This window comes from Sciurus carolinensis, chromosome 10 (assembly GCF_902686445.1).
Source record: "Sciurus carolinensis chromosome 10, mSciCar1.2, whole genome shotgun sequence".
Lineage (NCBI taxonomy): Eukaryota > Metazoa > Chordata > Mammalia > Rodentia > Sciuridae > Sciurus > Sciurus carolinensis.
Genome location: NC_062222.1, coordinates 78,507,723 through 78,568,670, shown reverse-complemented (window position 1 = coordinate 78,568,670; position 60,948 = coordinate 78,507,723). Strand labels below are relative to the sequence as shown.

The window sequence follows — 60,948 nt, the reverse complement described above, 5'->3', positions numbered from 1 at the left end:
GCATGATGAAATCAGTAGAATGTGCTCAAATGTCAAGAAACAAGCCATTTTTTCCCCCCCAGATCATTCCAAAAGCAGTACTTCCTTAAAAGGACAGAACTTTAGAAGAAGTGTTGGATAGACTCCTGGATTGTTTGGTACTCTAATTTAATGAAGAAATCATAAGACCATATTAAAAATAGAAATTTCTTGATGATTTGATACAAAATGCTGATACTGACAAAGATGACACAAAACTCAAAATATGCTTCTGCAATAAAGAAACAGGTGACAAGGTTAAATAATGAGTGTGACCAACTTTTACTGATGCTCTGAATTTTTGTAGCTCATATACAGAAAAACTTATACAGGTTTTCCCAAATCGGACATTAACTCTAAAATGTAATAGGATGTCAATAATGAATTATAAAATGGAAACATATATTTTAAAATGCTGCAATTAAAAATAAAAAACCCTAAACCTGATCAGCCATGTTGAAAGGAATGATTAAATTTTAAAAAATGTTCTCTACAGAGAATTTTTTTGTAATATTATTATCAAATGAAGAGGTGATTAGAGGGTATGCAGAAAAAGATATTAGCAAAAAGTTTTACAGTCTCATGTCAGGAGATTTTATTTTATTTTTGATAACTATTTTATTCACTTATTTTCATGTGGTACTGAGGATCAAACCCAGTGCCTCACGCATGCTAGGCAAGTGCACTACCGCTGAGCTACAACCCCAATCCAGGAAATTAATTAATAAAAAATATGACATTTCCCAGTTTTTTGATGTTTATGAATGTGAAAGATTTTATTTTCCAGAGGGGTACACCACAATCTCTCCCATCCTTTGTGCTCTTGTTATGAGATGATTGACACTTCCCATTGAACCTGAACAGACTCATAGTGGATGATGAGATACTGTAGTAGGCAGAATAAAAACATCTCCCAGCTGCTCACATTCTAATGTTCACAACTTGTAAGCCTGTTATTTTATGTGGCAAGGGAGACTTAAGACTATAAATTGACTGATTTCAAGATAGATTTTTCTGTGTTACCTGGGTGGACTCAGTGTAACCGCAGGTCCTTATAAGTCAAAGGAAGCGGCTACGATGCTGGCTTGGAAGACAGAGGAAGGGGCCACGAGCCAAGGAGTACAAATGACCTCCAGAAACTGGAAAAGGCAAGGAAATGCATTCTTCTTAGAGTCTACAGAAGGAATGCAGCCCTGCCATTATCTTGATTTTAACCCAGTAAGACCAGTTTTGAACATCTGGCCTCCATAACTATTAGAGAGTAAATGTATGTTGCTTTAAGCCACTTAGTTTGTGGGAACTTGTTATAGAAGAATGTGAAACTAAAACAGACACCATGTGATTGCCAAGGTTAGTTTATAAAAGGAGATAATGTCATTCACCTAATTTTTTTCAAGTCGCATCACCATGCCATGAGTTAGGGAAAAGACTACGTGGTGAGGCCATGCACGTGAGTTTTCTCACCACTAACCTCAGCTGAGGCTCCAGTACACAGTCAGCATGGACTCTAGATAACAAGGAAGTGAGTCACAAAAATGACTGCAGACCCAACAAGGGAGAACCTGAGCAAGGACTGTCTAGCTAAGCTCAGCCAACACCCAGAACTATGGGAGATACTGATAAAACTATTGTTGTTTAAAATTCCTACGTTTGGTTGTGATTCATTGCACAGCAATAGAGAGCTACAACAGAGTATATGCCAACTTTTAAAAATGTATAATTTGTCTTGATTTGTCTCATCTTAAATATTCACTTTCATATCTAATTTTGTATTTGTAAATTCTTCTCTTTTTCCTAGAGAGAGCCCCTCCAAATTGTCAAATTTCAACTCCCCTCCCCCTCCCCCAAATCTGGTTTGGTTCCTGCATGTAGCTACAATTTCTTCTTCAAAATGTGGGTAAAAACATCATATATTGAAATAAGCAGACTTGTGAATTTTTGCTATAAAGCAATGTTTCTTTTTAGAAGTTGAAAAGAACCTTCATTTTGAAAACACTTTAAAATGTTAACAAAAGCAAAATTTAAGCTTATACTCCTTATTCATATCACTGTAAATGTCAACTGCCTTTTCATTTGAGATCAAAATAAGAGTTCCTTACTTTCACAGATGTAAAACTTCTTCTGGGAATAAGATGATATATTCAACAGACGTCTCCTAAGCGATTCTTTGCTGAAAGTGACAACTTTACACAGCAGTGTGATATCAAGAAAAGACAGAAAATATCTGACTTATGTTAAGGTTCTTGGAACAAATTATAGAAGAAGAAAGTGCTCTGTAAACAATAATATATAACGTCCCAGAATGTAGTCTGGGCACTTATATTTACTTTGGAAGCTGGCACAGTGGGCCTGCCTGAACCCCAGCTACTTGGGAGGCTGAAGCAGGAGGAGCACTAGAGCCTGGGAATTTGAGACCAACATGAGTAATATAGTAAGAACCTATCTCTTAAAAACAAGAGAGACAAAGAAAAAAATATATATATATATACTTTAGGAGAGATCCTCCATTCTGAGATAACGAGTTCTGATTTCAGCAATCTCTGTACTCTCAATTGCACTCTCTTTTACAAGCCTTTCCACATCCTGTTGACGCTACTTCATTTTTTCAGTAGACTTTCAGTCTAAAAGAAAGAGCTCTGGATAATAAAGCCATGCATGGGCCATAGAGTCAAATGAGCACAGAGTTCTAGGATGTCAGAGAGTTTACACAAGGCTAACTCACTTTAAGCTGGTAGAACTGGGAGGGGCTAAACCAACTGGCTAGAAAAACTGGTCCTCTTGCTGTAGTCATTCAAATGGTTTCTACAGTGTGGATAATTCCCACAGTTCTGAGACTGGGCATTTTAATATCTGGGAACTGTGTTGTGTTATCATCAATCTTTCCATAGATGTATAAACGATTCCCTAGAAAGATATTTTGTGCTTCTATCATTAAAAAAATACCTAAATGGTAAAATGTTGGGTTTGCTGATTTCAGATTTGAGATTTTGTTCATGTTCAGAAAGTCAGAAAGGAGAATATATGAAAAGCCTTGCTGGTTTATTCAGCTGATTACTTGAGGAAAGGGATTGATTGTCTTATTAGATAATAAAATATAAATTGTCTCATTTTTCCAGGTTCAGATTAAAAACATAAGCTCTTGGTTGAAAAATTGGAATCACTTTCAAAGGGTATCCTAGGTTGGGTAATAGCTTCCCCGTTCCTCTCTTTGGCACAGGCATTCCTGTCTCTTTTGTGGGTTCTGCTAGCAGGGTTAATCTAAGCAGGAAGTTTGGGGCTACAAACCAGTTTCTATGAGGGAAAGCAGACAGGGAGCCAGAAACAGTGAGGAAAGTGGAGAGGGGGCGGGTAGCCTCATGGCTGCTTTACAAATTCTCATCCTAAGTTTCTTTCCTTTTAGGGTTGCTTTCCATCAGATTTCTTTGATCCTTTCTTATCTCCTCTTCCAGAAGTTACAGAGTTATGAAAAATCCTAATACTTAGATGGGTACATCAAAAAGCTTTCACACACATTTGTACTTAATTGTTACTTAGGAAGTAGACATAATCACACTCCCCGCCCCCTTCTGTTAGAAGGCTGAGGTTCAGGACAATGCAAATTATTCAAGGTACTATCTCTAGTGAGTAGGAAAGCTGGAACTTAAAGTCATTCTGATCCAAACACTGACACTTTTGCCCTACTGCAGATATACAATGGTACATTATGGGACTTTGTCTCATTATCTATCTTTATTTACTTATTTTGTATCCCTGAGGCCTAGTATCATGACTAGTACTTACTGTGTATTCATTATATTTCTTTTGCATAAAAAGTTGGGATTTGCTGTCACCGACCATCATTTATGAAGAGGAAGATGGTATCTAGAAAGTTGTGGGAATTTTGATCCCTTGCACAGTTCAGAGAAGTCTGAATAGAATCATTTAGGGAAGGGTGCAGGAGTCCCTTGGGCATGCTGTATTTTCTTTTCAAGGCAGATTCTTAAGAGTGAGTAGGTTTGAAGGACACACCTCATAAGTCAAAATTTGCTGAATGCAGGCATTGTTTCTCTGTGGGTGCCCCACTGCTTATTTCCCGTTTCATCCCCACCTTCTAGTTTCAGTCTCAGATGTCATTAGGACAATGGGCTCTGTGTCAGGCCGTCATGGGGTTACTGGGGGCAAAGGATCACCCAACCCTACTGTATCCCTATCACTGTGCTGTCCAACACCAACTATCTTGAAATAAATTCCTTCAAAATTCTTCTTGGGGGCACTCTTAAAAACTGCTCAGAAAAGGATAAAAAACAGCTGACATGTAAAGTTTGATTAGACTAGAGGAATGTCTTTAATAAGTAGTACTGACAGCCGAACACAGTGTGCCAGGGTAGGGAGGACAAAAAGTCTGGAGAAAGGTTGTCCCACCTTTCCTGCTCATTAGAGATAGTACCTTGAATACTTTTTAAAAAAAGTAATAAATTTTAAAGTATATATAAACAAATAAAAATCAGCAGAGCAAACCTACACCATTCTCCTCTCCCTCCAGAATATCACCATTGTTAAACAACAAGAGGTGTTTTGAAGAAAAAAAAAAAAAAAAAACGATGCAACTTTAGGTCCAATATTTTTTAACCATGCTTTCCTTTACTTTTAAAGAGAAAAGTGGACTAAAGTGGATAAAGGACTCCCTGTTGAACAACTTGATCAGTCTTTCTCTTGTACTGAGCTAACCATACAAAGAGCAGGAAATTCAAAACCATTTACAAACGTCTTCTCTTATTCTTAGAAAACTGTTCACATCATTCAAGAGGCTGCCTGGAAAAAGACACACAAAATACCAGTAATGAAATATAATATACATTTTGTATAATTTAATACCATTAAATGGTCTAAACAAAGACCATTTTCTAAATCTCTTCCTTCTAGTTTATTATTTTTAAAATCTCTTATCACATAATTTTACATTTCCTATTTTACATCACTTAGTTTATATCTTGTGTTCCTTTTCTACATTTGCTCTCTTACTTAAAAAAAAGTCCTCAGTGACCTTCATGTTTTGGTAACAAACTCTCTCTTATCTCTCATGATACATGTTTTCTTCCAGCTGCTTCTATCTCTGCACTGTTCCCTGAGCCTCTGTGTTCTCTGTACAGGAGCTGTAATCTATAGTCTAATCTTGGTTTGCTTCTACAAATTAGTTCTGTCTCTGTTTATGCTTATTAGCAAGGATTTCTGGCCAAATGACTATGTCAAATAAGAACTTAAATAAGGTTTAAAGGATCAGCAAGCATTGAATAAAATTATGTAATAGTGTGCTAGTTTTACATCATTTTCTAAAATTCCAACAAGGCCACACCTCTCATAAATAAAAGGATTAGTTCTCTGGGCTCCCTTAGCCCAGTGTTTCAGACAGATGTCTGTGTCTAGTTCCAGTTAATATACAAAGGGACTTATTTCTAAAATTCCTTAGCTACGTTGGAAAGAAGAGAGCTGATGTTAAAGCTATATTATCTGCCTTCCCATTTTTCAGAAGTAACAAAATAATTCACAGAAAACATACAGAGAAGCAAAGGGAGAAACTGTTTCTCAGGGGCTGATTATTTAGATTAGAACTCATGAATGTGCTATTTGCGGGTTTTCAGATTTGGCAGGAGAGGATTGAGGAGGCAGAAAGAAACTATAAATGTTCCAGGGTAGTCTCCTACATCTTCTGAACATATTTCGTGTGAAAGTTTCTCCGGCCTAAGGTACCTAGTTGGTTTGCTTTATGCCCCGCCTCGGGAGAGGTGTCCCCCTTAATTACTATACTAATTATAATCGACAATAAATGGTAGTTTATGGACTACTGAGGACCAAGCGGCTCTGGGAGCCTTCATTAAAACAGCAGCACAACCACAACTTCTGGAGGAACGCTATTATAGTGATTAGATGTTTATGTGCCTTCATCATGTGCAGTTTTTATTGAAAAAACCTTCCTTTGAACTTTTTTTTTTAAGTACAGAAAAACTTAAAGGTACACCAAGGTAGAAACAATAAGATAATGAAATCTCATGTATCCATGGCTCCCCATTTTTTTTGTCCATTTTGTTTCCTCTATCTCAGGGTCCCCCACCCCACCTCCTGGGTCAGAAAAAAATTAAAGACCAATTCGCATTTTATTTGCAAATATTTCAGTAAGGATCCTGAAAATGTTACAGTAACTTGATTGGTGGTTGCAAAATAGAACTGGACAAATTAAGAAACGTAAAAAAAAACCTTCCCCTGGCAGAAGTGGTTGTCACAAAGGCTATCTAGCATGGTTTATCTCCTTGGACAGGTGGAGGCGGCCTGGAGAAAAGACATAGACCCTGAGGCAGATAACTGAATGCCATCAGACACCTAACCCAAGCATGCGCATCCACGACTCAGAGTTGCTAAGGCTTGGAGGAAGATAGAGGAGCAGGATACGGCGAGAGCCAATCAGAGGGCGCAAAGACTAATCAGTTAGCCAATCCAGATTCGAAGGTGAATCAGGTCCTCCGCATTCTGCTCACCCCACCCGTATCCAATCAGAGAGCCGGCTACTTTGGGCGGACTTTTCAAAACAGGGAAAACAAAACAAATCGGGGACCTTTAAAAGGTGCAATGCGACCACAAGCGATCTCCTTCCGCCTCTCAACCCGCTCACTGCCCTTTCCTCCCGCTCTGGATCAATCATGGAATAAGCCCGATGTCTGGACTCCACCCTTGGCCTTTGTAACTGGGTGGGCGCTGGCTCGGTAAAGCGTAGGAGAGCTGTGGAGGCCCAGAGAGAGGCTGGACACTGTGGCTTAGAGGCGGGACTCTTTTTCTAAGTCTATGGAGGAAGTGAAGGATTCCTCCGCGGAGAGTCACGTGCCCCGCCCCCTTGGGGGCGTCGAAAACTCAAAACAAAAACAAGGGCTTTGCTGGGGCCTCGCTGAGGCTACGGTGCCGGTGGAGGCACTGTTTGTGTGGGGCCGGGGTTGCGCCCCGAGGAGGGTGGGCGCGCCCGGGGAAAGGATGAAGCCGGGGCTGTAAGGCCGAGGCGGCGGTGGCAGGAAGGAGGCTTGGATGTCGGCCCCGGGGCACCGCTGAGGCAGCGGGTCCCAGACCTCGGAGACTGGTCCTGCGCCCCCACCGCACCCCGTACTCTCCGGAGTGCAACGCCGGGGGGCCGGTGGAGGCGCACCTCCGGCACGGTGAGTGGGCCTCCCGGGATTGCTCTGGGTTTCTTTGTTCCTCGTCGAGATAGCAGTGGGAATGGGGGAGGGTGATTAGAGAATTCCGGTTGCTGCCCACCCCTCACCCCCGGGAACAACCTGGGTCCTGCCCTTCGCTCCAACCCATGGGGAGTTGCGGCAGGGTATGTTGGTGGGGTGGGTGAAGGGGGTAGCAAGGCTAAATGCAATTCTCTGCTTTGGGGTCCCCACCTCTTTTTGTCACGGGGGCTTGCTTGGGTGGTGCTTCTAGGATTGACAGCCCCAGAGCTCCGCACAGTTGCGGAACCCAAGCATGAGTGGGTTTACCAGTGATGTTCCAGTATGGGGCAGACTGAACCTCTGTATCCCGACCCCAGTCCGGTGGGCCACGCCCCCTCGAATTGGGGTGTCTGGCATTGGGAGCATTTAAGTAATTGGCCTTGCGGAAGTGGATGGGGAAAGCTTGGGGGCTGGGCTCTAGCAAGGGGGTCTCTGCTGCTGGGATCCTCGGGTGGGGCGGAGCTCCAGAGTCTCCTCCCTCCGGTTCTTTGTTCAGTCGCGAGACTTTTTCCTCCCCTCCCTCCTATTGTGCAATACCCCACCTCCTGAACCCACTGCAGTAGCTTCCCCCGCTCTTGGCCGGCCCGGTGCCCCCCGCCCCCAACAGAAGTCCTCTCCGGGCTGCCTCAGGTGGAGTAGATAGGCAGACAGTAGGGACACCGCCGCCCGCAGACAGTTTCCTGTTTATGAAACGCCTCAGCTAGGGCTGGTCGGTTTGGTCCAGCGCTGGCCAGCGGACGTGCCCACGAACCCTCCCCCTGCCACACCTCCTTGGCCGTAGGGGAGGATTCCAGTGGAGTTCTGGCAGACGGGACTGGTCCCCTCACCGGTTCCTTGCCGGGGAGTGCTGGGGCGCCCCTCGCTGGAGGTATTGTCATCAGTTTTTCTGCCTTACTTCACTGTCCCCGCACCCCCAAGTTACACTTTTAACCTTATGTGGTGTCTTTGCTACAGATGAAGGATTTGGGGCCAGAGTGCTTGGCAGATCGTGAAGGAGTTCAGCTCCTTGGATTGTTGAGTTTCTATCTGGAACAAGAACAGAGATTCCAACCTCGAGAGAAAGGGCTGAGCTTGATCGAGGCTACCCCAGAGGTAAGTTCGCAGAAATGAGGACCTGCTGTAGCAGATGATAAAGATTAGAGAAGGTGAACCCCCACATAACACTTCCTGTTGAATGAAGACTAAGGCCGGCAAAAGACCAAAATTGGTCATTCTGAGGACTACTAAGAAAAACCTTAGTACCGTACAGGATCAGGTTTTTTTGTTTCTTAGCAAGAAGGGAAGTAATACCAAGTATAGAGAAGTGTTGTTCAAATGTTGATATCCCCAGCCTGCAATTTCTGAGTGGGAGACTCCTAGAAATTTGAGCAGTTCATTTCCTGCCCTCTGCCAATGAAATATTTATGGTAGAATCTTAACTGATTTTTGAAAAATAAAAATAAGCAAGGAAACATCTGCCTCTTTTCCAAGGAAATTGAATTAGATTGTGTTTGCCGTTGCCTTCTGGAGTGTAGGAACAGTTCAGGTTATGTTGAATTGCTGAAGCTCTTCTCTGATGTATATTTTTAAAGGTAGTGTTTTATGTCTTACTTTTGATGAAGCTTTATTAACCACTCTCTCTGTGTTATTGAAAATTAAAAGGAAAAACGTACCTTATTCTTTGAATCTGTGCATTATTCATGTAATTTTAAGAATATAATTAAGTTTGGCTCTTGTTTTTTTTTTTTGTAGAATGATAATACTTTGTGTTCAAGATTGAGAAATGCCAAAGTAGAAGATTTAAGGAGTTTAACTAACTTTTTTGGATCTTGCACTGAAACATTTGTTCTAGCTGTCAATATTTTGGACAGATTTTTGGCTCTTATGAAGGTATTTAATCAATTTCTGTGATTACATGTTATCAATATGTTTTCCTTTTTCTGTGTCCAGTATCTAGCACAACCTAGCACACAAGGGTTCAATAAATGTTTATCAAGTGAATGTAACAATCTATTATACATATGTATTTATAATAAGAATTGTGATTGTTAGTGCCAGATCAAGAGACTTTAAGTGTATTATATCTTATGTTAGGTTTTGCTGTACCTCTTAAATACTTTCTCTTGGAAAAATGTGACTAAAAGACTACTGTTTTTTCAGTACTCAATATGAATACATATACAGTTCTCAGAAGCTTTTCATATTTTCATTTTCATCACATTTCTATTAGAGCCTAGATGTTTTTAATACTGAAACACAACAAATGAAGTATAACAATATATCAAAAATAATCCACACCCTTCCCTGTCTTTCCAAAGCAAGCTATGGTCTTATTAACAATTACTAGCAACTGTTAGAAAAATGTGTTTTAATTCTCCTACCAGTAGGATTGCTCTCAGCTGCTAGGTCACTTTTCAGGGCACAGGAAAGAAAAGGACAGCCATCTGTCCACGGCATCTTTTATACATATCCCACATGCTGCACAAACTGATGTAATATTTCTCTTGGGCGAAATTATGTAGTAGTATAGAATAGTTCCTAAAGATTTTTGCATAAAAACTTGTAGAAAGTATTGTTTTTATATCCAAAGTAGTAATTTTTTTTAATGTTGAAAAGCTTAATTTTTTGAGTGAAATTATATTTCAGATTTACAAAATTCGAAACAGTACAGAGTGTTACTCAGTGCTACAAATCTAACTTTTCAACCTGAATTAAATTTTTTCCCTTGCATTTAAATAATTTAAATGCTTTAAAAGCCTTTTTTTAAAAACTGGATTTTGTTTTTACTGGTACTAAGGATGGAACCCAGGGCACCCTGCCACTGAGCTACATCCCCAGCCCTTTGTTATTTTATTTTGAGACGGGGTCTCACTAAGTTGCTGAGGCTGGCATTGAACTTGCCATCCTCCTGCCTTAGCCTCCTAAGTTGCTGGAATTTCAGGCATGTGCCACCATTCAGGCCTCAAAAAGGAATGTTAAGGTCTAAAATATAAAAATGAGTATAATTGTGGGTAAGGACAAGTATATTTAAGAGAAGCAGCTTGATTGTGTTCTATTTTTTAAGTGTCGCTTTACTTATAGTTGTTCCTTTGTTCTTTGTTTTCCAGGTGAAACCTAAACATTTATCTTGCATCGGAGTCTGTTGTTTTTTGCTGGCTGCTAGAATAGTTGAAGAAGAATGCAATATTCCATCCATTCATGATGTAATCCGGATTAGTCAGTGTAAATGTACTGCTTCTGACATAAAACGGATGGAAAAAATAATTTCAGAAAAATTGCACTATGAATTGGAAGCTACTACTGCCTTAAACTTTTTGCACTTATATCATACTATTGTACTTTGTCATACATCAGAAAGGTCAGTGGGATTAAAAAAGTTTTGTACTTTGAGCATTGCCGTAACAATAAAGAATTAGAATGCCATTTTTCAACTTGTACTCTTTTTGGCTTTTGGTCCTGGGGATGTGGCTCAGTAGTTAAGTGCCACTGAGTTTGGGGGTCTTTTTAAGTTGCTTAGGGCCTTACTAAGTTGCTGAGGCTGACCTTGAATTTGGGATGCTCCGGCTTCAACCTCCCAAGTCTCTGGGATTATAGGCCACCACCATACCCAGATGTGCACTTTTAATAGCAAGTCCTTAAAATCATTTAAAACTTTTACCTTTGCATTTTATAGGAAAGAAATACTGAGCCTTGACAAACTAGAAGCTCAGCTGAAAGCTTGCCACTGCCGACTTGTCTTTTCCAAAGCAAAAGTAAGTATTTCTTATACGTCTTATAGTTTCAATTTTGAATTTTTAAAAATACATTTATTTTTTTTCTTTTCTCTCTTTTTTTCTTTTGGTAGCCATCTATATTAGCTTTGTGCCTTCTCAATTTGGAAGTAGAAACTTTGAAATCTGTTGAATTACTGGAAATTCTCCTGCTTGTTAAAAAACATTCCAAGGTAAATACCTTCAGTCCAAGTTTTTTTCCTGCTATCTGCCCCCCCAACGGCTCTCGGCGCCCCCCCCCCCCCCCCCCCCCCCCCGTACCTTAAACATTAAGGAATATATTATGGGGTTTCTTACTTTTTTTTTTTTTGCAGTGCTGGGGATTACAAGGCAAGCACTCTACCAACTGAGCTATATCCCCAGCCCCACATTTTTTTTTCTTGTATCTCAAGTGTAAATACAGTTTTGAGTATTAAGCTAGATGGGAATTAGATCAGTTAGTCCAGCACTCTCTGCATGCAGGTGTCCCTTTCTGTAGTATTCATGCCAGAGGGTAATATAACTATGTATTGCCACATGTACATTGTTTTAAAATGCAAACAAAGAAGTAGACTTAATATGTGCATTAATGGAATAGGATGGCATCCCTTCACATCTGTAGGGCTGAATCATTTCATTTGTAGCATTACCAAAATAATAGCATTATTTCTCTTTTTAAGCCTTTTAGGCAGACCATTCCAGTGTTCTTTGCAGTCACAAGGTGTAAGGCAAAAATAAGCACATTGTGTTCATAAACTGAGAATCTAGTTGAGAAAATATATCATGAGGTGGTATTTTCTGTTATTTATTACTATGCTTCAGTGCAGAGAATAATGAATTAGGAGTATTTGGGGGCTGTTAGCCAAGATATGTGACAGACCAAGAAAGGAGCCTGGTTGGTGCTAAACAGTTCTTGAAGCATGAAGGTTTGCACAGTAAAGCTTATATTTAAGAAATTAGTAGACTTAGAAGATAGGTTGGGAAGTCATTTTAAGGTAGGCTTGCAGGTAGACTGTCTGGTGATAGCACATGCAGGAATAAGAAAATCAAACACAAGCAGTAGTTTTCAGAACCAAGCATGGAAATGAGGCAAAGAATTGTGAATGACCAAGATTTGGACTTAGTGATGAAGAGAAAAATGGCTTGGAGGAAGTTGATTTGTGATGAATGAAGTATGATTTTAGATGCTTGTATACCCAGGCATGCATGTGTTTTGGCAGCCTGGAATAAAAACTCTTAAGATAAATTGTGGATAGAGATTGAGTTTGGGAATTTTCCATGAAGAAGTGATACTTGAAACTTAAAGAAACTTAGGGAGTCCTTGGGGTCAGTTGAAGCTCTGGGGTTTTCAACATTGGCCTTTTCCTCCCTTAGGACCCAAGATAGGGAGAGGTGTATCCAGATAAGTAAGAGTATGGTCAAGTTGGAAAGAAGTTTTTAAGACAGAGGTGGCCAAGAGTACTGAATTTTGATGAGAGCTCTTGTATAATGAAAATTGAAGGAAGTCATTGGATGCCTCAGAGGTGATGTTAATAGAGTAGTGAGAAAGGATTGGTTGAAGCTAGATTATAGGAGACTAAATATGTGACTGGATCTAGTGGAAATGGAGGCCAAGATGATACAAAAATCTTCTGCAGATATTGTGGCTCAGCTGTAGAGCACTTGCCTGGCATGTGTGAGGCCCTGGGTTCAATTCTCAGTACCGTGTATAAATAAATAAATAAAATGAAGGTAAAAAAATCTTCGGCTTATAGTGGAAGTGCATTCAGTGTGAAACATTTTTTTGGGTAACTCTGAGGTTTCTTAATCAAAATTTTATAGTTTTCATCTGAACTTATTGATTGTAATATATGGAAGCATCATCAGTGAAAATTAATTCCATGAAATAAACTGGGCACTCCCCAGTGGTGGAGGAACTATGTTTTTTTTTTTTTTTTTTTTTTTTTTTTTTTTTTTTTTTTTTTTTTTTTTTGGAAAACCTCTTCTTTCATATTGATAACTTCTCCTTTGGTTTGTATCTGATATCACAATGTAAATGTATATTAGTAATCTATACGGTGTCTTGTTATAGAAATAATTTTGATTTCTATAACAAATTGTTTCTGTAAGAAAAGGAATATTAAATTCCTTTGCATTGGAACTCGTGATGAATATACTTGGGAAAAAGAAGAGTATAATGTATTTGATAAGTGATTTATCATCAGACCTAGTATTAATTATATGTGTTATTGTAGGCAAACCTTTCTTTGTATTTAATGCTATGTAAATTATACTTACAGTGCTTTTCTTCTAAAACTGGTTCCCAAATATGGGTTGCACTTAATCATCTGGAGAACTTAAAAATATCTTGACACCCAGGTTATGCTCTGTATCAACCAAATTATAACATTTGCGGATGGAACCAGCCATTAGTATTTTGTTTACAGATCACCTGGTGATTCCATGTACAGTGTTTGGGAACCAGTGCTATATTCCTTTTCATTAAAATACTTCCCCCCCCCCAGATTAACGACACCGAATTCTTCTACTGGAGGGAGTTAGTATCTAAATGTTTAGCTGAGTATTCTTCTCCTGAATGTTGCAAACCAGATCTGAAGAAGTTGGTTTGGATTGTTTCAAGGCGCACAGCTCAGAACCTCCACAATAGCTACTATAGTGTTCCTGAGTTGCCAACAATCCCAGAGGGGGGTTGTTTTGATGAAAGTGAAAGGTAAGCTGGTATTTTATCTATAGACTTCCACAGACTATGACTGATTTTTATACTTAAAAAAGAGCTGTAGATTACTACAAAATAAGGCATTAGAGAAAGCTCCTACTCTAAAGGCATTATTTCTTTGGAGGAGAAAATGAACTAGCAGTTTCATTAAAATGGTAATATTTTATACGCCCCCTTTAAAATAAAAAATTTTTGTCTGTCTCCTGCTCTTTGAAATACAGATCAGTTAAACAATCAAAGAAACAGTATTCTAGGCCTTTTTAATGTTAGCATGAATTTCTAATACGGTGCTATGAGGAAGAGACTGCAGGGAAGGTGACTGGAAAATAAAGGGAACTGTCATCACTACTGCGGCCAAGTTCTATGGATGTTCTTACAGTTTTGTCAAATGTCATTTTCTTGTTTAGAATTTGTTTTTGTAAAGTGAATACTTTAATTTGTTTGTTTTATGCTATGGAGATAAAAGACTAGAATTTTCATTTTTATAGTTGGTTTCTTGCTTTGATATTTGAAAGGAATAGTGATGCAATTATTGATACAAAAAGGACATTTAAGTAGACTACAGGACAGGAGATATGTTGTGTTTAGTTTGCATTTCTTGGATTTAAAATACTTAGAATTCTTTAATTGCTGCAAGAGTTGTTACTTGGTATAAGAATAATAGATTGGCAAGTAGAAATTTGTGTAAGCTTCTTCAAGAAAAATTTTCTAATGAGATTACAATAGATTTCACCTTAGGAAGTCCTTAAAAGTTAAATTCAGCTCTGTATTATAAAGAATAACTTGTATACAAAAATCCTAAGACTAGAGATATTCATGTAGATTATAGCAGGTTCCGTTTTCTTTTTTCTGTAAAGTATCTGTGTATTTTAAGTAATGATCCTCTCTGCTTGTCTCCTTTTCTCTTTAGTGAGGACTCTTGTGAAGATATGAGTTGTGGAGAAGAGAGTCTCAGCAGTTCTCCACCCAGTGACCAAGAGTGCACCTTCTTTTTCGATTTCAAAGTGGCACAGACACTGTGTTTTCCATCTTAACTCTAATTATTCTGTGTCAAAATTTAAAGTATGTCTACCGGTTTTAAAGCAATAAATGGGGGAGTAGGTAGTTTTCTGGTCCAGCCCCCATCTAGGCAGGAATTACATGGACTGGAATACCTACCTTCTATTTATTATTCAGATCAGATCTGGCCTATTTTCATATTTAATCCTAAGCCATCAAATGGGTTAGTGCCTCTTAAATAATTAACAATACTTTAGACATTGGCACTTTATTTTTGTTGTTGATCTTTAGCTACTTGGGGCAGGAGGGAAGGTGCTGATACCTTTGTTACTTTTCAAGAAGATTTTTAAAGTTGAATAGTATAGCTTATCTTAAGCTTTTTAATAAAGCCTTCAGGTGTCTTTATTTAACAGATTGGGAGTGTGCAAGTGCTTCCTTAGCAGGGACAATGGTTAATCCTTTAATGGTTTCTTAGATTTTCTTCTCTCCCCATTTTCAAAACAGACTATACAGTACTCTTAAATGTCAGACACATAATTCTGTTGTTTTTTAAATGATCAGTGTACTATTTGATGCAGATCCTATAAACTTAGGAATTTTCTGTGAATTTTAGTATATGATGTCTTTAATTGAGGTTTCTGCTAAAGCAGAAATAATCGTTAGGCTAGAGTTGTTAGATAGTTGCATTCTTAATGCCTAAGTATTGTCAGACTATAGTATTATTTTAATGTTATTAAAAAAATCCATAATCTGCTAGTTTTGCATGTACCTGTATGAAAGCAATACAGGAAGTTAAACAGAACTAGGTAACTATGGAATTATAAATGTTGATTTAGTAGCACATTTTATTTTCTTAAAGTCTGCATGATCACATTTTATTTCCTTTGTAATTCACATTTCAAAAATAATGTGTTAGTATATGGGTGCCAAGATTTTAATATGAAGTAAAAAGAACTCCAGTGTTTGTAGTATTATAGTTTTAAGCAAATCTTTGGTGATCTAGCCATAAGGATGGGGATATATAAACTCTGTACCCGTAAGATTTTGTACAGAGAATTTTTAACTTTATAAACTGTATATGAAAATGTAAATCTTTCATATTGTATATAAAATACTGTATTTTTTTACCTTGTGTGTGTGATAGTCTAGTCATTGCATGTAAATATAATTTATTGTGTATTCAGTGTTATAATCAGACATTGATGACTTACTTTTTTACTGGTAAGTCAACATCCACTGGATGTTTTCTGAAGTGAATCTTTTTGAAGTGATAATAGATTACAATTCAAAATAAAAATATTAATGAATTCTCCTCGTTTGCATTCACATCTTAATTTTTAATCTTTTGGTAAAAATGCTTGCCAAGTTTCAATAAGAAAACTCAAAATGCCCTCACCATCAACCTTCTAACTGGCTACCAGAAGTCCTTTGGGTAATAGTTCTTTCAACAGTTTTGCTCTGCCTTGAAAGTACCAAAAGTGAATCTGTCACTTGAGGATTGACTTTTCTCTGGGGTGGATTCATATTAAGTAAGCTCTCAGAGACTGGGAATTAACCTGAATGCCTATTAAATTATGGTGAAAGGCAATAAGTATCAAGTAGACCAGAATGCCCAGGTTGGCAGATCAGTACAATCTATGACAAATCAAATTCTAATCAGAATGTTACTTGGTGAATAAACATGGATGGATCCCTGCTGGCTTCTGGCTATTTGGATCTTTAGTCTCAGGTTGTTTTGCAAGTGGTGGTCTTCTCGTTTGATTTTATAGACTTTGTTCTCTGTGTTGGTTGAAAAATAAGGTACACTGAATATGGTTTTCATGTAATATCTTTTCTTCCTTGGAGATAAGGGTATATTTTCCTACCCTTCAGGTGGAGAATCTGCTTGAGGATGATTCTCTTCAGTAATTTTGGCAAATAATGAACAAAATATTCTGCTTTCAGATTTTGGTTTGTTGAGATATAGAAGTTATTTGTGACTTTCCAACTCTTGTGACCCTCTTCAGTTCCTCCAGGGTTGTATTGCTTCTTGCTAGATGCTTCTGAGTGAGTTGTTCATGATTTCATTTGTACCCTTTTCTGAGTTTAAGTATATTTAGTCTAAATTAATTGAGCTCCCAAATCTTTTTTTTTTTTTTTTTTTTTTTAAACAACTGGTCATTCTACTTGGAAGTTTCTGATCACTCCTAAACCTGCTCTTCCTGTATGTCTGTCTCAGCAAATAATTCTATCCATGCAAGTCAGAGATATGCTCATCTCTACCTGTTTACTAAAGAGTCACCAGCCTCTATCATTTATGTGATATTCTTAATGCCATTTCTCTTTACTTGGTCTCTTTTTCTGTCCCTGGTTCAGACCTGTACTCTTAACAAGAGTTATTGCAATGTATTAGGCTTTTTGTTGATCTCTTCCTTGCTACCTGTACCTGCTTTTAAAATATGTAAAATAGACTTGAAAATTGTTTAATAGGTCCCAATCATAAAATCTATATAAGTCTCTTCCTAATGTGCACCTGTTTCTGATTTGTTTTTCCATACATAATTTTGTGTTAAGAAGGAAAACTAACAGCTATGTGGAAGATGGACTAGAGCAGGTGTGTGTGCTTTGCCATTCTGTTGTGCATGGTGAAGTATTATGTCAGGGCCCTGGGTCTCTACCCATCTGACCCTGCTTCTACCCTTCCCTGTAAGAAGTTGAGATTAGATAAATAATGTGCTTTAATTACCTATCACACTCCGTTGATACTCAGGTTAATTACAAAGGCATTGGTTGTGCACTTCTCATAGCAATTTTAACCATTTTCTTGATCTAGGATTTGCCATTGTCTTCAATTCTTTAAGCATTTTAATGCTATGTTCCAATATGGTATTTCTCTGCTTACCTTGCATCTCTCCCACCACACATGCAAATTATTACTTTATTTAGGCAATTCACTTAGATTTTTATTTGTATTAAGACAATGTACTTTGCATTTGTTATTTTTGAACTCAGTTTTCCTAATTAATACCAGAAATGATAAAAAATCTATTCATTTGTGTTTAGCCAGATTGTATCACAGGTAGTTACCCAAGATGGCAGCCAGCGAGTCTTCAATACAAGCTGCTCTTTCTATCAAATTAGTAGAGTCTGTTTCCCTTGAAGTTTGGCCTTTTGATTGGCTTTGCCTACTAAAGTGCAGTGGAAAACATTCAGCGTATGTGTATACCTAGGCCGTAAGAGGACTGGCAGCTACCCTTTTATCCTTCTTGGAAGCAAGCTACCATGTTGCAAAAGAGCTCTGGCTGAGTTAATGAAAGATGGGAAGACATGTGGAGAGAGGCTCTTGAGGATAAGAGACCATCTTGGGTGGTCTGAGCTCCCAGGTGAATACCACTGTATCCTCCCTGTGGTGTACATGGTAGAGGAACCACCCAGCTGATCCCAGTCAGCCTACAGACAAGTCATTGTCACAAGGTTTTGGGGTGATTTGTTGTTACACAGCAGTAGTTTGTTATTTATGGTCAAATGGTGATTATTTCTGGTGAGATTATACAGGTATTTTTAAAATTATGCTTATCTGTAGTTTCCTTTTTCTTACAATGGATTTGAATTAGTGGTGTATTAAAAGAATAAAGAATAAACTTTAAAAAAACAAACACATGATATCTTTCCTTTTGTGAAAATCCTGAATGGTGTCTTGCTATTCCTTAGCATCAAGTTCAAACTCCTTACTATGAGAAGACCCTCCATACTTGGCTCTGTTCCCTCAGCCTCACTTTATTTTAGCTCCTTCCACTCACAGCCATGATTTCATTCACTTCAGTGAGTTCATGCACACTTCTCTGGCTGGAACACCCTGCCACCCTCATCTAGTGGACTCCTACTGAATTACCTTAGGTAGTCCTTGCTTTCACTCATTCATTCACTTGAGAATTCATTTGCTGGATATCTGAATGTTTCTTATGGGCCAGGCACCACATTAAATGCTTGCTATATGGCACCAAGCACAATGCACAATATTGCTGCCCTCTGGGAATTCAGAGTCTAGTGGTGGGAACAATGATTCACAGTAATTAATATAATTTTTAAAGGGTGTGATATTAAGAGACCTTTCTGTAACTCCTTGACTTTCCCTGTCAGTGTTACATATTTCCATGAAATTCTATATTTTTTTATTATCCTAGCAGTTAACTTTGCTTGTCTGTCTATGAATGTGGGGGCTATTTGTCTCCCTTGTCCTTTGTGAATTCCCAACACCCAGCAGGATTTCTGGCCCACACTCCTGCTGTTTTATTTAGGTAACAAGCAGCTTTACTGTGTCCCAGGCACCTTACATGAATTCTTTAGTAAATAGCATTGTGGTAAGGACAAGTTCTGCTATTAGTCTCATTTTACTTATGAAGAAAATAAGGATCTGAGAGAGAAGTCCCTTCACACAGATCAAGTAAGTGGCAGGGTCATAATTCAATCCAAGTCTGTCTGCCAAACACGATGCTCTTAACCACAATGTTTACCCAAAAGTTAAAGTACTCAAATAGTTAGAGTGAATAATGAAATTTGTATGAGGAAAATCCTATTCAAAAAACCAGTAAAGTAAATCACATTATTCTCCTGTTTTTAAGCATTCTCACCCATATAAAGGAAAAGTGGCTAAGATTTAGAGTGAAAATGTATTTTACTTACTCAGGAGTCAGATTAAAACACTAATGTAAAAATTCAAGGCATGCACATGGGATGGAACCCAAGGTTTTGTGCATGCCTAAACACATGCTCTACCACTGAGCTGCACCCCAGCCCAAAGGCTGAGAATTTTAATTTGCCCTGGAAACGTCTTTGTACTCAGGCCTGTGGGCCTTTCTGAACCCTTGAACATCTAGTTCTTTTTATACTTAGGTTATAGTTTATTATTATTCTGGGTTCCAAGACTCAAAGTCAGTGTTAACGGGGGGGTGGAACTTTGTAATAATAGAGGACTGTTTTGTTAAAAGCTTGCTTGCCCTTTGTTTTACTATTATCCAACATAGCAATCACCTTGCACTTACTCATTTAGGCTCTGGGATATTTCCAATAATTATTTCACATGTCTGTGGTTATCCTCTTGCCTAAATTGTAAGCTTCTGAAAAGAGACCACATATTCTGCTTCCTTTATATCCTTCAAGGTGCCTAGCATAATTCTGGGCAAAAATATGTGTCAATGCTTTCCTATGCATTGATAATAATGCTTGACCATGTCTTTTTCATTCTTTGTTTGGTGAAAGTTAACTTCTATGTGCATAAGGACAAAAGTACCCTCTCCAAAGCCAGGATTTCAAATCATTAACAGGGAATGTGGGAGGCCTTGGCCCACTGCTATAATTAGGTGTACCTTATCAAGAAGAAGGTGTACTGAGGAAGAAAGTCTCTGCACCAGAATGTCAGGGTTTGAGACTGGGTTTGGCCACTATCTCTATGACTAGGCAGAGTGTTAACTAAAGCATCTTGTGTCTCAGTTTCTTCATATGTGTAAAAGGGACTAACAACAGTAGTTACCCAAAGTGTGTTGCCAAACTGCCCCACTTATGCAGAGAGGCATCAGCCCTGGGCCATACCCTCCCAGGAAGGTCAACACATGGAGGATGTGTAAGGCCTGGTCACTTGGATACAACACAGGACAATCCAAATGGATCATTTTGACCTCAGAGCTTCCAGTGACTGAAGCTATTATGGGGTCTGCATTGTAGCTTTAGTCCCTCTGCCTAGCCTTTCGTCCTCCTTCCTTTCATGGCTGTTAAACTCAAAGGCACTCCCTAATAAACACTCTGCATCCTAAATTTTCTCTTGGAGTCCACTTCCTAGACACCACCAGTGACAACACTACCTCCCTGGGTTACTATGTGTATTAAATATGCTGGTTCTGGAACGATGCCCAATAAGACACTCAGTAAATTTGGCTATAACAATTATTACCCCACTTTTGTCCCTACCTTCTTACTTTCCTGCTAAAGATCTCCTGATCTTGAGAACAGCAAGATTGATAAAATTCCTATTTTATTTATTAATTATAACTTATTTATGTAATTATTATTGAGCCATTATGATGTACAGTGTTGTTCCAGGCACTGAGAATTCAAAAAGGAATTCAAACACAGTTCTTTTCCTGGAGAAACCCACAATCTAAAAGGAGAGGCAGGTGTAAAGTAAGAAACAACAGAAACATCTACAAGGTGCTGTGTTAGTGACCAGGCCTTGCTTCTCATCTCTTCCCAACCTTTCAGATGTAAACTTTTAATTCCATATGGTGTGATCTCAGTCATTCCATATGGTCTGTCTTCTTCATGGAACCCCTCACATTCTTGTTTTCCTCCAGTTCATTCTGCTTTCCACTTGCAGAAAGTCTTTCTTTTAGCTAAACACTTGCAGTCTGGTTCAAGTACAGATATGTCCAACAGGGTTTACACTTTCCTGAGATTCAGAAACTATGGTTTGAGGTAGGGTTTGAACACCTTTTAGCTGTGAATGCAGTTTTGGACAAGCCTTATTTATTAGTTCAGGCATTCCGTGAAGCAGACACAGAGTTGAAGTCAGAAGTACAGAAGAACCTCTATGATGCCAAGATGTAACAGAGTTAGATAACTTGGGAGCAGAAATTGTCCATTTAGCTGTACCCATTTTGAGCAGAAATGGCTGGTCTACTGCTCCCAAGCACTAAGTCATTGCCTGAGTATTACCCAGGAAGAGCTTGGCTTTGGCTCAAATACTGAGGTGGAGACTGTCAGTTACTTCCCTCCTTTTAGTAAGGCAAATTCTTTCTGGAAGAGAAATCCATGTGGGGCACCTCCAACATGCCACACTACATAATTTCTCTGAGAACTAGTTTTTTTAATATGAAAGTGATCTTGAGAACAGCAAAAGCTCTCAGCACAAACACTCCATTCAAACTACTACACTGACACACTGGACCAATCTTAACATAGCTTTCAGCAGCCTCAGGTTGCATCCTTGGGACAACCCAGCCCCCTCTGGAATTCCTGTCTAGGAAAACTCAGAGCTGTGAAAAGAATTTTTTGTTTGTTCTAGCGAAAAACTGATGACAGGCCTTACACTCCTCTTTCCCCCGGACACTTACTAAAAATGGCTTAACATCATGAATTATTTTTGTCCCTTTGAAACAACTGAGTGTCTTTCTCTAGAACCTTAAAGTCATTCCTTTGAAATCATTAAGAAGGAAGGTTTCTGTCTTTCTCCCAGTCTCTGTTGAAGAACAAAATCCTAACTCTGGTAATTGCCAGGTAGCACACAATTGGTCTAATCACCTTTACACTGACCAATCCTTTGTAATTGCTCACTTGAGACCTTGCTTACTCTCCCTCCTTACTCCCTCGTTTCCCCCTTCAAATGGCCCCGTCTCCTCTGCACAAATCAGAAGAGCTCAGCTCTTCCTTGTACTACTGCTAATAGTTGCTGAACAACATCTGTTGTTCACTTTCATGATTGTATGGTTTTGTTTTTCTTTGACAAAACCAAGATCTACCTTTCCTACTTCACAGGACTATGAAGACAGAGCAGGTTAAATGATGAAAATAAAACTGCAAAGTTCTGTACAAAAGCAAGTTGTCTATGTGAAGACATCACATATATTTTCCTAAAAGAAGGTTTTAAAAATACATCAGAATATTTTTTTGTTAGTATACCTCCTTTATAAAAATATAAAGTTGATAATGCTTAAAATGCTACTCCTCAGAGATGTAACAGAGATATAACTGTCAATAGAATATTTATTTTTCAACTTTTTTTATAAAAGTACAAATACAACAGTTTTCCTTTACCTAAGTCTGGGATCCTACTCTATATAACTTCTATGACGTACTTTTTTCATTTAACAATTTATCAAGGGGGCATATGTGTGAGTAAAATGGAATAACTTCCTTAGTTTTAATGGTTACAGAGTTTTTCATTGTATGTTTGTGATAATTTGTTTAACTGATCCCCTTTTAATGGATGCCTATTTTTAATTGTTTAGTAGTTTTAATCAAAGCAGCAGTAAAAGTTCTTGTACATACACTTCTGCTTACCTGTGAATCACATCTTTAGGATACATTTCTGGAAGTGAAATTCTTGGGCCTAACCAAAATACATCTAAAATTTATATATTGTTGATCTGCTCTCCTGAAAGGGGCATATAGAATTATACTCCCATCAAAAATGAATTTGTTTCCCTCCTTTCATGTAAGAGAATTTGGATGAGGTTGGGGATGAAGAGGGCTCAATAAAGTCAATGGGGTTATTAGATTTCTAAAGGACTCAAAAGATGTCCCTAAAAAGAATGGGAGAAAAAAGCATAGATCCTAAAAAAGCTAAACTCAGAAAGTAACCCGTACCTACTTTCCATTAAGTCCCAGGTTCCAGCTTGTCTATTATTGGGCAACACATATCCTAAGCCACCGAACACCCAAGACTCCTTCCCATAGGATGTAGCAGGTAAGCAACTGCAGCAACTGCTTCTGGCCTGGGCAGGCAAAAAACCTTTCTGTGTAGCATTGGAGAAAGCCCTGCCTGCAGCTATACCTGCCTGACCTGACTCTTGCACTGTCTTGCAAATTAGAGGAGCAAGATTAATGTGTCTGTCCCATGAAGGAAAGGAGATCAAAGGCTAGTCAAATTGCCAACTCTAGGAAGTGGTGCTGTGTCTGAACTTGGGGCCCTAAGAACAGACATTCATCTTGGTTGCTCCAGGGAAACATTTCATGCCATTTTTAAGTGGAGCACTGAGGCAGGGGAAGGAGGTGAGGATGATAGGGAGTCACATTTTACTGGGCTCCATGTCTGTCTTGTACCAGCTGCCTTAGTTTTCTCATTTCCTTTTTTATAAATTAATTTTTTTTTAAATTGTAAATATCTGAGTACATAACTTTTATGGGGGAAAAAATCCTTAAAATACTCTTCTAAATCTTGTCCACTATGCATCTATTCTAATGCACAAATGTTTTCATGAAATTTGTTACCTGCCAGCTGTTGTCACAGGGGGTTATATTTTTTACATAGGTTCAGAGGGCTCATTCTTCTTTCTTCTGCATCCTACACAGAGCAGCTTTATAGCACAATGATGCAGCTGCTTACCAGCTGCTGTCTGGGCTTAGGGCAAGAGCCCTGACTGGGGTTCAATGACATGGCTCTTTGTGCATTTTACAGGACTCTGAGTTCCAGGAACAGACAAGGTTGTTTAAGCAAAAAGTGAAATGGACTGAGAAGAGAACAAAGAGAACTGGGTATTTGCTCACCTGGGTCAGTAGGCTCTCAAGACTGTTTTCCTTTATTTTCTTGATGCTATTAGAAAAACATGAAAAAAGAAGACACATTCAGAAGCCAATCCAGTTATCCTTCAATCATTTATTCTCACTGTTCCTGGATTGTTGAAACCAATTTCTATGGAGATTGTCTATGCTTAGAGGGCAAATAGCCTACCATATTCAAGAGCATATAATTATGCTCAATATATTTTATCAATTCACATAAACTAGAGAGGACACCAAATATTTAGATCTTTTCTTCAAGTCCTGAAGGTCCTTATACAATCATTCTTAAGTTTTTTCTGCCATCCCAGAAGTGCTTTAAGTGCTATTTTAGCACAAGAAGTGCTATTAAGTCTTTGTACAGGTTGAACATCCCTAATTGGAAAATCTGAACTCTAAAATGCTCCAAAAACTAAAAACTTTTTGAGTACTGACATGACACTAAAAGTGGAAAATTTCACACCATGAAACCGTTTAATGCCCCAAATTATTTAAAATACTGTAGAAAATTGCTAACAGCCTATGTATATAAGATGTATATTAAACAAGATGAATTTTGTATTTAGATTTGGGTCCCATCCCCAAGATATCTCACTATGTATATAAAAATATTCCAAACAATATCCTAAGCATTTCAGATAAGGGATACTCAACCTATAGTATATATATAGAACTGCAATTTTAAAGATAGTTCAGAATTTTCATATATATCGAGGTTTTTAAAGAAGTACTAAATGTAGACAATACAAAGCCATGTATACAAGTTATTTTTACTAATGGCAAAGACAGAAAAAATGGACAAAAACACAGAGCACAGCCTGGAATGTAAGAAATCCCTCAGAAGGAGAAGAGGGAAGGGAAGGAAGCTGAGGGTGACAGAGGATAAAAGAAAGGGGACGTGGTGAGGATTAAAGTATGGAAAGAGCAGAATTAGCTGTGGGAGACAGTGAGACCAGGCAGATTGTTGGAAAGAGCCAAGGCTGGGAGGAGGAATCTTGGGATTTAGTCCCAGATCTGGCAATAGTTATCTGATGTAAGAAAGTTAATTTTGCTCTGTATGAAATAATGAGAGGTTTGGGCTCGCAGATTGTCTGAGGTCCATTGTAACTTTGCCATTCTCATTTCAAGACTTAGGAAAAAAAAACTTCTAAAGCACCTAAGACTCTGGTCTACTGGGAAAGGGTTTCTTAAGTGGCAGACTAGAGGACTGTCATTATTTTCACTTGTAATCTTTCTCAAGATTACATCCAGTATGTGATCCAGTCAAGTCTGTTTTGAGCTTTGTTAATTTTTACTTTAGAAGGAGAGAACTGATAAATGATTACATAATTATGGTGGGAAAATGGATGATAGTCATTAATAAATGGGAATGAGTGCATTCAGCACATACACATTTTGAAACCATGACAAGGACAGATCTCAACACAGACATACTTGGGAATGTGTGTCTGTGCAGAAATAATCACCATTCAGACAGCTCCATTATTTGTCAAACACTGGTGGAGAGAAGTTGTCTCAGGCATGCAGCTATCAGGAGAGGGAATCTGAGGGGTGGCGCAGACAGCGACAAGCAGCATATACATTGGCAGACAAAAGCTACATCCATATTTAATATCAAATGCGTGTAGAGAGGCTATGCTGGTTTGAGAATCTCTGAAGTTGTGTTTCATGGAGAAAGGAAAAACTTAAAACATAGGTTATAGGAAGGATCTGAGGAGTGACTCACTGTTTTAGCTTAAATCTCACCTCTTCCTATTTTTTTATTCAACTTAAAAACAGCTCTGTTAGCTTCTTCAGGGAGCACTTCTGTCCTGTTCATTGTTGGATGCCCAGCACCTTCTGAAATGCCTGTCACCGAAGAGATATTTTAAAAATGAAGGTTAAGTGAACCTAAAACAAATGAAGCTTTACTCAGAGAACATTATGTTCCAGAATTGATGATATTTTTAACGTCTTAACTCTGAAAAATGAAATTGTAAAGTCAACACATAGTGGAAGGGATCGGACATTTGGAGAAATTCCCCTAAACAATATAAAATAAGCAAATGCCCGAACAAAAAAGAAAATAGTCTTCTAGGCCCCAAGGTGAGAAAAAACAGCTTGGCTATAGCATACTCCATGGAATTAGCCTGGTTAAGAAAGCAGAGGTCAACAACAGGCATGATTTGAATGAAAACAGAAACATGAGTCAGAGTCTGAGACCAACTTTGCCAGTGTTCACCAGCAGAAGCTAAGGTGTGGATGTCCTTTCTGAAATAAGACAAAAGAGCACCAGATTGGGAACATCCTTACAGTGGAAAGGGATTTGTTAGTCAGATCCCATTCTCTTAGCTTGTTCTGATGCTATGTTCTCTTGGTACACAATGTATTTGATTTCCATGGAGACTTCTTTATAGGGAATAAATACGTTCATGTTGCCCTTAGCTGTCAGTTCAGCTCTTACAGGAAGCAGATGCTGAGATGGAGTTAGGAGGACAAGAGGTTTATTGGGATGTGATGGCCATGAACAGCAAAGGGAGAGGAAATGGGACCAGACAGGGAAGTCCTCACATTATAATGCAGATCAGACATCTGTGAAGAAAGTGGAATTGGGCAGGGAGAGTTTCAGACTGTGACGTGGATCTGCACGAGTTTCTACCAACCCAGCAGGGAGCTCCGAGATGAAGAACGCCCTATAGAGGAGCTCACATTGAACTGACATGGCCAGACCCTATCTCCCAGCTGGTACAGTATTGGCTGGGGCACCCAGGAAGAGGGTGGCATATCTCAAGGGCCCTGTAGATAGGTCTTTCAGCCAATCATACTCCTCACAACTCAGCAGTGCTTCTTTCTTGAAGGGCGATCTGTGCTGCATGCACACAGAGCTGCCACACTGTCTAGAGCCATTTCCAAATCTTATTCCATAAAAAAAGTGACTGGAGAGTTATTTACTTTCCCGGTCTTCAGAACAATTGGAATGATCATATGACCCAGTTCTGGTTAATCAGGTTTCTGAGAAGCTAGCTGGATGAAAAGACAAAAACCTTATGAAAAGAAAATCACACCTCCCCCCACACACACATCTCAGCTATTTGTTTTCTGATTTTGAATGCAGTTCCATGTTTGGAGTGGCAGCCATCTTGCAGCTATGAGGCCATAAGCAAACATGCCAAAAGATGTCATTCTTTGATAGACTGATGAGACCATTATGTCTTTTTCTTAAGTAATAAATAATGTTCTTATGGTTTAATCCATTGTGTTTTTATTTTTGTTACTTGCAGATAAACTAATACAATATTCATTGCTTGGTTCTCATAACTTATATATAAATTCTCATAAGCTTTATTATAAATCAGTAAGTTGGCATGCTGCTTTACATATCAGTTTCTTAATACTTTGGTCAGAATTGGTCAGTCATTGTGAAATCAATATTCACTGAGGGTACTGAGAAAGCAGTTTTAAGGTCTGAAAGCTAAAGACAAAACTTGGAAAAGAGTGACCATGTATATTCATTGGGGTCCTCCCTGAGCTTGTGCTTTCCAGTCTTAACAGAGGTTTTGCATCAAGTCCCAGGTTTATTCAAGCCCCAGGGCAAAATAAGATTATATGTCCTAATGAGCAATAATTTTTAAATATCAAAAGCCTGGAACTTGTAACCTTTATTTTTTTATTTCTGCAATGAAATAATGAAGTAGAGACTGTATTTCCTAGGTGAATCTGTCCCATTTGATTAATTATAGTGGAAAAGCAAGGAATATTCAGACTATGAGGGCAATGAATATTGTCTAGAAAGGTGACCAGTGGGCACAACTTGCTTACAGCAGACTATTAAGCATTGTGTCAGCCTTCTTTTGTGAATTATCAGCACCCACAGACACATTCACTCATTGTCAACTAGGAAGACAGAGTCATGGGCAAAGGAAGTCGAAGAGGTAAGTTTTATATGTAGTTGAAGAAAGTATGGGATAGACAAGAGAGACAGTGAGGAATACTGCATTGCTGGTCTGTAGTAGTGGGAATTCTGGTAACTATCCCTTAATTGTGGGAACTCGACCCTAAGAAATAAGAGGAGTACTCCTTAGAAGCATAAATGGACCAATCTAGTTTTCTCATCTGTATCAGTCGTTGTTCTCAGAGAAACAGATGATACACTCAAATTAAGGTAATTCAAAGAGGCTCTAATAAAAGGACTATTTCCAAAGGTCAGGATGGGGTATAGGGAAACCACAGGGATCGTATAAGCCAGAGGTAAAAACCACAAAGTTTAACCAAATTAGGCTCAAAGAGATGAAAGGAAGATAGGGTTGCTGAAACCCAAAGGGAAGAGTTGTGTAGAGAAGAGGATTTGAGACAGGCGTGGTGGCACACACCTGTGATCCCAGTGATTTGGGAGGTTGAGGCAGGTTCCAGACTAGTCTCTACAACTTAGCGAGACACTGTTTTAAAATTTAAAAATATAAAAAGCTAGGAATGTAGCTCAGTGGTAGGGTGCCTCTGGGTTTTATCTGCAGTACCACCCAAAAAAAAAAAAAAAAAAAAAAAAAAAAAAAAAAGACTGAGAAAAATCGTCATCTCAGTTGAGAAACATAGCTTGCCTAAGGGAGTTAGAGAAATACATATCCTGACCTCAACTCCTCCCTCCCTCTAGTTTCTTCCAGGGCTCCTTATTGACCCAATGAGAAGCAGAAAGTACAAAAGCCTTATCAGTGGAGTCTATCAATTCTGTTTCCTAGGTGGAAAACCCAACGAAACTAGCAAAGAGTCCATCTGAAGGAGAAAGATAAGTTACCCTGATATTCATTTTGTTCAACCTTTTGTGGAGATGGTGCTGAATAACTCTAGGACTAAGAGAAGGAAGACACAGATATGGAATCAGAATCTGGATTATCTGAAGATGGTGTAACTTACTCCTAAGAAAATCAGATATTCTGAAAACATTAAAAACTGCAAACTTACAGATTAGACTTGGATATGGTAGGTAGGATCTTTGGGGAGGTGCTGAGGAGGGTGTTTGGAAATATAATTTTGGCTGGTAACGAAGGAAGAAGAGTTCTTATTTCAATTAGTTGGCTAGTTATTTCATCCAAGAAATAACATAATGGAAATAAAGAAAATGAGTATTTGAGTCTTGGGGCAAAAAAATAAAGGAGAGTGGGATCTAGCAGGAAGAGGAGGAGGTTGGGTGTATATTTGTGGAGGCTATGACTCATTACCCAGAACACTGATGTGGGAGATGGGCACCCACATCACCCAGCTGAGAGAGTCTGGAAAGTAGGCATTTCTAGTTGGGCATGTTGATGTCCTGAACCAAGCTGATTTTCTGGTAGAAATAGGGGAATTAACATCAGACAGGTAACTAGCATGTCTATTACCCTACAGAAAACTAGAACTCAGAAGTGAAGGGATTTACCCTATTCATAGCTAGTAAGTGATAGGGCTGGGATTCAAATTTGGCTCTTTTTGACTCAAAGTCAATGCTTTTGTCCATAGGGTTGTAGGATTGTTGCTAGGCAGGTGTAGTGTTGCACCTCAGTAATCCTAGTGTCTCAAGAGGCTGAGGCAGGAGGATCTCAAGTTTGAGGTTAGTCTGGGCAACTTGAAAGACTCTGTCTCAAAATAAATAAACAGAACTGGAGATGCAGCTCAGTAGCTTAGTGGCAAATGCCCCTGGGTTCAATCCCCAGTACTCAACCCTCTAAAGTATAAGGTCCTAATAGAAGGTTAGTGCTGGCTTCTTGCCTCAACACATAGCATTAAAAGCCTGATAGATTATCCAGTAGGTAAGGGTGGCTTTGGACATATGGAGAAAGAAGAGAGGGTATTTTTAGGAGATGAATCAATTTCACCTGGAGTCAGGAACACAGGCTGTTGGCCCCAGTTTTGACACTGATTTACGACTTAGAAAAAAAAGTCACCTCCTTTGCTGGGTGACATTTTGCTACTGTCTAGAAAATGGAATAATACTACCATTTCAAAACTCAAAGATAGTATGAAATGTAATAACAATGCTAGCAAATGTTTTGATATCCATGAACTTTAAGGAAAAGTCTAAAATGTTAAGTCAGCATTTTAGACCACAGTGCTCATCAAGAACATTCTAGATAAAGGCAGAATACAACTCCAATTTGAGGTCGTAACAGTGGAATTAAATACTACCAAAATCTAAGTGCCGGAGAAATCCCTGTTAGGAACATGAACCACAAAGAATAATGTTTCCTCTTTCTTTCTTTATTAAATAGCCTTTCCTCCCCTCTGGAGCACCTGGGCTTAGAGCTGGCCTGCAGAGAGGATCAAGTGTGGAGATAAGGGACTGCTGAGATCATAGCAAGGGACCTCTTCTAACATATGCAGTCCTGAAGGGACTCTGTGGGATCCCATAGCTGCCACTGATAGCCTATTTCAAAGAGAAAAATGTGCAAAATACAACTATAGCAGATATTGTGGTATACAAGACGACAGGAATTGGGACAGAAAAAAAAATCAATAGTGTTTTGGAACTGGAAGCAACCCAGTTTCAAAAAAAAACCCAAAAAACCTTGAATTGTAGGTCTTCAACTTAAAAGACACAAATCTTCCTGAATGCTTAAAAAAATAAATGTATTCAGGATAGTTGCTGAAATTATCCAGAGATAAAGATACCTAAATTTGAATTCTGAATGCAAACTTGCTATGCAACTGTGAGAAAGTTGGCTTTGCCTCTTCAATTTCCTCTTTTGTAAAATGGAATTGTACTAGAAGCTTCTTGGGTTTCTTTAATTAGACAAAATGGCCCACGTGACCTTGGCACATAGTATGTACTCCACAAATCCTAGCCGGTATATTAGTTTGCATCTATAAACTGTAAGAATTAAAGAGATATAGTTTCTATATTCAGGGAGGCAATCAGTCTGCACATGTTCACGTCTTTGCTTCTGTGTTGGAGATATAATGGAAGGAGGTAGTTTGACAGATGAAAATGCCCAACATCGGAGGCTGATAGACCAGACTGGAATACTGCTTTCACTCCTAGTATGTGTCCTTTGGTCAGGCACTTTACCTCTCTGACTCTAGTTTCTTCTCTGTTTAATGAAGAAATATATCTATTCTTGGATCCTTTCCTTTGGCACTCTTTACCTGTATTGGTAAACTCAATCTCTTCATTAGGTTTTATGAGAAATGCTTTCACATTGAGTATATTCCACCCACATCACTTTTTCATCCTTACTGTGGATTCACAGAACCATTGAGCAATATTGTACAGAATGCCCAGAACTTTACATGAAAAATCTCCAATAGACTGAGCTCTTCTCCAAAGTCTTTCTTCTTATTTCTCAACCATTGCCTTCCTCCTACTCAAACTTGCCCCAATAATGTGTCCAATCTGTTCTTACCCTCTCCACCTTTATTATCCTGAGAAATATGTTTCTTTTGCAAGGACCTAAGTGCCAGCCTAGGCTCTTTTATCACAACTGGCTGATCAAAGTCTTTCTTCCTACAACTAAGTTCTTACCAACTGATAAGAAGATAATTTTTTTCCTCTGATCATATTCTTGAACTTCTTAACCTGTAGAATGCAATGATTCTTTTCTTAGAAATTGTGTTGGATCATTTCCATTTCTCTTCCAGATCTCCTTCTCCACTCCTCCCCACCCTGCTCTGTGCCCCTAGGGTACTGAATGCCTCCCTGATGCTCTTGCCCTCTGGTTTTTCCTGGGTTTGACCAATGTGTGGCAGTAACAGGAGACTGGAAGATGGGAGGAGTCTGGGGTATTTATTCTTTCAGCTCTGATCTTGCCAGAGCACTGCAGGTTGAATATATCTTCTGTTGATGTCCACACCTCCTGTTGGATGGTCCTTCCTGTGGTGGCTTTCTTTGGGTTCTGGGAGTTACTGTTACTCTGTATACCTGTAGGTGTAGGGTGGTCACAGCCCCTGCTATAGCTGACTCCATAGAAGCTTTGTTATTTCTTATGATTTAACTTCCTGTCTACACCTTTATCAACAGTCCCTTTATTAAGTGCTCCTCAATTACACTATTACCATCTACTTCTAGATACATTCATTCCTCCATTCCCTCAAAACCATGACTGAGTAACTATCTCTTGAATAGGAATGATGGTAGGGACTGGGATACAAAGATGAATATTTTCTTTTCCATGAGTCTAATGCTGGTGCAGGAAACAGACAAGTGAACAGATGGTGACAACAGGGGTGTTGTCCAATTTTGCTCAATAAGAAAGGATGCAAGAGAAATTCCTAACTCTGGGGCCTAGCTATGATCTGAATGTTTGTGTCCCCCAATTCATATATTGAAATCCTCAGGTCCCTGTGATGGTATTAGGAGGCAGGGCTTTGGAAGGTGATTAGTTAGGAGAGGGAAGAACCCTCATGAATCAGATTAGTGACTTATTTTTAAAAATTTGTTCTTTTTAGTTATACATGACAGTATATTTGACATATTTATACAAATATGGAGTACAACATATTCTAATTAGAATCCCAGTCTCATAGTTGTACATGATGTGGAGATCCACTGCAGTGTATTTATATGTACATAGGGAAGTTATGTCAGATTCATTCCACTGTTTTTCCTATTCCTGTCCCCCTCCCTTTGCTTCATTCCTCTTTGTCAAATCTATTGAACTATTTTCTGCCCACCCCATCCCTTGTTGTGTGTTAATATCCACATATCAGAGCAAACATTTGACCTTTGGTTTTTTGAAATTGGCTTATTTTGCTTATCATAATAGTCTCCAGAGCCATCCATTTTCTAGCAAATGTCATAAAGTCATTCTTCTTTATGGCTGAGTAATAGTTCATTGTGTAAAAAAAATCACATTTTCTTTATCCATTCATCTGTTGAAGGACACCAAGGTTGATTCCATAGCTTAGCTATTGTGAATTGAGCTGCTATAAACACAGATGTGACTGTGTCACTATAGTATGCTGATTTTAAGACCTTTGGGTATAAACCAAGGAGTGGAATAGCTGGGTCAAATGGTGGTTCTACTCCAAATTTTCTGAGGAATCTCCATACCGCTTTCCAGAGTAGTTGCACCATTTGCATTCCCACCAGCAATGTATGAGAGTACCCTTCCCCCATGTCCTTGCCAACATTTATTGTTACTTGGGGATTAGTGACTTATAAAAAGAGATCCCAGAGATTTTACTTGTCCCATCCACCACATGAGGACACAGCAAGAAGGTGGTATCTATGAAGTGGAAAGTAGGCCCTTAGTGTTCACCAAATCCAATGTGCCCTTGACCTTGGTTTTCCCAGCTTGCAGAACTGTTACTGTGTTGGTCAACATTGAATTGCTATGACCAAAATACCCAACAAGAACAACTTGTAAGAGGGAAATTTTATTTGGGCTTATAGTTCCAGAGGTTTAATTCATATTCAGCGGAGTCCTTTGCTCTGGGCCGAGGGTGAGGCAGAACATCATGGTGGAAGAACATGGTAACGGGGCACCAGTCCATTTATGGCAGCCAGGAAGCAGAGAGGAGAAAGGGGAGAGGGGCCACAGGAAAATGAACCATTTCAGGGCATGCCACCAGCGACCCACCTCCTTCAGCCATGCCCCACCTGCCTATAGTTATTATGCAACCAGTCCTTTCAAACTACAATGGATTGATTAGTTTATAGCTCTCATTATCTAATCATTTCACTTCTGAATATTCCTGCATTAACATAGGAGTTTTGGGAGATACCTCATATACACACCTTAATAGTCACAAATAAAGTTCTGCTGTTTATAAGACACACATTTTATGCTTCAAAAATATTTGTGTCATTTTTAATTTATCAACCCAAATGGACTAAGACAGGGGCTGAGCAGAGAAGTGCTTTTTTTTTTTCTTTTTTTTTTTTTTTGGTACTGGGGATTGAACCCAGGGGCGCTTAACCACTGAGCAACATTCCCATTCCTTTTTTATATTTTACTTAGAGACAGGGTCTCTGAGTTGCTTAGGGACTCACTAAGTTGCTGAGGCAGGCTTTGAACTCATGATCCTCCTGCCTCAGTCTCCTGAGTTGCTGGGATTATAGGTGTACACCGCGGCACCCAGTGAGAAGTGCTTTCTCAAAGAAAACAAAACTTTCTTTGACCCTTGAAGGATAAGTGGGAATTAGCGAGGGTGAAAAAGAGATGATGATATACTGGAAGAGGGGAGAGCATTGGAAAAAAGCTAAAAGGAGGATCAAAGGGGGCCAGAGCCTAGATGGTATTTGAATGACTGGGTCCAGCAGAAAGTGGCCTCTTTTGTCTTTATTTTGTACATAATGGGGAGCAGGGAAGGATTTTGTGTTTTAGAAAGATCTCTATGACTGCAGCGTCAACAATAGTCTTGAAGGTAGTGAAAATGAATGGAAGGGCAGAAGTGAGAAATAGGGTCCTAAGCTAGGGCAGGAGCAGAGTGGATGCTATGGGAAGGACCATGAGAAAGTCTCTGTAGGTATCATTTTAAATACAGAACCTGCCATTGCCTTTTCATTTTAAACGGGGATACAGAAATATCGCCATGACAGGAAACTGGAACTGTTCTATATCCATTCTAAATTAGGCTTGTACATTCTGGAGTTCAATATGATATTAACACTGTAGGACTGAATAAATTCTATTATATATCTACATATGTAATATCACCAGCCTCATTCAAATAATGAGTTAGATAAGAACAAATCCAAGTTTCCAAAGGGCAGATCACCAGCACAGAGAGTTCCTCCTGCTGTGCTAGGGTGGGCAGGGCCACCTTCCACCACCTGTTCCCTTGGCTGACTTGTTCTTTGCTGGCAGGCCCAGGATCTAGGCAGCCATCAGAATGCAATGAATAGCCTTTGGAATTAGTCCAGCTCAGAATGAGTTAGGAAACTGGAACTAGAATTTTTCTTTGCACAAAGACTATTTCCCTCCTTGTTTCTTTCTCTACTGACTCAGGTTTTGGTTGGGGGAAAATAAGAAATAGAAAATAAAAAGAATGGATGGATTAAGATTCCAAAGCAGTTCGACTTGGGTAAAAAGTAACAGAATTGAAATAAGGTTATGAAATAAAAATTGGAGTGCTTTCCCCACATCTCTCTGTGCCTCCGTCCCTAAAGATAGCTCCTATGGCAGAAAGAACATTTCTTTTCTACAGTCTTTCTTTTTACGGGTTTCAGAGATCTCTGGCTGGAAAAAAGCATAATAGGGCAACAACAAGATGTTACTGGCACTGCCAGCCCAGCATATACCTCTAAACTCACTTCCTTGACAACCCCAACTATAGCAAATTCTGCTTAAGAGCAGGGCCTTGGAATTCAAACAACCTGGGTTTAAACCTTGCCTCTGACTCTGCCTCTTGCCAGTTGTATATTTTGGGTAATGTTGCTTAATCACTTTGAACCAGACTTTTCTCATTTACAGTATGAGGATATCAAATATCTATCTCAGAGGTGAAAGGGGAATTAAGAGAGCCAAAGTTTATAGAATCCCTGGATCTGATTATGCACTCAAATTGTGCTAACTTTTAATATTTGAGCAACAGGTTGGAGATGGGGTGGTTAAGTTGGGAACCCACTTTTGTGAGTGCCATCTGCTTAGGCTAGTGAGCAGTGGGAACCTCCAAGATCATTGCCTTAGGTTTGTCCGTGAAGAATGATGACTAACTGTGAAATACTGGCCTGCTCCTCTACAGTGAGGCTTGTCATGTGTCTAGTTTCAAATTGAACTCTCTGGTCTTTGAGCTTTCTGTTCAGGAGATCAACTGAGAAAATACTGAGAAGAGCACAGGGGAGGGGCGGGCTTCAGGGTAAGCTTTATTTTTACAGTGTTATTGTATGATTTTAGATGAAAGTTCTCACTGGCTTTTGGGCCAACAGAAGCAAGTGTTTCCATTGCCAGTTCTTGGACACATATTTAATATTGTTCAAACTCATTCCTGCATTCTTTATATATTTACAACTCCACAGTAGGGCTTACCTTTTCCCTTTTATAAAGTGACCTTGTTTTTGGTCTCCTTTATTCTTTTTCCACCCCCACTTTCTGGTAACAGAAGAGATGTTTTCCTTCTGAAGGAGAGGCAATATCATGTAGTGTGCTAAAGATAAGGATTCTAGAACCAGTGAGCTTGGGATTGAATCCAGCTCCATTACTTGGGCTGTATTACTTTGGACCGGTTATTCATCCTCATAAAGGATTGTTGTGTTATATTGAGTCAGTATCTATTGCACATAGATCATAATATAAGTAAATGCCCTATGTGTTCATGCCATGAGCTGTTCTAGATATTTTTCAAACATGATTTTGATCGACCATCACAATGATCTTACACATCAGTCCTATTTTATCTCCATTTCACAGATGAGGAAAATGAAGCTTAGAGAGGTCAATCAGTGTGAGATCACACAGCCAGTTGGTAGTCGAACTGGAAATTAAGCCCAGGGTTTTCTAAAGCCCATGTTCATAACCACTACTTAAATAGTCTCCCATAGTAGGTATTTTTCATTTTTGTTAAGTTTTTTGGAAAACATTTTTCTCAAGCACATTTGCCAATTTTGTGGATGCCACCTGGCTTCCCTAGAAGAGAATCCCTTTCTCCTGACTATAGATATATGAAAACCCAAGAAGAAAGTGAGCATTTGGAATCAGAAAATTCCCTGAATACACTGGTGGCAGTCACAGGAATAAAGCAGGCCAATTTGTACCTAGTCATCTGTTGACCTACTGCCTTAGATTTGGTTATATCCTAGTTTGATTCCAGTTGTCCTCAGGCTCTGTTCCTTTCCCCTCATGACTGTCTTCTAAACAGCCTTGGGATTCATTGAGCTAAACTTTCAACTTTTCAAATGTCTACTCCAAATTACCCCAAACAATGGAAAAGTGCTTCTACAAAGCCTTGAGGCAGAGTTGAAAGCAGTCTGCTACAAGCATAAGATTTCTTTGAAGGTTTATGTTTTATCTTAATTTCATGCAAATTTTACAACGTATTTTTTTTTCTTTTAAATAAATGCTTCATTTAGGAATCATTTTAGATTTACTGAAAAGTTGCAGGGAGAGCAGAGGTTAATAGTCCCTTCATCCAGTTTCCCCTAATGTTAACATCTTACATAACCATGGTCATTTGCCAAGACTAAGAGACATTTGTATATCTTAGTAGAACTGAACTCCAAACTGTATTAGAATTTCCCATTTTTGCACTAATATATTTTCCTGTTTCAGGATCCCATTCAGGGTAATACACTGAGATTAGTCCTCATGGCTCCTTAGTTTCTCCTGGTATGGGATATTTTCTCAGTTTTTTTCTTATTTTTCTTGACCTTGGTTATCTATTTTGAAGAGTATTGATTAGGATTTTATGAAATCTCCCTCAATTTTGTTATGTCTGATGTTTCCTCATGATTAGATTAGAGTATGGATTTTGTTAAGGGATGCGTACTACACAAGGGAAGTGCTCTTTTCCCCACTTCCTATCAGTGAGTACATAACATGATTTGCCACTGGCGACGTCAGTCTAGATCACTTAAGTAAAGTAGGTTGCCAGGTTTCTTCACTGTAATTATTTTCCCTTTACTCCATCCACCCCCACCGCCTCCCAGCAAGTCACTAAGACTTGCTTATACTCAAGAATTAAACTTCACCTTTGAGGGGGGAGTGTGCACATATATTTGAAATTCTTCTGTAAGGAAGTTTGGTCTGTTATCTCCATTCATTAAATCATCTTTTTATGTTGGTTTGGACTGTTGTTGTCCTAATGTAAGGTGATGCTTTTCACTCCCAAATGTACAGGTGTAATTAACTTTCCAGAATCATGTCTATGCTGAGGATTCTCATATTCTTTAGCATGCAGTCTGTGAAGCACAAAACCCCACACCTTACTAGGTTCCTTGCTTATGTTGAATCCTTAGCCTCAGTAACACGTGCAAGCGAAAGAACAAATGCATGACACACCAGTGAGTGGTGGAGTTCATCAGCAATTTCCAAGAGTTGGGATTTTTGACTCTTACACCAGTGTCTGAGCATGTAGCTATTCATATTTCTCCTTCTGAAATTCCTTAGGGAATATTAAACATCCATCTTAAGACTAAACAGTAGAGGGGAACTTGATTCAGCCATTTTTTGAAGGTGACTGAATTATTCCCTTAAAATAATCTTACTGCTTCATCAGCTTTCACAATGCAGCAAAAAAGAAGTGGGAGAGGGAGCTATGCCTTCTTAAATCAGTAAGTCCAAAGAGAACGCCTGTGGGCCTTTGGAAGCTGGGTTTCACCTGCTGTTGGTTAGGAACCATTTGCAGAGCTAAAGGAGCTCTTAGGCGTTCTCATTGGTCCACACCCAAAAAGAAGGCAGGGCTTTGAGTATAAAAAGAGAGACCAGCAGCGGGTGGGTTGGCCGCTGGGCTGGTGGGTGTGGGTTGTAGGTTGTAGGTTGTTCTGAGTTGGATGCAGTCTCAGGTTTGATTCGATATCCTACGTTCTCAAGGTTTTTTTTTGATGACCAGGAGTGATTGGTAGAAAGAACCTAAACCTTTGATAGGTCTAAAGGGAAATTTTGGCTAGAGTTACTTCAGAAGTGAAAGAAGAACGAAGACTAGCAGTGAGGGGAAATGGAGCAGACATATTGAAGAAGTGGAAAGAAGGGAACCAGTCACTGTACAGAAAATACCCCAGCAACTTCCTGAAGTCACTTTATTAAGTATAGTCCTCCTTGAAATAGAGGAGAAACTTCCCTAACAAGGTTTGTGAAACAAGTTGGGCCTTGTTGAAGCTGAATGTTGAATCTTAAATTTCTTCCGAAACTTACCTGAGCACTTTTTTTTATCTCACAAAACTGTAGCAAAACCACTCCTGATACCTACCTCTCTATTTTTCTTTTTCTGGTGCTGGGGATTGAACCCAGGGCCTTGTGCTTACGAGGCAAGCACTCTACCAACTGAGCTATATCCCCAGCCCCTCAACTTAAAAAAAAAAAAAAAAAAAAAAAAACTTCTATATCTAAAGCTCAGAAATCCTTTCCTCTTTCCAGGAACAGTTTTCTAAGTTAGAATCCTGAAATCTCTTGTTACAGAAACAGCCTGTTTAGTACAATGGCAAAAACTAAAGCTAGCTACTCTTTAACGTGGAAGACAGGATCTCCTTAGCTGAGTACTGCAGAGGAAAACGCAGGTTTTTTGGATTAACTCCATCTAAAGGGAATGTCCTTGAGATAATAAATACCTGAAGTAAACGTTAGGTGTCCTATGGCTTTTAGATCCTCTCACCACAGAGCTAAGCTTTTAATCTCAGCGGCTGTCTGACTTGAAGTTACTACAAAGCCTATGGACAGGTACTAACTTAAACCTGGATGCAGAGGCAGAAATGCATTCACTTTAGGTCCTGCAGTCATTACTAGACTTGCCTGAAAACCCTTTTCTGATGGGCAAATAAGTTTCCTGTGTGGTTGGGGCAGTGAAACATCTAATCTAGCAAATGGTTGCCCGAGGCAGTATGAGAAGGGTTGAGCATTGTTTAGGCTTATGGGACAAGAACCATATCTGTCCCAAGAAAAAGGGAATGATGCGATGGTGACAGACTTGTCAAGAACACGGTGATGGATGTGGTCACTGTCCTGACCACAGTAATGTCCCAAGTTAACACACTACAGTTGAAATACTGATCTTATCTATCAACAAAGATGGCATACTGCCTGGGCACCTTGAGTTGCCTTAAAACATGAATGGTGAATAAGCATAAGGGTAGGGATGCACGGCGTTTTTTATTCTATCACTGGGGAACTTATTCAGGGGAGGGAGTAGGGTTTAAGTACCAAGTTCCTACCTTCACGTAGGTAATCTGAGCAGGGGAGTCATGGTTCTGGACTAGTACTTCTCTTGCTGTAGAATCACTGGACAAATGAGACCTGGGGTCTTGAAGCTTCAGTACTTGCAAATGTTGCTAACTGAAGGTCATAAGGACAACTGGGGTGTTGGGACAGAAGATTCTGTAGGATGCAGCTCTGGGGCAGCAACAATTGTGTCCTCTTAAAATTAAAAGTCCTGAATAATCGGATCTCACTTTGACAGCAACTTTCTGCTTCTAAGAATTCTAGAGGCTACTTAGTCCTCTAAGAGTTGTCAAACCTAGCGTTACGTTTAAGATAATGAAGTGAATGCTTTGACTCGCCAGCCCTCACTTTTGTAAACATCACCAAAAACTATAAAACCACAATCGGCATATTCCAAATATGCTGATAGATCAAAGAATAACAAAACGGTGAAGACAACGTAGTTCATTCCCCCCTAATGAAGGGCAAAGTAACTGTCGTGTACTAACCCAATTAATCAACTATGGGCTCAACTACAGGTGAGTCCTATGACACTACCCATCTGTTAACTTTTCATCACTAACCAAAATACTCGAGAACAACTTAAAAGATGGAAAGCTTATTTTGGCTCATGGTTCCAGAGGTAGAGTCCATGGTCAGTCCATGGACTATACCATGGTGGGACCACAGTGGGAAGTTGTGGTGGAGTGCTTCTCTATTCATGGCAGCTGGGGATAGGACTACTGGGAAGACCAACCCTTTCAGGGCATGACCCCTGGTAACCCACCTCTAGCTATGCCCAACTTGCCTGCATTTACCACCCAGTGCCTTAAAACTTGTATGAAACTGATTAGGTTACAGCTCTCATAATATAATCACCTCATTTCACCTCCAAACATTCCTGCGTGAATGCAGGAGCTTTTGCAGCACACTTCTAATACCCAAACTATTTCTCTGATCCCAGATGATTTCATCTACTCACAACATAAAATGCATTTAGTCCACATTAGACTTTTGGGCAATGATGGAACTGTAAACACTGCCACATTTCATCTGAAGCTCAAGGCAAACTCCTGGCTGTGAGCCCTTGTAGAAATTTGAAGCAAGCTACACATAGCCAATTTACACTGGCCCAGATCAAACGCTTCCATTCTGAAAAGGAGAAACAAGGGGACAGAAAGGATGGGAACAAAACCAGACCACAAACCCAGCTGGGCAAACAAGTTCTGTAACTCCACATACCGCATCTAGGACATGTGTTGAAACGTAACCTCCAGAGGACTTGGGAAGCTCTGCCCCTTTTGACATCAATGGTTGCGGTGCAAATGAGTTCTTAGCCTGGCTCTATGTAGGCACTAACTTTTCTCAGTCCACACTACTGGCATCTGAATTCCTGGGATCTCCATTTCTGCTTCACCTTTTACAGCATCAAGCATCACCAACTTGTGGGAAGCCTGCAGGGACTGACCTGGCTATACACTGCCTTCTAAATCTGGCGTCTCCCTGGCTCCTTAACTATAGCATTCTGTATTCCTGAAGAACCAGCGCTATATGGACCATGCTAAAGTTGGTTGCCAGCTTGCTCAATACATGGGCTTCTTGGAATTATGGCTGCAGTAGCTTTTGAGTGTTTGTATGGCTGTGCAGGGCGGAAAAACTTCTAGCGCCCTCTGAAAGCAGGGTGCTCATGTAATCTTAAAGGAATTTTCCCCTCATCCTTGAGCCTGCAAGCTCAAGGTGTGGTTTTGCAAGTTCTTGATGCCCTCAAGTCATCCTCTGTGCAAAGTATTTAACATCTTTTGTGGTGGTAATCTAACAATCACACCTTCCTTGGTCCCAATTTCACATGCACTTTTCTGACCAAACAGCAAGTTTTAAAAATACTTCAGCTCAATCTGCTCCAGGTTCTTACAGTTAATCTGGCTAAAAGTAGCCAGAAATATTCATGCCACTTCTTGAATGTCCTGGTGCCTTGAAGTTTCCTCCCCTGGATTTAGTCCACTACCTATCTAAATTCATTCTCACTGTCGGGACATGGGCAAAATGTAAACAGCATCTCTGCCAGAATGTAATGAGTGGCCTGTAGTCCAAATTTCCAACTGAATCCTCATTCCCCTCAAAGTAGTCTTTACTCTTGGCATTCCTAATTTACAACCTAGTCTTCTGAGTGCCCACCAGAACTGCCCATTCAGCTTTGCTTACGTTTTTAAGGCATCTTCAAATATCTGCAAACGAGCTCTAAAGTCTCAACCATCTAGTCAGGTTAGTACAGCAATATCACTTCTTGGTACCAATTCCTACTTAGTCAGCTTTTTGTCACTGACCAAAATATTCAAGAACAGGATGGGAAGTTTACTTTGACTACGTGAGGATTAGTCCCTGATAGGCTGAATCCATTGCTCTGGGCCCAGGGTGAGGCAGAACATGGCGGAAGGGTGTGGTAAAGGAGCATTACTCCATTCGTGGCATCCAGGAAGTAGGAAAGAGCCACAGGGAAGATGAACCCTTGTAGGGTGTTCCTCCAGTGACATATCTTCATCCTGCCTCACCTGCCTCCAGTTCAACACCTAGTCATTTCCTCCACATGAAGACGAACTAAGGTTAACAGCTCTCACATTTCAATAACCTTGCCACCAAACATCTTCATTGACAAGTTTTTGGGAATACTTAAACCATAACACCATATGTAGTAGGGTGTTGCTGCATAGCTTCTTAGAGAACCAGCTATGGCTTTGGACACAATCACATGACCTTAACATAGTTAAAACCACAACTGGAAGGTGGGGAGAAAAAAAGCTGAAAATGGCAAGCTTCTCAAATTGGCCACTTGGAACAAAACAGGGAGAAGTGTAGGCTTCCTCCTTGTCGATGGAGATCTGGCTATGCCTGAGACAACTTTATCTGTGACCATCTTTTGCACTCTGGTTTGACATGAGTTTCTTGCTTGTCACGAGGCTCAGTCTAGCCTGAACATGCTTATCTTGATACCCAACTGAATAGCTCAAACCCACCTAAACCTCAGGTGGCCAGTGAAATTCCCCAGACCATTGTGTTCAACTTGTTAATGTGTAGCATCTACCTGGAACTGGTCAATGCCAGAGGCCAGTGGCTACTTCTGCAGGAAACTGGCTGTAGCCACAGTACTAAACACCAAGCCTATCTAAAACTGTTAATTGGAAACATGTCATTTTTCTAATGATTGTAAACCATACTGATAAGTACTAAGTGACGAGGAGAAATTAAACTGTCAAGGGTGAACTAAATGATTGTGGAACTGGGTGAAAGTCTAAAGAGGCTACTGGTAGCTTTGGAAGGATTTGTTAAAGGTAACTTGATTTTTTTTTTTTTTTTTTTTTTTTTTTTTTAAATATTCTGTCTTCATCTCTCCAAGTGGAAGGAGCCAGTACTACATGTTGTAACAAGGTTTTAAACTTTGTGGGGGTTTTGATATAGCAAAGTTAAGTCTCCTCTAGGACAGCCTGCAGGGGGAGGATGTGTATAGAACTCCATCACAAGAACCCAAGAAAATACCCAAGGTATTGGGGAACTGGTGTCCAAATGTGATCCTCCTCGAAAAATTCCTTACTGAGAATTGGTCCCTAATGAGGGAAGCAAGCTTATAGCTGTGACCACAGCATTCACTTTCCCAAATCTTGCCATGGGAAAACCATATCTAGGTCTAATCTTGTTCCTGTAGTAAAACTTAAGCAGGACTTGCCATTTTGCTTCACATCTTCCCATTCAGTACCATCAAGTCACTAGACCTTGGGCCTTATTTCTGATCAACAATCATGAAGATACTGCGGTTTTTGCTTGGACAGCCCTCTGGCATCTGACTGCTAGCTAACTTGAGTGGATGGCATTTTTGCTCCAGGCATTTGATCCCTCTTAAAAACATGCGGTGGCCAGAGGCTATCCAGGATGAGCAGGTCCTCCTTCCCCTCCACTTAAAACCAAGAGAACAAATACCAAGTCATGGGCATGAGCTGGTAACTGGAATAAGACCACCAGCCAACAAATCTGAAGATTGACTGACCAGTCTGGAGACCGTAGTTAACACTCTTGTGCTGAGCATACTTTGAAGGGAGTCCCTGTTCTCCAGAAACTTGTCACAGCTTGAAGACAAGGGCCCAACGGTAGCTCAAGTAGCTTTTAACAGCAACACAATTTTTCAGAAATATGGGAATCTTAAAAACGTTCAAAAGTAATTCTCCATTTGGTATGCTTTTGCCTATTCGTTATCATGCTTCTATGTCTAAATATTCTAACCTGGTCACATAACAGACTTGAATGCCCTAGAAACTGAGGGGGAGAGAAAATCTTAAAGGAACTGTAGAGGTGACTACATGGTCTAACTTCCTAATGTTATGTCTGGAAGCAAGGTCAAATTTTGGGATGGGAAAGGAATTTTGGAAATGCTCAGGGCAACTTCTGGTCTTCAATCCTTTTGAGGGTTTTGAAGCCATCAGGAGAATTTCTAGGTACATCTGAATTAGGCATGTTCAACTAATCCTTGAAAAGGACTTAAAGTACCATTTTTCAGGTCTGGGGTTTAGGAAATCCTAGGTAGAAAGTGGGATATAGTATAAACTAAACCATCTCATGATAATTGCCTGAAACGGAGTTCTCATCCTAAAGAGCCCTCGACTTCTGCCAGAAATGGTGCTCCTAGAGCACTTCAAGATCACGTTTCTCTGCATGTCTTCAACAGGACACTCTAGTGCTTTGACATGTGAGCTATGGCCACATGTATCAATGTTTTCATAGCTACATTCAAAAGTAGAATTTCATCTTTAGCTCAATGGATCAAATACTTCAAGTAACAGAAATCAACAAGCTTACTTTGGGTATTAGTCTCTAAAATCTGTACACTTGAAAGTTAAAACTGATCTAAACTTGGCCCATCACAAATCTCAATGGTTAGTGGCTGCATTGGACAGATCAGATAAAACTTCTGGGCCCAATTATCTGCCTTTTATGGAGATGCTGGTCTAAAGTCACTTGTACAGAATGTAGCTTCAGTATTACTGTCAGTTGACCACAAATCTTAGTAGTAAATCAAACTAGAACTTTAATCACTTAAACTATTTATCAGATGATTGCCTTTTGTCTAATGCTTTTTGTGGGGGGGGCTATATTTACAAATCGTCTTCTACTCTCATAATACACAAATGAGAACCTGCTCTTCAATGCAGGGGTGCCTTTGCCTATTATGTGGTACTTACATCACAAAACAGTCTTATGGAAATAAGTATTGTAGCTCTTCAACACAACTTACTTATATACACACAAACCATATGTAAGTAAAGACTTTATCCTATTTACATAGTCTCCTGGTAGAAAATCAAAACTGGACAGTCACCTTGATTTCCAGCCTTGGACAGTAAATACAACCTTTGAACAACTTAGATGAAACATTTAGAAACATGTAAGCTACACAATCTCCTTTAGGCATACATTTTAGAATAAAGCAAGGATCGACCACATTGGCAACAACTCGAAAGATAACATTTGAATAAAGATGCAAAACTTCAGGACAAGATCAAAAAGTTATGGGGGGGCCTCTGCCATGTCCCACATGAGGAAGGGTTAACTGCTGCAGGAGGATGTTGGCTGTACATCACTCAACTACCCAAAAACTTACCTACTCAATAAACACTACTCAATATCTTTAAATGAGGGGGCATGATAGGTCTGGCCATACCAGCTCTGGCTTCTTAAACCAACTTGCACAACTTTTACTTAGAACATACAGGTAAAGGGGGCAAGAGCTTCTGTGATGGACAGGATAGGGTGGAGTTAAGGGAGCCCTTCTCTTAAGGGGGAATATTCCAGAAGGAGGTAGAAAACAATTCCTGAGCAGCGCCACATGCTTCCTGGCAGTTCCTAGAAGCCAGGCATCTGCATTCCATGGTTCAACCTAGTCTTGATTCTAAGGATGGCTTCAGTTATGTACATCTTCTATGAAGAAATCAGGAATTCTGATACACATCAGCCTCTCATATTAAATCAGTACCTGTTGGTAGTAATCATGATCTTCCTGTACGGTCATGTACTTAAGCAGGTGCCATAAAGCATCTGTTTAAGTTAGTCACTAAAATGAGGTCATGTGATAAACCCCACTCTTCCTATCACAAGAAAAAGCTAAGTGCAAAAATCCAACTTCTAATGACTCGAGTTCAACCAGGTCAAAGCTTTGGCATATGGTGGAGGCTGTTCTGGTGACAACCAAAGCTTATATTCAGGGGTTTGCCCCCAAACTCCTTGTCCACAAAGCTCAACTAACCATACAAAGAGAACAAGCCATGAGTTCCCCTCAAATAGTTTAGTTTCCTAGGCAGTTCTGAAAGCACCAACTGAAGCCACAATGTTTCTACTAAAACATGATGTTGAAATTGAGACGGATCTGAAAATACCACAGGTATGTGGCTGATTTGCCACAGAAGTCCAACAAATCATAAGTGTTTTTAAACTGCAAAAAATAAGCTGGTCGGCAACACAGGAAAGACTTACGGCAATAAGAGGCATTAGAGACCACCACTGTGCTCTGAGACAATCCTGAAGCCTAAGAAGGAAAAATGTCCCAATAGTTTGGGTTCTTCAGTTCCCTAGCTGTCACTTTCTCCTCATCGTCCTCGTTTACCTTCAGAGGTATCTGACTCAGGGAGCCACTCCCTGCTGAATCCAAATTTAAGAACATCCTTTCAGTTCATAGTATCTCTGGCTCAATGTGTGTTCAAGAAGGTTCCATTGCCTGAGCCAAGATCAACGATGTAGGGCTTCACCCTCCAGCCAACCGTACCATCAGCACGGGTGTAATCCACAAGATGATACTGAAAGACTGCATGCTTTGAACAAGAGGGATGATGAAGTGGAATGTCTGCAATGCCACAGTGTCGACCCAAAAGGTAAGCACATTGTTGATGGATGTACATGAGTGGAAGTACATGACTTGAAAGTACATCATCCCTTTTAAAAGGGTAGAGACGCCATCGTTCTTTAAGGATACGAGCTTCTGGGGGCTCACTGTGTTTGAGTATATCCCAGAAGGTGTTGGTGTCCTTAAAGTGCCCCAGAAAGTTCAAAGTTTGGTTTTGCTTTAGCAGGCACCTGTCTTTATTGCCAGCAGGTCGAGGAATCTCCTGAGTCTCATTACCATTGCCACTTCATTCTTGCCATGCTCCCGGCGCCTGTCATAAAACTCCCGCTCTTCCTCCTGAGCCTTCAGGTTTTGGCTGTCCGGATCTCGTCCTGGGGCCTGCCCACTCCCAGGCCTCTCATTAGAACTCCTTTGGCGGGAATGGCCCCGATGTCTGTCTCAGTCACCGTTTCTAGCTCTCCATGAACCATCAGAACAGGAACCTGGGTGCTGTCGATCCTCACGGTCCTGCTTTACTGTTGAGTGCAGAGGACGTCGGCTTCTCCTGTTCCTAGACTTGCTTCTCCCTGAGGACCTGTTTTTCTGGCTGGGGACCGACTAACTCCTCGGGCTCTGCTCCTGCAGTGGCCGGGGCCGCCGGGCTGGTCGGGCGGCTGGATCTGGTTGCCACCAAAGTACAAATGGTGGTGGGCCGGATCCGACCTGCAGCGGTCCTGCTTCTCTACGGCCACCGTGTCCCCGTCCTGGTGCCTTAGCCAGCACCCCCGCTCCCTTTCATTCTTCATCTCCATTCTGAGAGATTAGCTGAGAGAAAGAAATCTGAGCCCTTCTTCCTGAAGGAAATGATGAATTCGGCCCCTGAACTTCCGTTACCGGGGGCACACGTTCCCAGAATACTTCACGGTGGAGAAGCTGAGCACGTGACCTGCAATGTTCTATATCTGCAATGTGAGCACTTTCTACTCCCTTAACAGTCGCTCTTCTTGGCTATTACTGGCAGACTGCCTTGGAATCTCATATGCCATCTGTTTCTAAAGCACATGTCCTGATCATGTGAATAACTCTTGTTCTGAGTACAGGAAGCTAGGAGAATGCCATCTTTTTGAGTATTTCTCAACTTGAGCTACTGGTATTCTAAGAAACTAAGTACTTGCCAGGTGCAGTAGTGCACACCTGTAATCTTGGCTACTCGGGAGGCTGAAGTAGGATCTTGAAGTTGAGGCCACCCTTGGGCAACTTGAGCCCTGTCTCATAGGGCTGGGATGTATCTCACTAGTGAAGTTCTTGTCTAACACGCACAAGGCGCTAGGTTTGATTTCCAGTACTGATCCAACAAAGTACTTATGCTCTTTAATATCTTGTCAGGGCCTTACCACTCCTATCTTAAACATCTGTTGGTCTCATGGTGTAAAGAACTATGCCTTTTACTGTTGCACTTGGGCTTGTGCCATTCAGTCCTGTGCTATGTTAGCCTTTATAAGCCAAAAGGGGAATATAGTCTCATTGGGACTTGATGTTTACGTACAAGGAACAACATAAATATATCAAAGTTCGCCCTTCTGGAGTAGGGAGGCAAGCCTCTTCACAACTTATTCAATACTTCAAAGCAAACTGATTCAGTCTGGACTAGTTAAACAGCTGAGCTGGGTTTTTTCCCCTGGAGGCATATGCTGGTAAAGAGAACATGTCTGAGCTACAAAGCTGTGGTAAGACTGAAATGTGATGGACCAAGCTCCAAGGCTCACTCTAGGCCAAGGTGAATGTCAGAAGCAAGGTTATTGCCTGTTTGAGGAAAAACATGTCTCCCACTTGAATGGTACCAACTGGCACATCTAGATAGGAAGTCCTTAGACCAGAGTTCTGTTAATTTCTTAGGAACTCTCGGCAGTAGACATAAAATCGGAACAGAACTGAAGCTAATTCATGAACCTACTTGAGGTCCAAAATATAACTTGGCAGTGGGGGCACTTGAAGTCTTGCTAATCATGGGCAGTAGTAGACATGCCAGCCACCTGGATATTGAAACCATCGTTATCTTGGTGAAGAGGGCTAAATCTTCAGTGAACTGAGTTACTGGTTCTTATAGGCAGAACAGGTAGATATTTTCTACCTATGACTTGGGAGGAACATGGTCTTAAATTTTACTCCAAGTTTTGGCTCCCATATCAGTGACTAAAACACACCTAAGATAAGTGTGTAAATACAAATCATGATTTCTGAGGTAACACAACGTTCTTAGAAGGCCCAAGATTAGCGAGACATGATGTAGTAATGAAGACTTCTTTTGAGAGGGGACAATATTTACGAACTCATTTTCTAAACAAATTTCAAATGCAGGAAGCCTCTGCCTGTTAGGTATTACATTTACATCACAACACTGGCATGCAGACTGGTATACAGCTCTTTAACAACTTATAGGCATACACTATCCATAATACCTCTTTCCTATTTACATAGTCCTAGAAAACTTTAATGGGTCTCCTAGATTTTCAACCTTGGAAAGTAAATACAATCTTTTGAACAACTAAAAGATGAAGTGTATAGAAACATGTAAAAATACTTACACAAATTAGAAGGGCCCTGCCATATTAGCACCTTAAATTTTAACCCAAAACAGAAGAATGGACATGATCAATACCATGTACACATTCCACAGAAACAAGGAATTTCATCAGATTCACAACCCATTGTAGCTGGTTGTTAAATTACTACCCATGGCAGTAGCCTAGATCTTTCTGTAGAATCATGTGCCTAAAGAGGTGACATAGTTGTTAAACAGTTCACCTGGTAAATTTCTCACACTGGTTGCCTCTACCAAAACGGCTAAATTGACTATCAAGAGCTCACCCAGGTCAAAGCTTTGGCATATGTTGAAGGCTGTTCTGGTGACAACTAAAGCTTAAATCGTCAGCTCCAGGGGTTTGCCTCCCAAACTCCTGGTTCACAAAACTTAACAAGCACCCCTTCTAGTTTCCTAGGCAGTTCTGAAAGTAAACTCGCAACACTTCTACTAAAAATGCAATGTTTATAAGTTTTTTTTAAAAAAAATGTCCACATGCATGTGGCGGCTGTGCCACAGAATATAAGTTTAACACTTCAACATAAGCTGGTTAGCAACAGACTTAAGACGATAAGACACGAAGAGTACCAATGTGCCCTTCAAGGCAATTCCAAAGCCTTCCAAGAAAAGTTAAGGCGAGGCTGTTTGCTAGAGGTCACGATGCTCCTTTTTCCTGCCCTTTCTTTCGTGCCTAGTTCTAGAGGTATCCAATGGCTTGTGAAACCAGACACTCTCAACTACTGAACCCAAGCTTCTAGTACATCCTTTTCGTTGAGTTTGGTATCTGTGGTACAATGTTCCGTTGCCTGAACTAAGGTCATTGATGTAGGGCTTCAGCGAACTGTGCCGTTGGATTGGGTATATTCCCCAAGATACTAAAAGACTGCATGCATCTTTGAAGGGGAATGATCAACTAGGATGTCTGCAGTGGGTGGTGTCACCCAAAAAGATGACTGTCTATGGATACACATGACTGGAAGTACTCAAGGGTAGAGATGACATTCTGGGATGTTTCTAGTTATATTCAGTGACCTGACCTTAAGTGTACTGGCATCTTCCAGAAGTCTCCAACGTACAAACCTTTTTTGCAGGTACCTCCTATCTTTCCTGCCACCAGGTCAAGGAACCAACTCTTGAACCTCGTTTTCAGTACCACTGACTTGATGCTCTCAGTGACTGGCATTAAACTCGCTTTTCCTGCGTGCCTTGACATGTCAACTGGCTTGATCCTGTCCCTAGCAGTTCCCAGGCCTCTGGCTAGAGTATCTGTAGCTAGAATAGCCCTGGAATCTGTCCCATTCATTGTTCCATCTCTCACCAGCTCTCCTGTGGTCCTGTTTTAACGTTTCACACTGGTGCTCCTCCCACCGCTGCCTTGCTTTGAATGGTGAGGATTCTTAACTTCTTGACCCCTTCCTTTTTTGAAGACTTGTCTGGGGGCCGGCTAACACCTTGGGCTCGGTTTAAGCAGTTGCTAGGCTTGCTGGTCAGCAGGCATAGGCTACCGCTGGAGTAGTCTGAGCTGCCATGGTCTGGAAGCCTGGCTTGCAGGTTGAGGTGGCTGATGTGCTCCAGTCTTGTCACCAGCTCCCCTGCTTGCTTCTCACATCCTTGAGTTTGATCGAAAGGTGTCGGTGGAGCTCCTAGCTGAAGGAAACCATGAACTTGAACCCTGGATTTCAGCTTCTGCCATGCTTTCCTAAAGCCTTCACTGGAGAGAAGTTCATTAGTGGATCAAGCCTCAGTTGACCTGCCTTGGGAGGTGGGAGTGGTAAGTCCCAAAATTCAACTTTGGGGTGGGGAAGTACAGGTGCTCTGTTCTAGTAATCATAAACCACCAAAGCACCAGACAACACAAATGCAGGGCAGCTGCAAATTCTTTAGCTAATAAACAGATGGGATTGTGGCATTGGTAATGCTACTTACAGGTGGGGACAGTGGCACCATTGGTAATTTCGGCGACTTTTGGAGGCTGCGGCAGAATGGAAAACAGACCAACTTGGGCATTAACATTGTGACCAAAATACCTGAACAGAACAACTTGGAGGAGTTAACTTGGGCACAGTTTGAGGTTCCATGCATGGCCAGTTGCATCACCTTGGGCCCAAGATATGAGACCAAGGAAAGCTATTCAGTCTGTAGCCAGGGTCAGGAAATGAAGGGGCCACAGGACATGCCCCCAGTGACCCACTTTTTCCTTGTATGTCTCTCCTGCCTACAGTCACCACCCAGTCGGTCTGTACAAACCAGGGTGCACTAATGGTTATAGCTCTCACTCATAATCATCTCACCTCAAACTCCTACACTAAGACAACTTTGGAGGACACCTCATAACAACCAAATCTAACAGTATCTTGGACCCTGGTCTCCCAAAAAGACTAGAGATGTAGCTCAGTGGTCAAACCATAGTACCAGCACCCCTATACCTGAAACGTTTAAAATAAGGAAATGCAGTCACATGTGTTAAGCCATGGGAAAAATTGCTGCTTTCCTGAATTTCATGCTACAGTCTTTAAATTCTTAAAACCTGGGGATGTTGAATATCTGCCTTTTTGGGAATCATCCATGACACTACTTCAGCATCAGCAGATGACTCCTGTTCAGACAAACCAAGTGATCACCCTACCCCATTCAAATAAGTTGGTTGCAGCCCAGGGACTTGGTTTTTTCCCTTCCAAGAGTATTGACTGGGCATGCCTAATAATAATCCCAGCGACTATGGGAGACTAAGGCAGGAGGATAGCAAGTTTGAGGTTGCTCCCGCCAATTTAGCAAGTACTTGGCCCAAAGGGCTGGAGATACAGCTCATTGGCAGAGTGGCCCTGGGTTCAGTCCCCAGCACTGCCAAGTGTTGGGACAACCCCAGTAAGCAGGAGACCTGAGAAGCCAAGTAGAGAAGCTCTTGGTACAGGCCGCTCAGAACAAGCCCCACCACCAGACTTCTGTAATTGCCTTTGCCTGTTGGAATGGAGCCAGTCTTGATGTAAATGCCTAACCCTAGCAGTGAACAAAGTGTCACTGTATGGAGAAACTTGTTTTATTTGACTCATTCAGCACTTAATAGGTGAAAAATGTATCTTGACAACTCCCAACTATCATAAACTGCTTATTACATCAGTCATAAACGGTACAGTTGATAGTTCCCTTCCTCCATAGACCTATGGTTTGGGTAAATGACCTGTCTGAGAATAGGCATTTTCTCAATTGGTGTTCAAAATTGCAACCATGGCTGACAGGGCTCTTTCGTTTACAAAACGAAACGAATACATGGAATGCTACTTGAAAGGGGTGTGTGTGTTATGAACAAGTACTAAGTGGGTTGCCTACACTTGCCAACTTGGCATGTCCTTTTGGTTGTTTGAGGATACTAACTTGAACATGTAAGCTTTCCTCAAGTGCTGTTAGTTTTCTATCCACTTCCTGCCTTTTGTAGAAACTAGGTATTCTAGAATGCTTGTAACAAAGGTCCTGTGTCTTACATGAGGGCAACTTAAATGACACCAGCTCCCATGTGAACTTAAATAGGGCTATTGTAACAATGCTATAGGTACCCAGTCTACGCAGTGTTAAAATTTTTGAACAGCATGTAAAGGGACTTGAGGTTGAAGGAACCACTTCTTTGCAATTTCTCATGAATTTCCCATTGCATCAAGCTTCAGTATAAATTTCTTACAACTGTTGTATTCCATCACTTCCAGCTATATTTGAATGAGGTCAATTCCAAGCAGATGTTCTAATTAACTCCATGTATAGGGCCTCTTCTGTTCTGGCTTGCCAGTATCCTGGCTCATATTCTCACTCATACTCACAATTTTTAAACAAAGAGAACTTGAGTTTGCTTCTAAATAGTTTAAAAATGCTACTGAAAGCTAAGGTAATTGGACAGAAGGGAGGGTTGTTTGCTAGTTGACTTGCTGTTGGAGTGCTTTCATACCACTCCCCATGTCTACCATCTTACGTTAAGGTTCTCATTCCTAAATCCATTCTTAACACCTTGCTTTGAACTCCAGTGGATATTGGTTGACTTCTATGTTCCCAGGCATTTCTTGGCTTATACACATGTCCATTACTCATGTAGGACCATGGTCACATGAACAGTAAACAAGGTTACGACTGCTACACATGTGGATGAGGATGATCAATGCGTAACTCTTAAGCTCTCCATACCAGTGTTCTAAGAGCTTCATAAGTGTAAGTTATTTAACTACTTGGTATGCTTTCTCTTTTCATAGAGGAAAAACCCAAGTTAAGTCACTCTCCAAATCTTTCAACCTAGAAACTCCTCAGGTGGTTTCAAAGTCACTTTTGTGTATAACATTAAACTATAACTTTTGCAGTAACTTGGCTTTTTTAATATTTTTCAGTTAGATGCACATAACTTCATGTGGTGCTGAGGACTGAACCAGTGCCTCACACATGCAAGGCAAGCACTTTACCACTGAGCTAACGGCCCCAGCCTCATAACTTGGCCTTCTAAAATGTTTGACATTGTGGTCAAAGGTGAGAGATCACTTAAACATCAAGCTAAACTTCTAAAACAGAACTGTAGTCAGATGGACATCACTCCCACTTTGCTCAGCAGGAAATTGGGTATCTTAAGGGAATAATTCCTTCTGGTAGTAGTTTTATTGCTTGCCTGAACTTGTGTACACTGATCCAAACATCTGGGTAGCATGGGGTTTCTATTATGTGAATGGAAGCTTTTGTTTTGACAAATGACAAATCAAGTGTCATGAGCTTAGTCATGCACATGTTTGCATCAGATCAAGTGACCAAATAAAAACAATGAGTGGAGCAGGCCTGTCATAACTTGGAGCATACTTCTTTCCCTGCCTCTATTTTTGGCCTATTAAAGTCCACCTAATGGATCTATCTAGCCTGGCCTATTAGAACCAGCAAACGGCTTGGTACATGGCAGCTATTCGTCGTGTATAACTTTCCCAAATAGTAAAACCTAGGTTCTCTTAACAGAATACCTCTCCAATTGGCATGTCATCTGATCAACCAAAATTGATACAGAAATACCTTCTGGTTTTATCTATTTTCTACACAAATGCTTTGAGGCCATTCACTGTTTCTGACCCACTCAACTACTTGGTCCTAGGTGCTTCTGAAGAGGATGGTTATGCATTCAAGTTAACCTGTCAAAGATCTGCCTTATAAAGGTCTGCTGAATTTTGAACCTCAGTTGTGCTTTCAAAGCTAAATACTCTTAAGTGATTCAATCATTGTGGAAACACCTCTATCCTAGGCACTAACTAGGTTAATGCCTTGTTCTGTTCTCCCAAATAACTGTCATCCAACTCGTCTTCCTCACTTGCTTATTCAGCTCTTCCCATTTCAGCTGTAAAGACCGTTGATCTTTATGCAGATCTCTAATCTGTTGACCACTTTCCTTTATCTTGATGCACCAGCAGTTCCCTTTCCTTGTTAACTTTTCCTTGTTAACAAGCTTGCAGTTTCTATTTGTGCCGTTTGATAGACTTCAGCCTGCAGTTTCCTACCACTGGAAACTGCCTATGGAGATTCCCCTAAAGGCTAGGCCTGGAATCACATGACCCAGCTATCACTCCTCGGTATTAATCCTAAAGAACTGTCATACTAAAGTGATACAAACTCATGTTTATAGCAGCGCAGTTCACAATAGCCAAATGATGAAACCAGCCTAGGTGTTCATGCACAACGGCATTTTAGCCACAACATGAAATTTTCCATTTGTAAAAAAAACGGATGAAACGAGAGACCATTGTGTTAAGCAAAATAAGTCAAGCTGTAGGTCAGAGATACCTTCTCACGTGCGGAAGGTAGAAAAGGAAATGTGGAATCTTGTGAACCAAAGGGAGATCAGGGGAAAGTGGGACCAAGGACTAGAAGGTGGGGAGGGAGAAGTTCTGGGGAGTGATACTGGCCAGATGTGTTCATATATGCACATGATAGAACAAACAAATTAGCTCATGTACAACTACAATGTGCACAAGATGTAGAAACTAGATTAAAATTTTTTTTCTAATACTAAGAGCTGGACCAAACGAAACTACGGTAAATGTAGTCTCAACTCGTTACCAGCTTCCCATGTATTCTGAGCTGCCAAATATCAGGGATGGAGGGAGAGTTTGGAAAATGGGACTGGGTAATCTTAAAACTGACGATTTCCTAATCAATAAACATTTCCCTTTTTGGTATAGGGATTGAATCTAGGAGCACTTTACCATTTGTGCTATGTCCCTAGACTTTTCAAAACTTTAAGACAAGGTCTCACTAAGTTGTGGAAATCGGCCTCCAATTTGCAATCCTCCTGCCTTGGCCTGAGTTGCTGGGATTAGCTATGCACCACCACACCTGCTTTGCCATTTTCTTAGTTTTTGCAGATTATAAAGTAACCAGTAAAATGTGTGGAAGTTACTTGCTGTGGAAGTTATTGACTTACTCTGGACTCGTGTATTACCAATTGAGTCATTGCTGTATCCTAAGATGGGTTTCCACTCACCATCCTGCCCCCCTACCCCTTTCCTTTCTGTAGTCCGGCTTCTGATTGCTAGTCCTGACTGTCCATAGCAGTAGGGACTTGAAGCAGTGGGACTCAATGTAATGTGAGAAAGTGGTTTAAGGGGCTGCGGTTGTTGCTCAGTGGCAGAGGACTTGACCCAGCATGAGACAGTGGGTTTCATCTTTAGTACCACATAGATTGTGCCCATCTACAGCAACAAAAAATTAGTTTAAAAGATTGGGTCTCTGAATGTGAAAGTCCTACCATGATATGTGGTTTTCAAACTTGCCTTAAAAAAGTCAGGGTTTAGGTGATGGTACTATATTTCTAACTGGCTCAGCAGTCATGGCTCATCTGTGCTTATTTTACCTTTTTGTGGTGCTGAGGCTTGAACCCAGTGCTTCACATACTAGGCAAGCACTCCACTGAGTTAAAACACCAGCCCTCACCTGTGTCTGAAGACTATGAAATTGAGAAATCGTTGACCACTTCGACTAGAAATGGTTTCCCATTCAAGTTACTGTTAAAAAAATTTACATTTTGGCCCAATTCTCGGGTGAGGCTGCAAAAACTTGGTTTCACAGCTTTTTGTGTATGGTTACCAAGTGCCCCCTGTCGGTAGATGTGTTTAAAGCTCTAACTGGTGGCGATGACCTATACTTGATTCAAAACCGCAAGATCCTGTCTTAGCCCTGAACAAAGGCCAAGACTCCACAAACATGAGGCTGAGGTTAATTGCTTTAGGTCATCTGCCTGTGGCTCTTACTCTCGTCTCCCCACCCCATTGTTTGGGCTTTTCTAATGCCCTCTAAGGCTGAGTTTTCAGTGTTGCATCAGTACTTTGGCTTTGGATGGTGAAGGATGGAGGGATAGCATTGCTAATTGTCCTGATCTCACTTAAGAACGTAGAACTGGAAACTTTGGGCTGATCAGTGTCCAGGAAAATATTTCCCTAAATATCTGCCTATTCTTGGAAGTCTTAGGACCCAGGTCTAATGCTGGGAAGAAAGAAAATTTGAGCAATTGATTTTTAACTCTCCTATCAAACAAGTTAGAAGGTTGGAATGGCCCAGATTCCTGCATAGGACAACCTGGTGAAGGATCAACTTAATTCTGATCAGTCATAAACCAGTACTTTGCAAAAAATTGTCAATTTTACTTAACCACCTTTTTAATCAAAAGGAAACTGGTGTTAACAGATGCCTGGAATTCAGTAACTTCTCCAAAGTGAAGTAAATGTTATGTACAGAATCAATATTCATGTGGTGCTTAACATTTTTTAAAAGTGAAATAAGCTTAACTGAACCTAGATTGGGTTGACAATGCTACTTAGAGATAACTGTCTCATTTTTAACAACTCAGACCAGTGTCTCAAACATCTAACAAGGATGTAGGTCAGAGTGCAAGAAGACTTTAAAGCCGTCACAGGAGACTTTGTACATATCTAAATTATACAAAATGCTCATCTCAAACTCATTGCTAGTTTTTCCTGTAAACCTATAGTGAGGATGGTGCTTTTGATGGAAAGCAAGATTTGATGTTGAAATTCATAACATACAGACACTAAACTTTAAAAACGTCAAAGGAATGGGAACAGGAGGGAGGAAGGGGAAAGGAGAAACTGGGGGCTGGGGACTGAATTAGAGTAAACTCAATGTCTAAGTATGTCAACATGAATTCTAACGTATAACTAAAGAGCCAATCTGGTAACCTCAGATCTGTAGAAGTCTCACTAGTCAAACTATCACTTAAGATTTGTTTTTTGCCTGTAACTGCATCTTGATGTCTAGCAACTCTTGGAATATTTTTGGATACTAGGGATAATGTTTTGGACCTTTGTATGATCATCCACTTAGGTCACTTAATATCAACATTAAAACTAAGTTATAAATGGAGCTCCATAGATGTTTTAGGGACTAAAATTTGAGATGGACTTTAAAACAGGAGAGCTAAAGTAGCTAATACTTAATCAGGGATTTTGAAATTAGAATCCTAGAAATCCTCATCTAGAGTGCCATGCCCTCAAATTACAAGTGACCATTCTAAAGGTTAGACTAACAGGCTCTAGCTGCTGCCTCTCCTTCCACAAAATTCCAATCGGATGACTTTTGATTTGGTTCTTTATCAATGTTTTGATAAACATGTTTTCAAACCATGGGTATACTTCAAACTAGACCAGTGCTTTCTAAACACATCTTAAGGATTCTGGAAACAGTTTTCTAAACTTTTCTGGGACTTTCATATTAGGAAAGTTACATAATCAGTAACTACAACCCACGCTCATCAGCACAGCCTGAAGTTTAGATCTTCCATCTTCAAACCCTTGGACAAATCTATTACCATTTACCAAAACTTCTCACTAGAAATACCAGGATTGGAGGTTTAAACAAAACAGGACATTTTCACAGAACTAAGAAATGAAGGCAGTTATTGGCCTGACATACGACCTTTAACTTGTGAATATGGTTGTCTAATATGAGAACTTCGACAGGAAAAATTGAGTTTCAAGTCTGAAATTCAGAGCCTGCATTGGAGGATGCTCGTAGGGCTGGGGACATAGCTCAGTTGGTAGTATTTGCCTTGCATGCACAAGGCCCTGAGTTCAATCCCCAGCACCACAAAGGACATTTGTAGCATGCTGCTAGTGAAGCTGGAATATCGAGTTCTAAGAATAAAAATATTCAAAAAATGCTTGGTCATGGCCCACATACAAAATACTTGTATGACAAGAGGGGATTTGGAAACTACATAAAACTGCTCTTGGCTGGAGGCCCCAGTACCCTTGGGATGAGAGAGCTGTCATATTTATCAACATAACATTGTTTTGAGCCCACAGGAAGCTCTACTTAAGGGTAGTACTGTTTGTAGGGGAGTGTCCCTGAATGTAGAGAACATCTGCTGCTCCAATTACCTGGTGAAGGATCTGCTTGATTGGGATCTGTAACAAATTTGTAAACAAAAGCTATTGCCACACTGTCTCATCACCTTTTATACTAAGGAAATCTTGGAGGTCAGTCAATATGAAATTGTGGGTTTATCTAAGCTCTTATCTAGGGCTCATACTGAACTGAACTTGGACCCTCTTTTGGTATTGAAGAGGGTAAGGTAAACAGACCATACAATATAGTTTTGACCTAGTAACATACAACACTGGCGTGTAATGAATCATTTCTTAGTAATTATACCTTAAAGTTCTTTTGATCAAACCGGGTATAAGTTGGAACTGGGAGTCTTCCTGCAGCACGTTTTTGAGGCCTTTCCCATGCCTGCCTCAACAAGAACGGTTATGCTGGATTTTTTCCATACTAGGTTTTCCCTAAATCATCACTTAGATGGTTTTCACCTTGAAGTTTGGAAAATTCTGCAAAACTAGTCAAGACTAACATTAGATTAAGCTGGCTCACACTCCCCAGGTCCATGCCCCTTGTCTAGCTCCAGCCTCAAGCATAAGGTATGGAATTCCAACTGCTCTCAAGGGGTCTTACTCTAGCTGGTTCTCCAATTTCTGAAAGGAAAGAAGCTGAGGGCTGCCTGAACATGTTTTTTTTACTGCCTTTGTGTGGAAAGGAAAGAATGAGTTTCTAACCTAACTGAACAGGGAATAGTAAAACACAGGATGACTGGGAAAGATGGGCAAACGCCACTGGTTCCAATGGTGCTGAAACACCCAGGAGTGAGTAGGCAGTGGAATGGCAGGGAGGACACTGTCTACTAGGAGATTAAATGCTTGCAGTGTTGGCTGACAATCTTGTTGCATCTTCATGTAGGATAACTTGTCTACGTAAAGATCCCAGCAGTTTTTCCCCTACTAGGTTTACAATAAAAGGAACTACAGTAGGGTACATGGTGACTGGTAGGGTTTCTGGCACTGGAGTACTCCTGTGGTAATTGTATTCTTATGTAAACAATCTTGTAATTTTCAAGAGTCGACCTGAGCTTTCCTTAAAGGACAACACTTGAAAAAACAAAAGGTCAAAGTTTGCTGTTCAGAAAAGAAATCATGGTCTTGGTGCACATACCTTCAGAGTTGTCCGTAGTTTTTGACATTGAAAGCATGGGATAAAACTGTTAGGGAGTTAGAATTATGGAAAGAGTTGTGGATTCCTTCTTGAAGATTGACTAGAAAGAATGGCTTTCAAGTGGACATGTCAACTTTACTTAAAAGCACTGTGTACCTAAAGTACCTTCTTAAAAGGATCCCTCAGAATGGGATGTAGAGTTAAAGTCTTGGGTTCTTGAACAACCTAGGTCATAGGGTGGCTTCATTCTTTTTGAAGTAGAAGTTGGTATTTTTGAAATACTAAGATGTTTTTCTTTCCCATTCCCTCAATCTTATACAATAGAAAAGGAGTTGGGTTAATAAAACTGGAAAGACCTCATCAGACATCTGTGGCTCAACTCTTGTCTTTGAGCAATCTGCCCCCATGAGTTCGAGAGTTATTAACCAAGTGGGGCTTCTCCACTGTGTGGAGGAAGAATCACTTGGGCCTAGTTCAGAGGAAATAGTTCTTCCAAGCTCGATTCTCTGCCCCAGTACAACAAATCCAGTCTGATCTTCAGATCTAGTTCTGAACTGGTTCAGAATCGCAGGGAAAGTAAGGTGAATGATACTTCAAACACCAGCTTGGGCTCTGAATTGCTATGGTCGCGCCTGTCTTTTGCTGTGGCACACAAGCTACATATTGCTGTTGCTACCCTATCCAAGGCTCCGTACTGGTGTGCAGGAGAGTTGGAAGTCAAGCTGAGGATTCTCAAGGTTCCAGGTGTCCCCTAATAGTGGCAACAGGTTAGACTCCCCCCTTACGAAGGGGAGAAAGCACTTTTAGACTTGAACAAGTAGGACCAGAGACTTGGAATTAAGTCAGGTCCTGCTGACCTGGAAGTGAGTCTGGTGTTCGTGGGCAGTGAAGTCCATCGGGGTCTGCTAAACCATGAATATATATCTCTGCCCAGATAGGCTGGCTTGGCACACAATGTTCTGGCTTCCCAAGATAGGGTCTTACAAACTTAAGAGAATAGCCTCTGATCTCTTGATCTAGCTAGAAGATCCTGGGGCATCAAACACCCTTAACATGTTACATTGACAATTGAAGATGGTATTAAACAGCTCCCTTATTTATGCTGTTTAGTCCTTAACTCATCTTCCAGAAGTAAGCTAATCACATTAGTCTAAACCAGAGATTCTTCAAAGAACCTACCTAATGTCTCAAAGGTTTTGGTCCCTTTTGAAGGGAAAGTTGTATTGGAGGGTTAAATTGAGGGCAGAAGTAAAATGCTTTAAGTAATACTTCTGTGTGGCCAAGTCTGGGGAGGAGAGATTAGAATGGTAAGATACTACTGGA

General features: G+C 40.3%; 1 protein-coding gene, 1 non-coding gene and 1 pseudogene across 3 annotated transcripts; 1 reads left to right on the top strand and 2 right to left on the bottom strand.

Moving 5' to 3' along the window:
• Positions 1-6,886: 6,886 nt before the first annotated feature.
• Positions 6,887-18,317, top strand: Ccng2 (cyclin G2). 2 transcript variants are annotated; one of them, XM_047567333.1, is made up of 8 exons: positions 6,887-7,193; positions 8,208-8,345; positions 8,985-9,122; positions 10,340-10,590; positions 10,906-10,984; positions 11,077-11,175; positions 13,486-13,691; positions 14,608-18,317. In XM_047567333.1, the coding sequence occupies exons 2-8, from the start codon at positions 8,208-8,210 to the stop codon at positions 14,729-14,731; spliced, it is 1,035 nt and encodes a 344-aa protein (XP_047423289.1). In that variant the 5' UTR covers positions 6,887-7,193; the 3' UTR covers positions 14,732-18,317. The 2 variants fall into 2 exon arrangements, with proteins under 2 accessions (XP_047423289.1, XP_047423290.1); XM_047567334.1 differs by lacking the exon at positions 6,887-7,193 and adding an exon at positions 7,983-8,121.
• Positions 18,318-38,751: 20,434 nt separating this feature from the next.
• Positions 38,752-38,827, bottom strand: Trnat-cgu (transfer RNA threonine (anticodon CGU)). The gene has a single exon. It is a non-coding gene; the product is annotated as a tRNA-Thr (tRNA).
• A 7,577-nt stretch (positions 38,828-46,404) lies between these two features.
• LOC124994244 (smad nuclear-interacting protein 1-like) lies at positions 46,405-47,350 on the bottom strand (annotated as a pseudogene).
• Positions 47,351-60,948: the final 13,598 nt, after the last annotated feature.

Coding starts and splice junctions, on each gene's coding strand:
- Ccng2 (XM_047567333.1), top strand. CDS start 8,208: ATGAAGGATTTGGGGCCAGAGTGCTTGGCAGATCGTGAAGGAGTTCAG. Junction 8,346..8,984: donor TGATCGAGGCTACCCCAGAG/GTAAGTTCGCAG, acceptor TTTTTTTTGTAG/AATGATAATACTTTGTGTTC. Junction 13,692..14,607: donor TGTTTTGATGAAAGTGAAAG/GTAAGCTGGTAT, acceptor TTTTCTCTTTAG/TGAGGACTCTTGTGAAGATA.